Source organism: Mauremys reevesii, linkage group 13 (assembly GCF_016161935.1).
Source record: "Mauremys reevesii isolate NIE-2019 linkage group 13, ASM1616193v1, whole genome shotgun sequence".
NCBI lineage: Eukaryota > Metazoa > Chordata > Testudines > Geoemydidae > Mauremys > Mauremys reevesii.
In genome coordinates, this window is record NC_052635.1 from 1,970,569 (window position 1) to 2,041,047 (window position 70,479).

Genomic DNA, 70,479 nt, shown 5'->3' on the forward strand with positions numbered 1-70,479 from the left:
GTGTCTCCATTAGAGTGTTTACTGGCATAGCTGTGACCCTTCAAAAGGAAATCGCACCTCTAAGCGGCAGAGGGACGTAGGTGAAGCTCCCAAGTGTAGACAAGGCCTTAGGCACTCAGGGTTCGATTTTTCGCAGTATTTAGGCACCTGGTGGGATTTTCAAAAGTACTTCTATGCCCATCACCCATTGAAATCAATGTGCATTAAGCACCTGTCTGCATCTTTAGGAACCTAAATACCGCCAGGCTCCTAAATCAGCCAGGGGTTGCTCCACTCAGAGTGACAATACCTAAAAATAAATCCTTCAAAAATCTGGTTGTTGGTGCAAAATTTTTGCTACCCTGCTTGCAGGGCCAGCTCCAGGCACCAGCTTAGCAAGCGGGTGCTTGGGGCGGCCACTCCGGAGAGGGGTGGCACGTCCAGGTATTCGGCGGCAATTCGGCAGAGGGTCCCTCACTCCCGCTCAGAGCGAAGGATGTCCCGCTGAATTGCCGCAGATCGCAATCGCGGGTTTTTTGTGGTTTTTTGGCTGCTTGGGGCAGCAAAACCCCTGGAGCCGGCCCTGCCTGCTTGCAACAAATAACACCTTATTCCACTCACTTATGGTTTTTGTTTGTTTGTTTGTTTTCTGGAATACACAACTTCTTAACATGGAGCTTCTTAAACAGGAGAGCACCAATGGGACAGAGCTGAACCCAGTCATACAAAAAGTGCAAGCTAGGTCAAATGACAAAGGATGAACATTTTCTTAAAAAATACATCAGAATGTAGGACAAAACTAGAAAAGCCAAGGCACAAAGTGAGATTATACCAAGTAGGCATCTAAAGGGTAATAAGAAAACATTTTACAAATACCTGCGAAGCTAGAGCAGGGGTCGGCAACCTTTCAGAAGTGCTGTGCCAAATCTTCATTTATTCACTCTGATTTAAGGTTTCGTGTGCCAGTCATATATTTTAACGTTTTTAGAAGGTCTCTTTCTATAAGTCTATAATATAGAACTAAACTATTGTTGTATGTAAAGTAAATAAGGTTTTTAAAATTTTTAAGAAGCTTCATTTAAAATTAAATTAAAATGCAGAGCCCCCCGGACTGGTGGCCAGGACCCGGGCAGTGTGAGTGCCACTGAAAATCAGCTCGCGTGCCGCAGGTTGCCTACCCCTGAGCTAGAGGAAGCCAAAGGACAAGGTAGGCCCAGTACTCAGAGGAGTGAAAGACAATAACAGAAAACGTAGCAGTGGCCCAAGTGTTAAATGCCTTTTTTGGTTGCAGCTTTCACCAAACAGTTACCAGTGATCGGATCTAACACTGAACACCTGTGTAAATGGGGAGGCTCTGAGGGTAGCATAGGCAAAGAACAGCACTGCCACTCCAGCACTTCAATGTGGCTGTGTAGTCACAGCTCCAGTGTCAGGACAGAGCTCTCCCAGCGCTATAATAAAACCACCCCCACGAGGGGAGTAGCTCCCAGCGCTGGGGCACTGTCTACACTGCCACGTTACAGCGCTGAAACTTGTTTCTCTCGGGGGGGGGGGGTTCACACTCCTGAGCAAAGAAAGGTTCAGCACTGGAAGTGGCAGTGTAGACAAGGCCTTAGACAAATGCCATGTCTTCAAGTCAGCAGGGCCAGATGAAAGACACCCTAGAATACTTAAGGAACTAGCCAAAAACCATCTTATTTTCTTCTATGTTGACTGTCAAACCAATCCAGTATCCTTCTTTGACAGGGTAACAAATCATGTGGATGAGGGGGAGCAGTAGATGAGATATAGCTCAACATTAGCAAGTCTTTTCATACTACCTCACATGACATTGTCATGAACAAACTAGAGAAAAATAGCCTAGAGGCACCTGCCATAAGGTGAGTGCACACCTGCCTAGAAAAGCGTACTCAGCGTAGTTTATCAGTGGTTCACAATCAAACTGGAAGAGTACATTGAGTAGGGTCCCACAGGGATCTGTCTTGGCCTTGGTTCTAGTCAATATCTTCATCAATGATTTGGATAAGGGCATAGAGAGTAGACTTCTAAAGTTTGTGGATAATTCCAGGCTGGGAGGGGTTGCAAATGCTGTAGAGAACAGAATTAGAATTCTGAATGATCTGGAGAAATGGGCTGAAATAGGACAAAATTCAATAAGAACAAATTCAGAGGACTACACTTAAGGCTAAACATTCAATTGCACAAATACAAAATGGGAAACGAATGCCTAGGAAGGAGTCCTGTGGAAAGGGAAGTGCGGGTCATAGTGGATCACAAGCTAAATATGAGTCAACAACTTAATACTGTTGCAAAAACAGCGAACATCATTCTGGGATGTATTAGCAGCAGCATTGTAATCAAGACACAAGAAGCAATTCTTCCACTCTACTCAGCACTGATTAGGCCTCAGCTGGAGTACTGTGTCCAGTTCTGGGCACCACACTTCAGGAAGGATGTAGACAAATTGGAGAAAGTCCAGAGAAGAGCAACAAAATGATTAAAGGGCTAGAAAATATGACCTGTGAGGGAAGATTGGGAAAGAAATGGGTGTGTTTTAGTCTGGAGAAGAGAAGACTGGAGGGACAATGACAATCTTCAAGTATGTAGCAGGTTGTTATAAAGAGGAGGGTGATAAATTGTCCTCCTTATCCACTGAGGACAGGACAAGAAGTAATGAGCTTCAATTGCAGCAAGAGAGACTTAGGTTAGACGTTAGGAAAAACTTCCTGAGTGTAACGGTATCTAAGAATTAGAGCAAGCTACCTAGGAGGGTTATGGAATCTCCATCACTGGAGGTTTTTAAGAGCAGGTTGGACAAACATCTGGGTTCGTTTTAGGTGACCCAAGTGATGGCTGTCCTTCCATTTTCTTCAGGTCACCATTCAAGTCCAACAGATCTCATTGCCACCTAACATGAAGAGTAAAAAATGTGGACTTCCCCTTTGCTCTACAAAATCATGTTTCACCTTTTAGATCAATTGGAATTAAGGCCAGAAGGGACCAATATAACCATCTAGTCTGACCTTCTGCATAACATGGGCTAGAGAACATCAGCCACTGACTCTTGCCTCAAGCTCCTATTTTGCTGAACCTGTCTTTTTAGAGAGGCTTGATTTAAAGACTTCAAGTGCTGGATTATGAACAACTAGACAGGTTGCAGATGGAGGGTAACTCAACCTTATTTCTAGTCGGAATTGGTCTAGCTTGTCTAGATAATTGTAGCACCTTATGTATCATATTCTGCCAGTTCCACCTTGAGTAACATCTTACACCACAAGCCATTCCAATGAATTCAGTGCACCTACTCCTGGAGTAAAATGCTACTCAAGATGAGTTAGGATGAGCAAATCATGCCCTTGGACTGTCTCAACGCCTTCTTTTTGGCTCATAATTTGACAAGAGTTCCCAGGCATTCCTGACACATGTTGTGGGGGTGGGGGGTGGAGGGGAGGGAAAGAATCCTTTTCTTAATATAGGGGAAAATTTGCTCTTCAGAGGAACAACACAAGCCCCATGCACCAGTTATGGCTCACAGAATCCCTCAATATAGAACTGATGTGGGACTTCAGTGTTACTTAGGCTTTATGCTGCCATTCTGCAGAGATGAATTTTACCCATAGGCCATAAGCTCAGCTGGGATAAACTGCCCTTGCTCCATTGACTCCAATGGAGCTACACTGATTTATACCCATTGGGGATCTGGTCTATTCACTCCAGGGTTGATTTACACTAACTGGAGATCTGGCTCATTGACTTTAGTGAAGCTACACTGACTTACGCTAGCTGAGTCTGAACCATAGACTCCTGTGGAGCTCTGTCAATGCACGTCAGTTGGAGATCTGACCCACTGACTTCGCTGGAACTAGGGCTGATTTTTCAACAGCTGGAGATCTGGGCCATTATGAATATTTTTTCATGTTATGTGGGCTTCTTCTTTTGAATAATAATCATTTCTTGTTTAGGGACTGATGCACATTCCATTCACCATACTCTTTCTTCTCCTTTTTCTTAAAAAAAGAGACCAGATCCTCAGATATTATGTTGATCATAAATCTACTGAATGTAGCAGAGCTTTGATAACTCACATCAATCCAGGATATCATCTTAACACCATAAGCAAAATAAATCATCTCTCTATATTTGTAGATGCTTAAAATAAGTTAGAATAATCTCTAAAAAGCTGTTCTGGTCAAAATGGCAGTGTTTGACAGTTAGTTTCAGAGAATGAGTTTGAGATATTTTAGTCTGTCTTTCTCAGAATGAAGACACCTGCAAGTTTCAATAATGGAAGATGTGCGCCGTTTGAAAGACCCAGGACAACATTGTTGCTATATTGGAGTTCTGAGAAAGCAGAGGTTTGAATTAAGGTGGCTTGGGGGAAAGACATCAGTTTTCTTTGAAATCAACTGACAAGGGACAGGAATGAGTCTTCAACAGCTGTCTTCTGAGAGGAGGCCCTTACTGAGTCTTGCCTTGAAGAACTGTACCTTAATCACAAGAAGACTTTGATCAAACAAGATTATTGTTTTAAAGTATTCAGAACTAGAGCTGGGTGAATAATTGTTGGTTTTTTTGGTTTGGTGGTCAATATGTAATATCCGAAGGGGGTGGTGGGGAATATCAAGTCAATCTGAAATCACTTTCTTTTTTTTTGTCACTCTAACAAAATACTAAAACACTTCATTTCAGGTAACATTAAGCATTTTGTTTGACCCAAAACAAAACATTTTATTTAACTTTGGGGTGTTTTTAGTTAAATGTAATTGAAACATTTTTAAATTTAAAGTTTTGGAATCCTCCTTCCCCCTCCCCCCCCCCCAAACTATTGGCTAATTTCAGGCTGAATTCACTAAATTTTGGTCAACCCAAAACTGAATTTCAGTGAATAATATATTATATGAAAACAGTCACTCTGCTGTAGTCACAACCCATTTCTATTTTTAATAAAAGCCCCAATGTTCAGTTAACAACACTTCCATTTACACTAGGTCAGGATAGTGCCCAATAACTTTAGATGTCACAGAATTTATCTTCCTGTCAGTTAAATGAATAAGACTTCAGATTGGGTTTAATGTTTTACATTTGCCTCCAGGATCTAGGTATTGACATTTTATTTTTATCTAGATTATTAAATGGCCCGATCACCACAATCTCTGAATAACAGTGATGGCAAAATATCTTGAACGTTTGAAATTGCAATTTAATTTTTCATTTAAATGTCAAAATTTGACAATGAAATTTCCTCCATCTTTTAAACAAACTCTTCCATATTCCTTGCAACCCAGATTATCCTCATTATACAAAGGGGGGATATGAAAAGATTACAGGGTAAGTGTTCACAGGTACACATGGCACTTAGAAATTTAACTTCCAGTGACTTCCATTAGGAACTGATGCATTTAAGTGCAATTGAGGCTTTTGAAAATCTAAGCTGGGATATCTGAAGGCGCTTTAGAGAGTTAGGCATCCAGTGTGCCACTGTTATTCAGTGGGACTTGGACACCAAATCTCTTAGGTCTTTTTGAAGATCCCAGTCTAAGCAACTGGCCCAAGGTCACACGAGTAGGTGGAAGAGCTTAGACTTAAAGCCACATTTTCCAAGTTCCAGGACGGCACCTTCACCAGAAGACCAACCTTCATAGCTGGTGCTGACTCCTTGCCTCCCCTTGAGGCCTGTTGGATGGGGTTTCAAAGTGGTCTAAGAATTGAAGACCCAGGTCCCTTTGTCATTCAGTAGGAGCTGGTCTCTCTCTCTCTCTCTCTCTCTCTCGCTCTCGCTCTCTCATATTTTATATGCCCCTCATTATGGTAGTACCCGAACATCTCAATGGTCATTGTATTTATCCTGAACAAACCCCTTGGAGGTAGGGAAGTGCTGTTCTTCCCATTTTACACACGGGACCTGAGGCACAGAGAGGCTCACAGTGAGATTTTGAAAGATATTTAGGTACCTTGTGGGAATTAGCAAAGCACCTAAGTAGATTTTTATGGGTTCATAGAGTTTAAGGCCAAAAGAGACCATGTACCTCACAGGTTATTAACTGTCACACAGCTAACCCTGTACTGAACCCAATAACTTGCATTTAACTAAAGTATCTTCCAGAAAGCTCCAGTCTTGATCTGAAGATGGCAAGAGATGGAGAATCCACCACTTCCCTTGGCAGTTTATTCCAATGGTCAATCACCCCTCATTTGTACAGTTTGAGCCTAAATTTCTCGTTTGAAGTTGTCTGGTTTCCGCTCCCAGCTGGGTTAGCTCAATGGGCCTTTGTTAACCTAAATCAAACGGGTTGTTTTTGCAAATCCCACTAGGCACTGTGACGGACTCAGGCCAGAGGGATACAAGAGGGTAGTGGAAGGCAGGTAGAGCAGCCTCAGAATGAGCAGGTCCTTCTTCCCTGCTTAGCCAAACAAGGGCTACTCCAGGCCAGTCAAGACACCTGAGGCCAATTTAACCAGTTAAGGTCGTTAGGCTAATGCTGGCACCTGACCTCAATTAACTGAGAAAGGGTCAGTTAAGGCTGATAGGCTAATGGAGACAGCTGGGACCAATTATACTGCTTTACAAGCTCTCCTTGCCAGTTCTCTCGAGAGGAGCCCAGGGGAAAGGAGCTGGAGGAGAGGAAGCAGCACTGAGCCCTGAGGTAAGGGTGAAGCTTGGGAAAGGGAAGCACGGGGAATCAGCCCAGAGAATCAAAGCAGCGTCAGTGGAGGAGGGAAGCCGCTAATAGCTGCTATCATTAGGGTCCCTGGGCTGGAACCCAGAGTAGAGGGCGGGCCCGGGTTCCCCCCTTCCTCCCCCAATGATCTACAGAGATCCCTTTGGGAGGGGAAACAGACGTTGGTCCAGACAGGAGACCAAATGGTGCCTATGGAGCTCTAAGGAGCAACAGAGACTGTGGATATTCCACCTTCCCACCTCCCATACCGGCCTGTGATGAAAATAGCTCAATAAGCTGTAACCTTTGCCGCCATGCCGGGAAAGGGAGGTCATCTTGAGGGCCTTAGTGAGCTTCTGAGGACACTGAATCTGCCAGGAAGCGCGGGACCCACCAATACAGACTTGGAGCTTTGTCACACCACCTAAACCCCTTAAATCTGGCCCATACACACCTGCCTCACAATTGTTAATGTCCATGCACAACAGATTAGGAACATAGGAGGTAGGGCCAGAAGGGCACATCTACCCGGCCCACGTAGCTCGCAAGCATGCCTCTTTCACCCGCCGAAGTTGCTCCAGTGAAAGATATTACCTCCCCCACCATGTCGTTCTCAGCATATCCAGAGTTATCAGAATTAAACTATAAAAACAACAACAAATGGAAGAGACATTAAATCTCCCACTTTGGGATTTGGAGCCAATTAGAGACAAGGCTGATACCTACGTGGTGGCACAGTATCCCACATCTGCCTCCTCTGGGTTCTTGCACCTCTAAAGCATATTCCTGCCTCTGTTGGACGCAGGATTCTGGACTAGAGCCTGGTCCAGTTGGTTTCAGTTGGGCAATTACTATATTTTTATGGCCTTTTAAAACCTATTTCAGTGTCTGTCTGCCTCAATATGTGGATCCTGGGGTGTCTTTCAATGGTGCTTAAGGGAGTTTGGGGCTCAACTCAATTCAAAGGGAATTTAGCACCTCACTCTCTTTTAGAATCCTTTGAACATCTCAGCCTTTATCTTCACAATTTCACAAGCCGTCCAGGCTCAGACCACTCTACTCTCCCGTCTCTGACCATGGCGGCTACCAGCTGCCTCTGAGGAAGCTGCAATAAATTCCTTAATGGATAATTATGGGATAATCTTTCCATGGCAAAGTTTCTGCCTAACCTCTCTGACTTTGACTTTTATGTATGCCACAAAGCAACAGAATGTATGCCCCTTCCAAATCATTTGGGTTTTTTACATCTTGTAGCTTTCATTATTCATTCAGAAGTCCAGTCCTGTCTTTGAAACTTTCTAAGATTTTTTTGCTATTTTTTTTTTCAAGCTACATAGCAGGGATGGAACAACCAGCTCTAATTAAAATTATTGGGAAATGGGTGCCAAATCCCTCAAATATCTTTGAAAATCTCAGGCTTAGGCCCTATGATATCTTGTGGCACATGTTTTATTAGTTTTACAGTTACTGCTTTTCAGTTTTAGCAATGTCCCCTGGTTCTTCTATAATGGGACAAGGTGAACAGAGGTTACTGTCCCACCTTCTCTGAAGAAGCTGAATCTATTGAGTTTACCAGATAGATGTTTGGAAGGTGATTTGATCACTGTGTATTGTTTCTTACCCATGCCAAAGATACCTGATTGTGCTAGCTTTTCAATCTCGCTGGCAAAGGCATTAAAATATCCAAGGGCTGGAACTTGAAGTTAGACAAATTCAACATTGAAGTAAGATGTCGTTTCCTAGCAGTAAGTATAATTAAATATTGAAACAGCTTCCCAGGAAAGGTGGTGGATTCTCCGTAGCTTGGACCCCCTACATTTTTGGGGAGGGAATCTATGGCCCGTGTATAAAGAAGGTCAATAGTCTAAGGCCAGAAGGGAGTACTATCAATGATTATTTATGAATATAGTACCCATTTTTTTATCCATCATGTCCCCTCTTATTCAATATTTTCTATGGGTAAAGTTAAATTGGGAGTCCAGTTTGCACAACTAAAAATGGGTGAGAAATTCCCCCATGCCAAAAAGCACAGCTGTTCCTTTCAGATCTGATGGATTCTAGATTTCAGGTTTCAGTTTGACTTAGAAGAGCTAAACTGGGAATGTGAAAGGAAGCAAGAAACTAAAAAAAAATGAGTCAGCCACAGACACCTGTGCTAGGAGAAAAAGTTGAGCAGGGGAGTTCAGGACTGTTGGCACAAGAGTGTTCTTTAATTTAGTAGAAAAAAAGGCATCAGAAGAAACAATGTCTGGGAGTTGAAGCTAGAAAAAAAATCAGATGGGAAGTAAGAGATGGATAGATAGAGCTGACAATATGCACATAAGAGACCGTGGTGACCACCAAGGAGCTGAGAATGAGCAGAGCTGTCATGATGAAGTTCACCAGCTCCAGGTTGCTGGTATTCATGCAAGCCAGCTTCACCAGTGGTGTGCTGTCACAGAAAACAAATAGTTCACCACATTTGTCCACAGAATGGCAATTGGTAGATGATGTTTGGGGAGAGGATGGACAAAAATGAGCAAATCCAAGCAACCAAGAGCAGTAGGCAGAAGTGGTTGCTCATGATGACCATGTATCTCAGCGGGTTTCAGATAACAATGTAGTGGTCAAACGCCATGACAGCAAAGAGGAATTTGGTCACACCCAAGAAGAAATAGAAGAAGCCTTGTGCCATGCAGCCAGTGAAGGACACTTGCTCTGGGACAGCAAGTCAGCCAGGAGTTTGGGCACTGTAACAGGTGAACCAGATCTCCACGAAGGAGAAGTTGCACAGATAGAAGCACGTGGGGGTGTGGAGCTGGTGGTCTGCCACAGTGATAGTGGTGGTGATCATGTTGTCCAAGAGGGTGCCCAGGTAAAGAGGACGACCTGTCTGCCAGCTGCAGGGCCGCCCAGAGGAGGAGGCAAGTGGGGCAATTTGCCCCAGGCCCTGGGTCCTGCAGGGGCCCCCACGAGAATATAGTATTCTATAGTACTGTAACTTTTTCTTATGGAAGGGGCCCCGAAATTGCTTTGCCCCAGGCCCCCTGAATCCTCTGGGCAGCCCTGGCCAGCTGTGGGGGAAGCCTTTCAAGATGAACTCTGCAATCCTCTGGGTGCTCCAGTTGTCCATGTGAACCACCTGCTGCTGCAATTTAATCTGAAGAAATTGCAAATACAGTGCAACTATATATATATATATATATATAATGAACAGTAGGAATTTGTGAAATAATTACATTCATTCACATACTTAAAGGATGTGAATAAACCACAAAGATCTGGAGAAACACCAAATTTGGAATCATATTAAACAGCCTGTTTTTAACATCCTGCCACCCAGAAGTAAATCAACTGTCCACCTCACCCATTATTAATCAGGAAACACTCTATAAACCATTTATAAATGGAACCTTAATATAATGTTTAAGCATGTTACAGACACGAACGTGTATGAGTGCGATAAAGAGACTCGTCAGCAGAAGGTGGTAGTTAGCAGCAACCTACCGATGCTGTGTTCCCTGCAGTTGCGCTCAGGGGCGGCTCCAGGCCCCAGCACGCCAAGCACATGCTTGGGGCGGCATGCTGCAGGGGGCGCTCTGCCGGTCGCCAGGAGGGCGGCAGGTGGCTCCGGTGTTGCACCAAAGCCGCGGGACCAGCGGACCCTCTGCAGGCACACCTGCGAGAGGTCCGCTGGAGCCACCTGCTGCCCTCCTGGAGATCGGCAGAGCTCCCCCAGCGGCATGCCGCCCTGCTTGGGGTGGCAAAATGTCTAGAGCAACCCCTGGTTGCGCTACCCTACATGTCCATACATTTGGGGCATGTGATGAGCCCTGCAAGCCCAAGTCAGTTCACCCTGGCTCTGAGACTCACTGCCTTGATTTATTTTTGTTTGGGTACGTCTACACCAAAGAGTGTCCTAGCTAAATACCGGGTGGAACAGATTGTTTAGCATAAGGAGCTGACACGAGTTGCAAGAGACCAGTCAAGGTGAAGCAGACAGTGAACACCTCTGCAGTTGTAGGACAAAAGGGGGTTACTGGGCTACAGATTGGATTTATGGCTCATTACAGCAGCATCTTTACTGAGTCCATGATTTTTAGTGTCTAGCAAAGTTATGGATTTAAGCTCTTAGGCTCATGTTGTGCAGGGTTCCTTTGAGGATGAGGAATGAGAGGAGTGATTTGTGGAAAAACTGTTTTTCCCAGGGGCGATGTGACGTTTTTAATCTATCACTTTTCTGTGCAAATTCATTAGAGCATGTAGTGACTGTCTCCTTTCACCCTCATAGCTCTTGCTGGGGCATTTAGTGCACTGGATGAAGTACACCACATGTTGTGATAGGCATGTAAAGGCTCTTGAAAGGTGTTTTGTGGGAGAATATTGACCATTGTTGCAGCAGAGATGTCTGCAGGTTTTGCCTCTGTTATGGCAGGGTCATAAGAGCAGGTTATTGGAGGTTGTATTTTATACAACTATTTTGGAATATAATCAGGATGTCAGTGAAAAGATGCCGAACAAAAAAATTAACAAAAACTATGTTCAGAGAGGCATCAGACATTCTGGGCATGTATATTATACTGTATAGCCACTAGGGGGCAGAGGGTGAGAAATATACACCTGTAATAACCACTAGGGGGCTATACAGATAATAGGTTCTAGGGAGGAGCCGGGGCTCAGGAATGGATATCTGCTCTCACAAGCTCTGGGGCTTCTTGTCCAGACACATTCTTTTTTAATGGAAGAAGAAGGAACAGTTTATCAAAATGCCAAGGAAATATATTGCGTGTTTGGTATACGATTGTACGCTCTGAGAACGGAAGGATTTTTACATATAACAAACCATATTAAGTAGGAAGGGCTTTATTCCCCACTGTTATTGCAGTACATGTTGGTTTAACTCCATTGAAATCAAAAGGCTTAGATGAGCATGGAACTGGGGAACCAGAGCTATGAATCAAGGCCAAGAGCTGGAATGAAATGTCATCATTAAAGTAAAAACTTTGCATTGGAACGTAAGATCATGTGACCCATCGGAAGATGGGTAGAGGAACCCACATTTCATTTATTTGGGAAAGATGCAACCAACTTTGCACCTCCAGTTTTATTTAAAATGAATTTAGGACCTTGATTCTGTTTCACTTTTATCTGCATGGGATCATATACAGAGGCACAAGGCTTGATCAGCAGCCATGTGCGGATAAAATATGTTTGTATGTTTTTCCTTTGACTTACTGTGTAAATGTGGGCTTTACATGGCAGTGGCTGCGATCCAGTATTATGCCTCAATTGCTTTCAACCACACCAGCAACCGTCAACGTGATTTTAACTGGGTGGTTTAAAAATCGCAAGGACTTGGAAAAAATCTCCAAAAATTTGGAATGGATTTAATCCCTCATCAACCATTCTCTAACTGATGCAAACTAGCGAGGAATTCTATTTTCTTAAGACATATCTGCTGATGGTTATAGACAGGGCACTGGGCCACATGGACCAGTTGTTTTATCCAGTTTGGTGCTTCCTATGTTCACAGCTGCTTTGCATTCCCCAGTATTTTTGTCCAGAAATCAGTGTCTTTAGTAGGTTGCAGCATGGCAGCCGTTACTTCCACTCAGACACCATCAGAAGAAGCTGTCATAGTAGGGTCTATCCTGCTGGCACGTGGAGTCTGGTCTGGATAGCAGTGATTGTGACGGTGCACCCTAGAAGGCTTTATGGAAATATACTTATGAATGTATATATGATATAACTGGAATATGGTTTATGCTACATATGCCATGTAACATATCTCTGTAAAGGTTATGATCTACTGAATCTATCCATCCTATTTGTATGCATGTGTCCTTGTTGTATTCAAAGTTATGAATATTGGCTGCGTACTTGCTTGATTTTTAAGTAGCCTTTGTAAAGCATTTGGTCAGCTTCTTGAGAAAGGACTGCAAATTAAGTGCCCAGTCAAGAAACACTTAACAAACAATGGATCTTGGAAGGCTCCAATCCACATAAGAAGTCTACCTGAGGACATTCAAAGTAGCATGTGAACTATGGCTGCTACCTGTATGTTCTGACTCATGCATGGACATGTGACTTGCCCATGTGACTCCAAAACTCCATCTTGGAGCTGGAATTCTACACAGGGGGAGGGAGGGGTATCTACCCACAAGAGAAAGTCTATTTAAACCACAGGGAGACCCCTCCATTTGGTCTTCAGCTGGCTCAAGAGATGGCCTCTCCAACCCCAAAGATACCTGAAAGAAACTGGAACAAAGGACAGTAGCCACAGGGGGTGTGAGTGATTGCTGGACCAGACTAGAAGGAGACTAGTCTGTAAAAGGAAGCTTATTGGAACACCTCTGAGGGTGAGGTTTTATCTGTATTCAGTTTTCTTACTGTATTAGGCATAGACGTGTGTGTTTTATTTTATTTTGTTTGGTAATTTACTTTGTTCTGTCTGTTACAACTTGGAACCACTTAACTCCTCCTTTCTGTATTTAATAAAATCACTTTGTAATTATGAATTAACCCAGTGTATGTATTAATACCTGGGGTGGGGCAAACAGCTGTGCATCTCTCTCTATCAGTGTTATAGAGGGAGAACAATTGATGAGTTTACCCTGCATGAGCTTTAGACAGGGTAAAACGGATTTATTTGGGGTTTGGACCCATTGGGAGTTTGGCATCTGAGAGTTGGAGACAGCAACACTTAAGCTACTTTCAATTAAGCTTGCAGTTTGTGGGACGTGGTTCAGACCTGGGTCCGTGTTTGTGGCCGGCAAGCGTGTCTGGCACAGCCAGGCAGGGCTCTGGAGTCCTGAGCTGGCAGGGAAGGCAGGCACAGAAGTAGTCTTGGCACATCAGTTGGCAGCTCCAAGGGAGTTTCTGTGATCCAACCTGTCACAGTGATCTTGACTTGTGCTGGTTCTGGAAGACGTGTGGGAGTAGTCTGGTATCAATATGAGCATGCAGAACCAGCTACAATACTTCCATCTCCCATGATTTCCGAGAACAGGGTCTCACCTGCCACATAGTGCAGTGGTCCTCAAAGTGGGGCCGCCACTTGTGTAGGGAAAGCCCCTGGCTGGCCGGGCCAGTTTGTTTACCTGCCAGGTCCGCAGGTTTGGCCGATCGCGGCTCCCACCAGCCACGGTTTGCTGCTCCCGGCCAATGGGGGCGGCGGGAAGCAGCAGCCAGCACATCCCTTGTCCCACATCCCCCATTGGCCTGGAGCAGTGAACTATGGCCAATGGGAGCCATGATCATGCGGCAGGTAAACAGACCGGCCCGGCCAGCCAGGGGCTTACCCTGGGGAGCTGCATGCCAAAGGTTGCCGATCCCTGATCTCGACTCTAGCGTGCCCTTGGGGGTCACCCATATCCCTGTCCTGAGAAGTAGCCACTGACCTCCAGACAGGGCCAGGGGAACTGTGTGGAGTGTGACAAAAAAACCTGCAATGCCATGACTCAGAGCCCCTTTTGCCCCTTATCTGTGTCACTTCCTTCCTCCCAGAGCTGATCTAAATGGTCTTATTGAAATATTTATTGACCAGGTGCTTACCCTGAACTAGCGGCGGCCCCAGTTTGAGAACCACTGACATAGTGGTTCCCCAGGCAGGTTAAAGTTAGATTAACTGACACTATTTACTACTGCTCCCAACGCAGGCTCTGATCCCTGGGCCGTTTCCTCTATTACGATACGCTCAGGGCCGGGGTTCTCAGACTTCGCTCCAGTGTGGAACAAATGTGAACAGAGCGATTGTGTTCAGAACAGCTCCCTTCTCATTTCCTCTGCCACATATGCACCTCAGTGCCCGTTCCCTGCCTCCTCACCCTCACGTTTTTAACTGCAGTGACTGCTCGCCCTGGCTTCCCGGGAAATGCCAAGAGCTGTGTGTCACCTGATAACTTCTGCAAACTGCCTCGCACCAATTCCACGATTTGGGGGAATGTCCTAGGCCCCAATGCACAGCACCCCTCTGAGCTGGGTGAAACCCAGAAAAACCTAAAACCAGCCTGAGAGAGAGTGCCCGTTTGGCGCTGCGGGCAGAGAAAGCTCTCTGACGCCCTCTGCTGCCCTCAGATCTCGCTGGCAGCAGCTTCCTTGAGGGCTGCACGTTTTTATGACTCATGCAAAGTTAGCTGTATGCTCTTCCCCCAGGCCCTCACCCCGACTCCAGCCAACTTTCCCCAGCCAAGCCTGCTTTTTAACTGGGCAAAAGTGGGGTGGCACACGGCGTGGCAATGGCACGAGTGACAAAGTGTGCGGCCCCCTGGTTACAGACATGGCATTTTTGCTGACTCCCTTTTCAGGGCAGAATCATAGCTTTATGGCTGAGATTTCCAGAGCTGGGCAGCCTCCTTCGATTCAGAGATGTTCTGTACAGAGCTTAGCACCAGGGAGGGCTGCTCCAGGAGGAGGGCTCTGTGGTCTAATGGATATGACACTTGACAGGGATTTAAGAAAGGCAGGTTCCATTCCTGTCTCAGCCATTGTTGACTTGTATAGGTTCCCCTATGGGACTTAGGTACCCAAATACCCTTAAGGAATCTTTCCCAAGTCTCTCAGATGTGGTTGTGCCAGGAATGAAGTGTGTGTTTCTTACCCTCTGTCACTCATCCTGGCATAAATAAGGAATGAATCCATTTGGATCAATGGGGTTGTACCAGTGTACAAGATGTAATTGAGAAGAGAATCCAGCCCAATATCTAGCTGTGTCTTTCATTGGATTAAAGGGCCATTGCTTTCCATGGAGCTAAACTGATTTACACCAGCTGTGTACTTGGTCCCTGTATCTCCAAGTACTTTTTATCCACATAGAAGATGTGCAAGGTCCTGGTGAAACTTAGGTAGCTAGATATTTCCTTCATGACTACAGTAAAGTATTTAGTTGGTTGATGGATGCCTCCTCTGGGAAACCACTATGAAATTCATTAGAGGAAGAATCCCATGGCTTTAGAATCATAGAATAATAGAGGATTAGGATTAGAAGAGACTTTAGGAGGTCATTTAGTCCAACCCCCTGCTCAAAGCAGGACCAATTCCCAACTAAATCATCCCAGCCAGGGCTTTGTCAAGCCAGGCCTTAAAAACCTGGAGATTCCACCACCTCCCTAGGTAACCCATTCCAGTGCATCACCACCCTCTTAGTGAAATAGTGTTTTTTGACATCCAACCTAGAACTCCCCCACCACAACTTGAGACCATTGCTCCTTGTTCTGTCATATGCCACCACTAAGAACAGCCTAACTCCATCCTCTTTGGAACTCTTCAGGTAGTTGAAGGCTGCTATCAAATCCCCTCTCAATCTTCTCTTCTGCAGACTAAACAAGCCCAGCTCTTTCAGCCTGTCCTTGTAAGTAGGGTGACCAGATAACAATTATGAAAAATTGGGACAGAGTATGGGGTTAATAGGCACCTATATAAGAAAAATCTCCAAATATCGGGACTGTCCCTATAAAATCGAGACATCTGGTCACCCTACTTGTAAGTCATGTGCTCCAGTCCCCTAATCATTTTCATTGCCCTCCACTGGACTCTCTCCAATTTGTCCACATCTTTTCTTTAGTGGGGGGCCCAAAACTGGACGCAATGCTCCAGGTGTGGCCTCACCAGTGCCGAATAGATGGGAATAATCACTTCCCTCGATCTGCTGGCAATGCTCCTACTAATGCAGCCTAATATGACATTGGTCTTCTTGGCAACAAGGGCAATCTGCTGACTCATATCCAGCTTCTCATTCACTGTAATCCCCAGGTTCTTTTCTGCAGAACTGATGCTTAGCCAGTTGGTCCCCTAAAAAGCTTGAGGTGAAAGCTTAGGAGAAAGCTTGGGGAGAAATCCTCTCACAACCACTAACAAGCATAACAAGCATGGCAATGACAGGCCTATAAGCCTGACTTCAGTACCGGGCAAAGAGGTTGAAACTATAGTAAAGAACAATACTGTCATACGTCTAGATGAACATAATTTGTTGGGGGAAAGTCAACACAGTTTTTGTAAAGGGAAATAATTCCTCACCAATCTACTAGAATTCTTGGAGGGGGTCAACAAGCATGTGAACAAGGGGGATCCAGTGGGTATAATGTACTTAGATTTTCAGAAAGCCTTTGACAATGTCCCTCACCAAAGGCTCTTATGCAAAGTAAGCAGTCATGGGATAAGAGAGAAGGTCCTCTCGTGGTAACTGGTTAAAAGATAGGAAACAAAAGGTAGGAATAAAAGGTCATTTTTCAGAATGGAGAGATGTAAATAGTGGTGTCCCTCAGGGGTCTGTACTGGGCCCAGTCCTATTCAACATATTCATAAATGATCTGGAAAAAGGGGTAAACAGTGAGGTGGCAACATTTGCAGATAATACAAAACTACTTGAAATAGCTAAGTCTCAGGCAGACAGCAAAGAGCTACAAGAGGATCTCTCAAAACTGGGTGACTGGGCAACAAAATGTTGATAAATACAAAGTAAATACATTGGAAAACATAATCCAAACTATATATATAAAATGATGGGGTCTAAATTAGCTGTTACCACTCAAGAAAGATCTTGGAGTCATTGTGGATCGTTCTCTGAAAACATCCATTCAATGTGCAGCAGCACTCAAAAAAAACAACAGAATGTTGGGAATCATTAAGAAAGGGAGTACTTGTGGCACCTTAAAGACTAACACATTTATTTTAGCATGAGCTTTCGTGAGCTACAGCTCACTTCTTCGGATGCATAGAATGGAACACACAGACAGGAGATATTGATACATACAGAGAACATGAAAAGGTGGAAGTATGCATAACAACAGGAAAAGTCTAATCAATTGAGATGAGCTATCATCAACAGGAGGGAAAAAACCCCTTTGAAGTGATAATTAAGATGGCCCATAGAAGGTGTGAGGAGAACTTAACATAGGGAAATAGAATCAATTAGTGTAATGACCCAACCATTCCCAGTCTCTGTTTAGGCCAGAGTTAATTGTATCTAATTTGCATATTAATTCGAGTTCAGCAGTTTCTCTTTGGAGTCTGTTTTTGAAGTTTTTTTGTTGCAAAATTGCCACCTTCAAGTCTGTCACTGAGTGGTTAGAAAGGTTGAAGTGTTCTCCCACTGGTTTTTGAATGTTATGATTCCTGATGTCAGATTTGTGTCCATTTATTCTTTTGCGTAGAGACTGTCTGGTTTGGCCAATGCACATGGCAGAGGGGCATTGCTGGCACATGATGGCATATATCACGTTGGTAGATGTGCAGGAGTACGAGCCCCTGATGGTGTGTCTGATGTGATTAGGTCCTGTGATGGTGTCACTTGAATGGATATGTGGACAGAGCTGGCATCGGGCTTTGTTGCAGGGATAGGTTCCTGGATTAGTGTTTATGTTGTATGGTGTGCGGTTGCTGGTGAGTATTTGCTTCAGGTTGGGAGGCTGTCTATAAGTGAGGACTGGCCTGTCTCCCAAGATCTGTGAGAGTGAGGGATCATCTTTAAGGATAGGTTGTAGATCTTTGATGATGCGCTGGAGAGGTTTTAGTTGGGGGCTGTAGGTGATGGCTAGTGGCGTTCTGTTATTTTCTTTTTTAGGCCTGTCCTGTAGTAGGTGGCTTCTGGGTACTCTTCTGGCTCTGTCAATCTGTTTTTTCACTTCAGCAGGTGAGTATTGTAGTTTTAAGAATGCTTGATAGAGATCTTGTAGGTGTTTATCTCTGTCCGAGGGATTGGAGCAAATATGGTTGTATCTTAGAGCTTGGCTGTAGACAATGGATCATGTGGTGTGTCCGGGATGGAAGCTGGAGGCATGTAGGTAAGTATAGTGGTCAGTAAGTTTCCGGTATAGGGTGGTGTTTATGTGACCATCGCTTATTAGCACAGTAGTGTCTAGGAAATGGACCGCTTGTGTGGATTGGTCTAGGCTGAGGTTGATGGTGGGATGGAAATTGTTAAAACCAGTGGGAGAACACTTCAACCTCTCTAACCACTCAGTGACAGACTTGAAGGTGGCAATTTCAATTTTGCAACAAAAAACCTTCAAAAACAGACTCCAAAGAGAAACTGCTGAACTCGAATTAATATGCAAATTAGATACAATTAACTCTGGCCTAAACAGAGACTGGGAATGGTTGGGTCATTACACTAATTGAATCTATTTCCCTATGTTAAGTTCTCCTCACACCTTCTATGGGCCATCTTAATTATCACTTCAAAAAGTTTTTTTTCCTCCTGCTGATGATAGCTCATCTCAATTGATTAGACTTTTCCTGTTGTTATGCATACTTCCACCTTTTCATGTTCTCTGTATGTATAAATATCTCCTGTCTGTGTGCTTCATTCTATGCATCCAAAGAAGTGAGCTGTAGCTCACGAAAGCTCATGCTAAAATAAATTTGTTAGTCTTTAAGGTGCCACAAGTACTCCTGTTTTTTTTGCGGATACAGACTAACACGGCTGCTACTCTGAAACCTGTCATTAAGAAAGGGATAGATAATAAGAAAGAAAATATCATGTTGCCTCTATATAAATCCATGGTATGGTCACATCTTGAATACTGTGTGCAGATGTGGTTGCCCCTTCTTAAAAAAGATACATTGGAATTGGAAAAGGTTCAGAAAAGGGCAACAAAAATGATTAGGGGAATGGAGCATCTGCCATATGAGGAGAGATTAATAACACTGGGACTTTTCAGCTTGGAAAAAAAGACGACTATGGGGGATATGACAGAGGTCTATACAACCATGACTGGTGTGGAGAAAGCAAATAAGGACGTGTTATTTACTCCTTCTCATAACACAAGAACTAGGGGTCACCAAATGAAATTAGTAAGCATCAGGTTTAAAACAAAAAAAAAGTAAGTATTTTTTCTCACAACATGCAGACAACCTGGAAAAATCATGGAGCAGGTCCTCAAGGAATCAATTCTGAAGCACTTAGAGGAGAGGAAAGTGATCAGGAACAGTCAGCATGGATTCACCAAGGGCAAGTCATGCCTGACTAATCTAATTGCCTTCTATGAGGAGATTGGTGGATGAGGGGAAAGCAGTGGACGTGTTATTCCTTGACTTTAGCAAAGCTTTTGATACAGTCTCCCACAGTATTCTTGCCAGCAAGTTAAATAAGTATGGGCTGGATGAATGGACGGTAAGGTGGATAGAAAACTGGCTAGATCGTCAGGCTCAACGGGTAGTGATCAATGGCTCCATGTCTAGTTGGCAGCCGGTATCAAGTGGAGTGCCCCAAGGGTCGTTCCTGGGGCTGGTTTTGTTCCATATCTTCATTAACGATCTGGAGGATGGTGTGGACTGCACCCTCAGCAAGTTTGCAGATGACACTAAACTGGGAGGAGTGGTAGATATGCTGGAGGATTGGGCCAAAAGAAATCTGATGATGTTCAACAAGGACAAGTGCAGAGTCCAGGTTTTCTAGCATTTATTCAGACAGATTAGATGTTGCAGAAGGAGAACAGTAATTAGATGGCAGAGAGACTTTCAGACACTTAACATACATTACCAAGGCCCTTGGAATATAATAATAGATAGGAAGTCTTCCTTTTAAAGTGTGACACAAATTATTTGCTAGGCTGCGTTATCAAATTGTGGAGCGAGGGTGGTTCACGGGTGGTGTGAAGTATGCTTTTACTTACCCGCGGTCCAGTTCTGTTCATTTCGCCGCTAAAAAGGATAAGGTGGTAGGACATTTTTTTTCCTTGATCCTTTAAACTAATAGCAAATGTGATTCACTTTCTCCTGGAGTTTCTGTGTGTGTGAATTTGACTCCTAATTCCTGTAGACTCCTTTGAAAACCCCAGACAGAGTTGTCTTATGGGAAGGTTCTTTCATAATCAGAGGTCATCTTGTAACTTCAGTAACAGACGCCTCACCAAGAACACTTTCGGAGATAGGAGATAGGAATGGATGGACATCTTATCTACTCTGGCAATTGCCATGGTCTTCTGGAGACTAAATTAGCCTGTTGTAGTCTATTCTAGCTTAGACTAGCATACACTCCACTAACAAAGCCGAGAAGCCTTCTTTTATTATTGCAGTTCTGGGCTTGGGAGCGACTGGGCATGTCTGTGACCTAGTGCACCAGAGTGACTGAATTCATACTCTTCGGATTCCCAAGTATCTAAAAAAGCAGCATCCGACGAAGTGGGTATTCACCCGACGAAAGCTCATGCTCCAGTACGTCTGTTAGTCTATGAGGTGCCACAGGACTCTTTGCTGCTTTTACAGATCCAGACTAACACGGCTCCCCCTCTGATACTTGATATCAAGTATCTAAATCTCCCTTGCTGCAGATTAAGCCCAAGACCACCGTTTAGAGTGTGGTGCCCAGGACTGGACACTACTCCAAATGAGGCCTCCTCTTTATGAAGTAGAGCGGGACAATTACTTCCTGTCTTACATATAACACTCCTGTGAACACACCCCAGGATGGAATTTGCCTTGTTCGCAAGAGCATCCCATTTGGATTCATAGTTATGGGAAGTGACCATCTTTTTCTCCTGTGTTTGTACAGCACCTGGCACGATGGGATCCTGGTCCATGAATGGGACCAGAATAACTAGTAGGAATGGGGTTTCCAGAGGTGCTTGAAAAAGTTAAGACTGAAGGAAATGACCTGGAGAACTTTGATATGCAGCTATGTAAAGTGATGTATTTAGGAACATAGACGTTGCCACATGGGATCAGATTTGTCCATTTAGTTCAGTCTCTTTCCTACAACAGAGTCACTATCAGTGATTCAGGAGACGATGCAATACACTGTGCATCAGGCCATTAGAGGAGCCCTCCTTGATCTTCTTCCCTTGCTACATTTTAAAATATGTTTTGCACTAATTTCCTACATTGGGGTACAGGGCACATGTCAAACACTGTAGAAACGAACGTTAACATTTGCAGACAATGCTAAAATATCTGTCCTGTTTTAAAGTCGTCTGTAGCTGTCCGTTATCTCTCATCTCCTGAACAGCTGTCTCAAATTCGGAAGAAAATAACCGCAGAAGTTTAAAGAGGAATCCGGTTGTGGAGGCTGACTAATGGGAACACAGAATGACTTAAAGGATGCACAGTGCAAGGGCTGTGGTGGCAGAAAGGGAACAGCAGGGTTTAATGAGGCCCTTCTCTCTCTGACCGCTAGTTGTTACTATATTATGAGACAGAAGATGTTTATACCGGCCACATGATGGCAGCAACGGTACAGCGGAGAGAGAGAACTGCCAGCTTTCATTTACCTCTGCAGTTTCTGGCAACTGTGAAAACCACAAGGACTTTCGATCTCACTGTAAGTCACCACTAAAAGTGAATCCTTTCCAACTTGTTTCTTTGTACAGGCCTGTCGGTCGCTGTGCATCCATAGGTTGTCTCTTGTCTTGGATTGTGAGGAACCATCGGCTTGTTCGATATTTGTACAGCACCTGGTCCATGACTGGCTCCCCTCGCTGCTGTGGTAATATCAATAAATAATCCTGTATCAGGAGGAGAGAGAAATTTTATCTCAGCTACTACCTTACTTTTCTCATCATGTAAACGATTTTGAAGGAACGCACTCTACTAAAATAAAATTTTATTTTCTTCTTTTTCATGACTGAGAGTCGGCCTGAGTGATCTTCACATTCACCTTTGTTTAAACAGAAATTTCTCTGGGAGCTGTAGTAAAAAGCTACAGTTTTGAAAGAAAGAATGTATTTGTAAATGTGGTGGTGCTAATTTCTGTGTTCTTTTCCCCGTACATTGAGTTGTTTAATGGGACACATGCAATGCAAATGTGATATAGTGCAAGGAATACCCAATTCTGGCCACAACTTAAAACAAGGGAGGTACATGTTAAGGGATGTAGTGAATTCTTGCAGTTGAACAGTATTAGGCAAGACGCCATAGCTTCCTCCAATATATGCTGGGTCCGCCAGGTATAATGGAGCGTTTTCATAAAGAAATGAAAAGTGGGAGATCAGGGCTGTTATGATAGAGGTCAACCCAGATGATCACAATGCTCCCTTCTTGCCTTGAAATCTATTCATTGTTTCTGCTTGTGACATTTAAAAAAGGATATATCAATGTTCTCAACTTCCATAGCATAGCTTTCTTAATGAAAAATAGAAAGCAAACATTGATTTGTTTGTGTTTAGAAGAATGATTTGCAGTTCACTTTTGGGGTTACTGAAAAACAAATCGAATGCAATGTTTTTCAGTGACAAGATTCACTGGGGGGCGGGGGAGTGATTTTGACCATCTCTATTTAGATTGGTTACTGTACTTTTTATTAAGGGTCTGAACTCTCTAGTTCCCACTGATAGTTTTCCACCCAGCTCTGAAGTGTCCAGTAGTCACTAGTGTAGGTGACGGGAGACTGAACTAACATTCTGACCCACTCTGGCAAGTCCTATGTTCTTATATCATGTAATTCCACTGGAACGATTTACCAAGGGCAGTGGTGGATTCGCAATCAATGGCAATATGAAAATCAAGGTTGGGTTTTGTTTCAAGATATGCTCTAGTTCGAAAGGAATTGTTTGAGGGCAGTTCTCTGGCCTGTATAATACAGGAAATCAGGCCAGATGATCCGTGTTCCTTCTGGCTTTGGAATCCTATTCTAGTAAGTTTTTGATAGAGGCCTTACCATTAATATCACATGCACCGAATTGCATCGCCCACAAGAGGCTTATTTTTTCTCTCTCTCCTACACAGGGAAAAAAAGCACTGGGATTATATATAAATGCAAATTAATTTGCCTGCCATTGATTATTTAAAATGCGCTGGATCCCCTGGGGGAGAACTGACCAAGGATTCGTGACCTGTGCTAAGCTTAGCTCCATTGGCAGGCATGCTGCTGTTCGGCTGCGCTTGCGTCCTCGTGTGGTGCTTTGTGCCAGGTAGGGAGCATTAGCCAGCACTAGGTGCAGTGTGGGGATTTTTAGTACCTTGGCTGAATTGAGGAGCAGCCCTTGAAGAGCTGAGTGCTGAGACTTGTCAGACAGGAGGCTGGCCTGGGAGGCCCCCGCGGGGCTATCTGATGAGGCAGTTCTGTTACAATTTCCTGGTCTTCCTTTAACAGGATCGGTGGCCGCCGTGACTTTGACCCAGCCGAGTTCGGCACTTGCGAAGCCAGGCAGTTCCGTCACTCTGGAGTGTGTCGCCTCTGGGTACAACATCAATGACCACCACATGCACTGGACCCGCCAGACCCCGGGGAAAGGCCTGGTGTGGATAGCCGCCTTCAAAACAGGGGGCACCACCTACATTTCTAATGACTTCAAGGGCCGCGTCACCCCCTCCACCAGCGGCTCCACTGGCAAGCTAAAGATAGACGGGCTCACAGCTGCAGACACGGCCACTTACTACTGTTCCAGACACAGTGAGCACCGCCTCACTTCCTCTCCTACAATATCCCCCTGGAGCTGGCCTCAGAGTCGCTAAGCACAGCAGGAAATTCAGCCCCGGGCGGAAGGGTCAGCAAAAGGTCCGTGTGCCATTGGAATCCAAAGACACCTTTAGTGGGGCCCGGCCTTCACGTCAGGCTCAGGGCCGCACTGTTAACCTCCAATGTTTCCAACTGCTTCAGGCTGGAGGCAGTGTGACCTCCTGGCTCAGTCCTTGCCTGGCAAATCAGGACACTTGGTTTCTGTTCCAGACTCAGCCACTGAGCCAGAGTGTGGCCGTGACCTCAGCTGCCTCAGTTTCCTTTCTCTGTCCTGTGTGTTTTGACTCCTCACAGGCAGGACTGGCTGTTTGTACACACACATACACACACACACTCACACATGCAGACACACACATGCACACGCGCACATATGTGCACACACACGTATGCACACGCACACGCACACACACACACACACACATACACACACACACACAGGAACAGAGGTGTATTAAAGTTTCCTGAGGCCCTGGGCCAGAGACAGTGGGAGGCTTCTCACCATCTCTTCTGCCTACGGTCCTGCCCCAGTTCCACATCTTCTGACTGCTTCTTCCCATCCCCCACAGCACCCCCCCCCCATTCTGTCCCTTCCGCAGGGATGGGCCCGACCCCTGTTCCACCCAGCCCCCCCGCATTCTGCCCCCCTGAAGCCCAACAGCCCCTTTTCTCCTTTCTTCTCTCCTCCCCCCACTGCAGCACCAAGACCGGAGAAGCTCTGTCCCCACACTAAAGCCAAATGGTGCAATGGGGGGTGAAAGCTCCTCCAGTTACAGGGCCCCAGGTATCGCTGCTGGGGCTTCCCTGGCTTATGCAGGGACCAGGGTCAGGGCTCTGGTGCTTCTCTCCCCTCCCAGCTTCTGCAGGTACCAGGGTCCGGGCCCTGGTGCTTCTCTCCCTTCCCGGCTTCTGCAGGGACCAGGGTCAGGGCTCTGGTGCTTCTATCCCCTCCCGGCTTCTGCAGTGAACCAGGGTCGGGGCTCTGGTGCTTCTCTCCCTTCCCAGCTTCTGCAGGGAACCAGGGTCCGGGACCTGGTGCTTCTCTCCCCTCCCGGCTTCTGCAGGTACCAGGGTCGGGGCCCTGGTGCTTCTCTCCCCTCCCAGCTTCTGCAGGTACCAGGGTCCGGGCCCTGGTGCTTCTCTCCCCTCCCGGCTTCTGCAGGGCCCAGGGTCGGGGCTCTGGTGCTTCTCTCCCTTCCCAGCTTCTGCAGGGAACCAGGGTCGGGGACCTGGTGCTTCTCTCCCCTCTCGGCTTCTGCAGGGACCAGGGTCAGGGCTCTGGTGCTTCTCTCACCTCCCAGCTTCCGCAGGGGACCAGGGTCGGGGCCCTGGTGCTTCTCTCCCGGCCCGGCTTCTGCAGTGAACCAGGGTCAGGGCTCTGGTGTTTCTCTCACCTCCCAGCTTCTGCAGGGAACCAGGGTCGGGGACCTGGTGCTTCCCTCCCCTCCCGGCTTCTGCAGGGACCAGAGTCAGGGCCCTGGTGCTTCCCTCCCCTCCCGGCTTCTGCAGGGACCAGGGTCAGGGCTCTGGTCCTTCTCTCCCATCCCGGCTTCTGCAGGGTCCAGGGTCAGGGCCCTGGTGCTTCTCTCCCCTCCCGGCTTTTGCAGGGACCAGGGTAGGGGCCCTGGTGCTTCTCTCCCCTCTCAGTTTCTACAGGGAACCAGGGTCAGGGCCCTGGTGCTTCTCTCCCCTCCCGGCTTCTGCAGGGACCAGGGTCAGGGCTATGCTGCTTCTCTCCCATCCCGGCTTCTGCACGGATCAGGGTCAGGGCTCTGGTGCTTCTCTCCCCTCCCGGCTTCTGCAGGGACCAGGGTCAGGGCTCTGGTGCTTCCCTCCCCTCCCAGCTTCTGCAGGGACCAGGGTCAGGGCTCTGGTGATTCTCTCCCCTCCCGCCTGGTGCTTCTCTCCCCTCCCGGCTTCTGCAGGGAACCAGGGTCAGGGCCGTGGTGCTTCTCTCCCCTCCCGGCTTCTGCAGGGACCAGGGTCAGGGCCCTGGTGCTTCTCTCCCTTCCCAGCTTCTGCAGTGACCAGGGTCAGGGCTCTGGTGCTTCTCTCTCCTCCCGGCTTCTGCAGGGACCAGGGTCAGGGCCCTGGTGCTTCTCTCCCCGCCCGGCTTCTGCAGGGACCAGGGTAAGGGCCCTGGTGCTTTTCTCCACTCCCTGCTTCTGCACGGACCAGGGTCAGGGCTCTGGTGCTTCTCTCCCAACCCGGCTTCTGCACGGACCAGGGTCAGGGCTCTGGTGCTTCTCTCCCCTCCCAGCTTCTGCAGGGACCAGGGTCAGGGCCCTGGTGCTTCTCTCCCCTCCCGGCTTCTGCACGGACCAGGGTCAGGGCTCTGGTGCTTCTCTCCCCTCCCAGCTTCTGCAGGGACCAGGGTCAGGGCCCTGGTGCTTCTCTCCCAACCCGGCTTCTGCAGGGACCAGGGTCAGGGCCCTGGTGCTTCTCTCCCCTCCCGGCTTCTGCAGGGACCAGGGTCAGGGCTCTGGTGCTTCTCTCCCTTCCCAGCTTCTGCAGGGACCAGGGTCAGGGCCCTGGTGCTTCTCTCCCTTCCCAGCTTCTGCAGTGACCAGGGTCAGGGCCCTGGTGCTTCTCTCCTTTCCCAGCTTCTGCATGGACCAGGGTCAGGGCTCTGGTGCTTCTCTCCCCTCCCAGCTTCTGCAGGGACCAGGGTCAGGGCCCTGGTGCTTCTCTCCCCTCTCGGCTTCTACACGGAACCAGGGTCAGGGCTCTGGTGCTTCTCTCCCTTCCCAGCTTCTGCATGGACCAGGGTCAGTGCTCTGGTGCTTCTCTCCCCTCCCAGCTTCTGCAGGGACCAGGGTCGGGGCCCTGGTGCTTCTCTCCCCCCGCAGCTTCTGCAGGGACCAGGGTCAGGGCTCTGGTGCTTCTCTCCCCCCGCAGCTTCTGCAGGGACCAGGGTCAGGGCTCTGGTGCTTCTCTCCCCTCCCGTCTTCTGAACGTAACCAGGGTCAGGGCCCTGGTGCTTCTCTCCCGTCCCAGCTTCTGCAGGGACCAGGGTCAGGGCCCTGGTGCTTCTCTCCCTCTCGGCTTCTGCACGGAACCAGGGTCAGGGCCTGGTGCTTCTCTCCCCTCCCGGCTTCTGCAGGGACCAGGGTCAGGGCCCTGGTGCTTCTCTCCTCCCGGCTTCTGCAGACCAGGGTCAGGGCCCTGGTGCTTCTCTCCTCCCAGCTTCTGCATGGACCAGGGTCAGGGCCTGGTGCTTCTCTCCCCTCCCCGCTTCTGCACGGACCAGGGTCCGGGCTCTGGTGCTTCTCTCCTCCCGGCTTCTGCAGGACCAGGGTCAGGGCTCTGGTGCTTCTCTCCCTTACCAGCTTCTGCAGGGACCAGGGTCAGGGCCCTGGTGCTTCTCTCCCCTCTCGGCTTCTACACGGAACCAGGGTCAGGGCCCTGGTGCTTCTCTCCCTTCCCAGCTTCTGCATGGACCAGGGTCAGGGCTCTGGTGCTTCTCTCCCATCCCAGCTTCTGCAGGGACCAGGGTCAGGGCCCTGGTGCTTCTCTCCCCTCCTGGCTTCTGCGGCGACCAGGGTCAGGGCCCTGGTGCTTCTCTCCCTTCCCAGCTTCCGCAGGGACCAGGGTCAGGGCCCTGGTGCTTCTCTCCTTTCCCAGCTTCTGCATGGACCAGGGTCAGGGCTCTGGTGCTTCTCTCCCCTCTCGGCTTCTACACGGAACCAGGGTCAGGGCCCTGGTGCTTCTCTCCCTTCCCAGCTTCTGCATGGACCAGGGTCAGGGCTCTGGTGCTTCTCTCCCTTCCCAGCTTCTGCAGTGACCAGGGTCAGGGCCCTGGTGCTTCTCTCCCTTCCCAGCTTCTGCAGGGACCAGGGTCAGGGCTCTGGTGCTTCTCTCCCCTCCCAGCTTCTGCAGGGACCAGGGTCAGGGCTCTGGTGCTTCTCTCCCCTCCCAGCTTCTGCAGGGACCAGGGTCAGGGCCCTGGTGCTTCTCTCCCTTCCCAGCTTCTGCATAGACAAGGGTCAGGGCTCTGGTGCTTCTCTCCCCTCCCAGCTTCACGGAACCAGGGTCAGGGCCCTGGTGCTTCTCTCCCCTCCCGGCTTCTGCAGTGACCAGGGTCAGGGCTCTGGTGCTTCTCTCCCTTCCCAGCTTCTGCAGTGACCAGGGTCAGGGCTCTGGTGCTTCTCTCCCTTCCCAGCTTCTGCAGTGACCAGGGTCAGGGCTCTGGTGCTTCTCTCCCCTCCCGGCTTCTGCATGGACCAGTGTCGGGGCCCAGGTGCTTCTCTCCCCTCCCAACTTCTGCAGGGACCAGGGTGTTATATCCCTCGGGGCAGCCGGTTTAGGAGAAATCACTTGAGACCAGAGAGCAGACAGCTGACAAAACTACCATTTTATTTACATATACAGAGCTCACCCAACCGGCCGAAGCCAGCCAGGCTATCCCCTAATAAACTATCTCAGTTGTCATAGGAACAAAAACCATGACAACCACATACACAACAAAGGGTCAGGGCCCGAGTGCTTTTCTCTGCTCCCGGCTTCTGCAGGGAACCAGGGTCAGGGCTCTGGTGCTTTTCTCCCCTCCCAGCTTCTGCAGGGACCAGGGTCAGGGCCCTGGTGCTTCTCTCCCCTCCTGGCTTCTGCGGCGACCAGGGTCAGGGCCCTGGTGCTTCTCTCCCTTCCCAGCTTCTGCAGTGACCAGGGTCAGGGCCCTGGTGCTTGTCTCCTTTCCCAGCTTCTGCATGGACCAGGGTCAGGGCTCTGGTGCTTCTCTCCCTTCCCAGCTTCCGCAGGGACCAGGGTCAGGGCCCTGGTGCTTCTCTACCCTCTCGGCTTCTACACGGAACCAGGGTCAGGGCCCTGGTGCTTCTCTCCCTTCCCAGCTTCTGCAGTGACCAGGGTCAGGGCCCTGGTGCTTCTCTCCTTTCCCAGCTTCTGCATGGACCAGGGTCAGGGCTCTGGTGCTTCTCTCCCTTCCCAGCTTCTGCAGTGACCAGGGTCAGGGCTCTGGTGCTTCTCTCGCCTTCCCGCTTCTGCAGGGACCAGGGTCAGGGCTCTGGTGCTTCTCTCCCCTCTCGGCTTCTGCAGGGACCAGGGTCAGGGCTCTGGTCCTTCTCTCCCATCCCGGCTTCTGCACGGACCAGGGTCAGGGCCCAGGTGCTTCTCTCCCCTCCCCACTTCTGCAGGGACCAGTGTCGGGGCCCAGGTGCTTCTCTCCCCTCCCAACTTCTTCAGGGACCAGGGTGTTATATCCTTGGGGGCAGCCGGTTTAGGAGTAATCACTTGAGAACAGAGAGCAGACAGCTAACAAAACTACCATTTTATTTACATATACAGAGCTCACCCAACCGGCCGAAGCCAGCCAGGCTATCCCCTAATAAACTATCTCAGTTGTCATAGGAACAAAAACCATGACAACCACATACACAACAAAGAGTCAGGGCCCGAGTGCTTTTCTCTCCTCCCGGCTTTTGCAAGGACTAGGGTCAGGGCCCTGGTTCTTCTCTCCCATCCCGGCTTCTGCACGGACCAGGGTCAGGGCTCTGGTGCTTCTCTCCCCTCCCGGCTTCTGCACGGACCAGGGTCAGGGCTCTGGTGCTTCTCTCCCCTCCCGGCTTCTGCAGCGACCAGGGTCAGGGCCCTGGTGCTTCTCTCCCTTCCCAGCTTCCGCAGGGACCAGGGTCAGGGCCCTGGTGCTTCTCTCCCCTCCCGGCTTCTGCAGGGACCAGGGTCAGGGCTCTGGTGCTTCTCTCCCCTCCCGGCTTCTGCACGGACCAGGGTCAGGGCCCTGGTGCTTCTCTCCCCTCCCGGCTTCTACACGGAACCAGGGTCAGGGCTCTGGTGCTTCTCTCCCCTCCCAGCTTCTGCATGGACCAGGGTCAGGGCTCTGGTGCTTCTCTCCCCTCCCAGCTTCTGCAGGGACCAGGGTCAGGGCACTGGTGCTTCTCTCCCCTCCCGGCTTCTGCGGCGACCAGGGTCAGGGCCCTGGTGCTTCTCTCCTTTCCCAGCTTCTGCATGGACCAGGGTCAGGGCTCTGGTGCTTCCCTCACCTCCCAGCTTCTGCAGGGACCAGGGTCAGGGCTCTGGTGCTTCTCTCCCCTCCTGGCTTCTGCAGTGACCAGGGTCAGGGCTCTGGTCCTTCTCTCCCATCCCGGCTTCTGCAGGGACCAGGGTCAGGGCTCTGGTCCTTCTCTCCCATCCCGGCTTCTGCACGGACCAGGGTCAGGGCCCAGGTGCTTCTCTCCCCTCCCCACTTCTGCAGGGACCAGTGTCGGGGCCCAGGTGCTTCTCTCCCCTCCCAACTTCTGCAGGGACCAGGGTGTTATATCCCTCGGGGCAGCCGGTTTAGGAGAAATCACTTGAGACCAGAGAGCAGACAGCTAACAAAACTACCATTTTATTTACATATACAGAGCTCACCCAACCGGCCGAAGCCAGCCAGGCTATCCCCTAATAAACTATCTCAGTTGTCATAGGAACAAAAACCATGACAACCACATACACAACAAAGGGTCAGGGCCCCAGTGCTTTTCTCTCCTCCCGGCTTCTGCAGGGACCAGGGTCAGGGCCCTGGTGCTTCTCTCCCCGCCCGGCTTCTGCAGGGACCAGGGTCAGGGCCCTGGTGCTTCTCTCCCCTCCCTGCTTCTGCACGGACCAGGGTCAGGGCTCTGGTGCTTCTCTCCCCTCCCAGCTTCTGCAGGGACCAGGGTCAGGGCCCTGGTGCTTCTCTCCCCTCTCGGCTTCTACACGGAACCAGGGTCAGGGCTCTGGTGCTTCTCTCCCCTCTCGGCTTCTACGCGGAACCAGGGTCAGGGCTCTGGTGCTTCTCTCCCTTCCGAGCTTCTGCAGAAAACAGGGTCAGGGCCCTGGTGCTTCTCTCCCCTCTCGGCTTCTACACGGAACCAGGGTCAGGGCTCTGGTGCTTCTCTCCCCTCCCGGCTTCTGCAGGGACCAGGGTCAGGGCTCTGGTGCTTCTCTCCCCTCCCAGCTTCTGCAGGGACCAGGGTCAGGGCTCTGGTGCTTCTCTCCCCTCCCGTCTTCTGCATGGACCAGGGTCAGGGCTCTGGTGCTTTTCTCCCCTCCCGGCTTCTGCAGGGACCAGGGTCGGGGCCCTGGTGCTTCTCTCCCCTCTCGGCTTCTACATGGAACCAGGGTCAGGGCCCTGGTGCTTCTCTCCCCTCCCGGCTTCTGCAGGGACCAGGGTCAGGGCTCTGGTGCTTCTCTCCCTTCCCAGCTTCTGCAGGGACCAGGGTCAGGGCCCTGGTGCTTCTCTCCCCTCTCGGCTTCTACACGGAACCAGGGTCAGGGCCCTGGTGCTTCTCTCCCTTCCCAGCTTCTGCAGTGACCAGGGTCAGGGCCCTGGTGCTTCTCTCCCTTCCCAGCTTCTGCATGGACCAGGGTCAGGGCTCTGGTGCTTCTCTCCCCTCTCGGCTTCTACACGGAACCAGGGTCAGGGCTCTGGTGCTTCTCTCCTTTCCCAGCTTCTGCAGTGACCAGGGTGTTATGTCCCTCGGGGCAGCCGGTTTAGGAGAAATCACTTGAGACCAGAGAGCAGACAGCTAACAAAACTACCATTTTATTTACATATACAGAGCTCACCCAGGGCCCCAGTGCTTTTCTCTCCTACCGGCTTCTGCAGGGACCAGGGTCAGGGCCCTGGTGCTTCTCTCCCCGCCCGGCTTCTGCAGGGACCAGGGTCAGGGCCCTGATGCTTCTCTCCACTCCCTGCTTCTGCACGGACCAGGGTCAGGGCCCTGGTGCTTCTCTCCCTTCCCAGCTTCTGCAGGGACCAGGGTCAGGGCTCTGGTGCTTCTCTCCCCTCCCGGCTTCTGCAGGGACCAGGGTCAGGGCTCTGGTGCTTCTCTCCCCTCCCAGCTTCTGCAGGGACCAGGGTCAGGGCCCTGGTGCTTCTCTCCCCTCCCGGCTTCTGCATGGACCAGGGTCAGGGCTCTGGTGCTTCTCTCCCCTCCCGGCTTCTGCATGGACCAGGGTCAGGGCCCTGGTGCTTCTCTCCCCTCTCGGCTTCTACACGGAACCAGGGTCAGGGCTCTGGTGCTTCTCTCCCCTCCCTGCTTCTGCACGGACCAGGGTCAGGGCACTCGTGCTTCTCTCGCCTTCCGGCTTCTCTGCGGACCAGGGTCAGGGCTCTGGTGCTTCTCTCCCCTCCCAGCTTCTGCAGGGACCAGGGTCAGGGCCCTGGTGCTTCTCTCCCTTCCCAGCTTCTGCAGGGACCAGTGTCAGGACTCTGGTGCTTCTCTCCCCTCCCGGCTTCTGCAGGGACCAGGGTCAGGGCTCTGGTGCTTCTCTCCCCTCCCAGCTTCTGCAGGGACCAGGGTCAGGGCCCTGGTGCTTCTCTCCCCTCCCGGCTTCTGCAGGGAACCAGGGTCAGGGCTCTGGTGCTTCTCTCCCCTCCCGGCTTCTGCAGGGACCAGGGTCAGGGCCCTGGTGCTTCTCTCCCCTCTCGGCTTCTGCACGGAACCAGGGTCAGGGCCCTGGTGCTTCTCTCCCTTCCCAGCTTCTGCAGGGACCAGGGTCAGGGCCCTGGTGCTTCTCTCCCCTCTCGGCTTCTGAACGGAACCAGGGTCAGGGCCCTGGTGCTTCTCTCCCCTCCCGGCTTCTGCATGGACCAGGGTCAGGGCTCTGGTGCTTCTTTACCCTCCCGGCTTCTACGGCGACCAGGGTCAGGGCCCTGGTGCTTCTCTCCCTTCCCAGCTTCCGCAGGGACCAGGGTCAGGGCCCTGGTGCTTCTCTACCCTCTCGGCTTCTACACGGAACCAGGGTCAGGGCCCTGGTGCTTCTCTCCCTTCCCAGCTTCTGCAGTGACCAGGGTCAGGGCCCTGGTGCTTCTCTCCCCTCCCGGCTTCTGCAGGGACCAGGGTCAGGGCTCTGGTGCTTCTCTCCCCTCCCGGCTTCTGCAGGGACCAGGGTCAGGGCTCTGGTGCTTCTCTCCCCTCCCGGCTTCTGCAGGGACCAGGGTCAGGGCTCTGGTCCTTCTCTCCCATCCCGGCTTCTGCAGGTACCAGGGTCAGGGCTCTGGTCCTTCTCTCCCATCCCGGCTTCTGCACGGACCAGGGTCAGGGCCCAGGTGCTTCTCTCCCCTCCCCACTTCTGCAGGGACCAGTGTCGGGGCTCAAGTGCTTCTCTCCCCTCCCAACTTCTGCAGGGACCGGAATGTTATATCCCTCGGGGCAGCCGGTTTAGGAGAAATCACTTGAGACCAGAGAGCAGACAGCTAACAAAACTACCATTTTATTTACATATACAGAGCTCACCCAACCGGCCGAAGCCAGCCAGGCTATCCCCTAATAAACTATCTCAGTTGTCATAGGAACAAAAACCATGACAACCACATACACAACAAAGGGTCAGGGCCCCAGTGCTTCTCTCCCCGCCCGGCTTCTGCAGGGACCAGGGTCAGGGCCCTGGTGCTTCTCTCCCCTCTCGGCTTCTACACGGAACCAGGGTCAGGGCCCTGGTGCTTCTCTCCCCTACCTTCTTCTGCACGGACCAGGGTCAGGGCCCTGGTGCTTCTCTCCCCTCCCGGCTTCTGCAGGGACCAGGGTCAGGGCCCTGGTGCTTCTCTCCCCTCCCGGCTTCTGCACGGACCAGGGTCAGGGCCCTGGTGCTTCTCTCCCCTCCCGGCTTCTCCGCGGACCAGAGTCAGGGCCCTGGTGCTTCTCTCCCTTCCAAGCTTCTGCATGGACCAGGGTCAGGGCCCTGGTGCTTCTCTCCCTTCCCAGCTTCTGCATGGACAAGGGTCAGGGCCCTGGTGCTTCCCTCCCCTCCCGACTTCTGCAGGGACCAGGGTCACGGCCCTGGTGCTTCTCTCCCCTCCCGGCTTCTGCGGCGACCAGGGTCAGGGCCCTGGTGCTTCTCTCCCTTCCCAGCTTCCGCAGGGACCAGGGTCAGGGCCCTGGTGCTTCTCTACCCTCTCGGCTTCTACACGGAACCAGGGTCAGGGCCCTGGTGCTTCTCTCCTTTCCCAGCTTCTGCAGTGACCAGGGTCAGGGCCCTGGTGCTTCTCTCCGTTCCCAGCTTCTGCAGTGACCAGGGTCAGGGCTCTGGTGCTTCTCTCGCCTTCCCTCTTCTGCACTGACCAGGGTCAGGGCTCTGGTGCTTCTCTCCCCTCCCGGCTTCTGCAGGGACCAGGGTCAGGGCTCTGGTCCTTCTCTCCCATCCCGGCTTCTGCAGGGACCAGGGTCAGGGCTCTGGTGCTTTTCTCCCCTCCCGCCTTCTGCATGGACCAGGGTCAGGGCCCTGGTGCTTCTCTACCCTCTCGGCTTCTACACGGAACCAGGGTCAGGGCTCTGGTGCTTCTCTCCCCTCCCGGCTTCTGCACGGAACCAGGGTCAGGGCCCTGGTGCTTCTCTCCCTTCCCAGCTTCTGCAGTGACCAGGGTCAGGGCCCTGGTGCTTCTCTCCTTTCCCAGCTTCTGCATGGACCAGGGTCAGGGCTCTGGTGCTTCCCTCACCTCCCAGCTTCTGCAGGGACCAGGGTCAGGGCTCTGGTGCTTCTCTCGCCTTCCCGCTTCTGCACGGACCAGGGTCAGGGCTCTGGTGCTTCTCTCCCATCCCGGCTTCTGCACGGACCAGGGTCAGGGCTCTGGTGCTTCTCTCCCCTCCCGGCTTCTGCAGTGACCAGGGTCAGGGCTCTGGTCCTTCTCTCCCATCCCGGCTTCTGCAGGGACCAGGGTCAGGGCTCTGGTGCTTCTCTCCCCTCCCAGCTTCTGCAGGGACCAGGGTCAGGGCCCTGGTGCTTCTCTCCTTTCCCAGCTTCTGCATGGACCAGGGTCAGGGCTCTGGTGCTTCTCTCCCCTCCCAGCTTCTGCAGGGACCAGGGTCAGGGCCCTGGTGCTTCTCTCCCCGCCCGGCTTCTGCAGGGACCAGGGTCAGGGCTCTGGTGCTTCTCTCCCCTCCCAGCTTCTGCAGGGACCAGGGTCAGGGCTCTGGTGCTTCTCTCCGAACCCGGCTACTGCACGGACCAGGGTCAGGGCTCTGGTGCTTCTCTCCCCTCCCAGCTTCTGCAGGGACCAGGGTCAGGGCCCTGGTGCTTCTCTCCCCTCTCGGCTTCTACACGGAACCAGGGTCAGGGCCCTGGTGCTTCTCTCCCTTCCCAGCTTCTGCATGGACCAGGGTCAGGGCTCTGGTGCTTCTCTCCCCTCCCGGCTTCTGCAGGGACCAGGGTCAGGGCTCTGGTGCTTCTCTCCTTTCCCATTTTCTGCAGTGACCAGGGTCAGGGCTCTGGTGCTTCTCTCCCCTCCCAGCTTCTGCAGGGACCAGGGTCAGGGCTCTGGTGCTTCTCTCCCATCCCGGCTTCTGCACGGACCAGGGTCAGGGCTCTGGTGCTTCTCTCCCTTCCCAGCTTCTGCAGGGACCAGGGTCAGGGCTCTGGTGCTTTTCTCCCCTCCCAGCTTCTGCAGTTACCAGGGTCAGGGCCCTGGTGCTTCTCTCCCCTCTCGGCTTCTGCACGTAACCAGGGTCAGGGCCCTGGTGCTTCTCTCCCTTCCCAGCTTCTGCAGTGACCAGGGTCAGGGCTCTGGTGCTTCTCTCCCTTCCCAGCTTCTGCAGTGACCAGCGTCAGGGCTCTGGTGCTTCTCTCCCCTCCCGGCTTCTGCATGTAGCAGGATCAGGGCTCTGGTGCTTTTCTCCCCTCCGGGCTTCTGCATGGACCAGGGTCAGGGCTCTGGCGCTTCTTTACCCTCCCGGCTTCTACGGCGACCAGGGTCAGGGCCATGGTGCTTCTCTCCCTTCCCATTTTCCGCAGGGACCAGGGTCAGGGCCCTGGTGCTTCTCTCACCTCCCAGCTTCTGCAGGGACCAGGGTTAGGAGAAATCACTTGAGACCAGAGAGCAGACAGCTGACAAAACTACCATTTTATTTACATATACAGAGCTCACCCAACCGGCCGAAGCCAGCCAGGCTATCCCCTAATAAACTATCTCAGTTGTCATAGGAACAAAAACCACGACAACCACATACACAACAAAGGGTCAGGGCCCCAGTGCTTTTCTCTCCTACCGGCTTCTGCAGGGACCAGGGTCAGGGCCCTGGTGCTTCTCTCCCCTCTCGGCTTCTACACGGAACCAGGGTCAGGGCCCTGGTGCTTCTCTCCCTTCGCAGTTTGTGCAGTGACCAGGGTCAGGGCCCTGGTGCTTCTCTCCCCTCTCGGCTTCTGCACGGACCAGGGTCAGGGCCCTGGTGCTTCTCTCCACTCCCTGCTTCTGCACGGACCAGGGTCAGGGCCCTGGTGCTTCTCTCCCCTCTCGGCTTCTACACGGAACCAGGGTCAGGGCCCTGGTGCTTCTCTCCCTTCCCAGTTTGTGCAGTGACCAGGGTCAGGGCTCTGGTGCTTCTCTCCCCTCCTGGCTTCTGCATGGACCAGGGTCAGGGCACTGGTGCTTTTCTCCCCTCCCAGCTTCTGCAGGGACCAGGGTCAGGGCCCTGGTGCTTCTCTCCCCTCCCCACTTCTGCAGGGACCAATGTCGGGGCCCAGGTGCTTCTCTCCCCTCCCAACTTCTTCAGGGACCAGGGTGTTATATCCTTGGGGGCAGCCGGTTTAGGAGTAATCACTTGAGACCAGAGAGCAGACAGCTAACAAAACTACCATTTTATTTACATATACAGAGCTCACCCAACCGGCCGAAGCCAGCCAGGCTATCCCCTAATAAACTATCTCAGTTGTCATAGGAACAAAAACCATGACAACCACATACACAACAAAGGGTCAGGGCCCGAGTGCTTTTCTCTCCTCCCGGCTTCTGCAGGGACCAGGGTCAGGGCCCTGGTTCTTCTCTCCCCGCCCGGCTTCTGCAGGGAACCAGGGTCAGGGCCCTGGTGCTTCTCTCCCATCCCGGCTTCTGCACGGACCAGGGTCAGGGCTCTGGTGCTTCTCTCCCCTCCCGGCTTCTGCAGGGACCAGGGTCAGGGCCCTGGTGCTTCTCTCCCCTCTCGGCTTCTACACGGAACCAGGGTCAGGGCCCTGGTGCTTCTCTCCCTTCGCAGTTTGTGCAGTGACCAGGGTCAGGGCTCGGGTGCTTCTCTCCCCTCCTGGCTTCTGCACGGACCAGGGTCAGGGCTTTGGTGCTTCTCTCCCCTCCCGGCTTCTGCACGGACCAGGGTCTGGGCCCTGGTGCTTCTCTCCCCGCTCGGCTTCTGCATGGACCAGGGTCAGGGCTCTGGTGCTTCTCTCCCCTCCCAGCTTCTGCAGGGACCAGGGTCAGGGCTCTGGTGCTTCTCTCCCCTCCCAGCTTCTGCATGGACCAGGGTCAGGGCTCTGGTGCTTCTCTCCCCTCCCAGCTTCTGCAGGGACCAGGGTCAGGGCCCTGGTGCTTCTCTCCCTTCCCAGCTTCTGCAGTGACCAGGGTCAGGGCTCTGGTGCTTCTCTCCCCTCCCGGCTTCTGCATGGACCAGGGTCAGGGCTCTGGTGCTTCTCTCCCCTTCCCAGCTTCCGCAGTGACCAGGGTCAGGGCCTGGTGCTTCTCTCCTCCCAGCTTCTGCAGGACCAGGGTCAGGGCCTGGTGCTTCTCCCGCTTCTGCACGGACCAGGGTCAGGGCTCTGGTGCTTCTCTCCCCTCCCGGCTTCTGCAGGGACCAGGGTCAGGGCCCTGGTGCTTCTCTCCCCTCCCTGCTTCTGCACGGACCAGGGTCAGGGCCCTGGTGCTTCTCTCCCCTCCCAGCTTCTGCAGGGACCAGGGTCAGGGCTCTGGTGCTTCTCTCGCCTTCCCGCTTCTGCACGGACCAGGGTCAGGGCCCTGGTGCTTCTCTCCCCTCCCAGCTTCTGCAGGGACCAGGGTCAGAGCCCTGGTGCTTCTCTCCTTTCCCAGCTTCTGCAGGGACCAGGGTCAGAGCCCTGGTGCTTCTCTCCTTTCCCAGCTTCTGCAGGGACCAGGGTCAGGGCTCTGGTGCTTCTCTCCCCTCCCGGCTTCTGCAGGGACCAGGGTCAGGGCCCTGGTGCTTCTCTCCCCTCTCGGCTTCTACACGGAACCACGGTCAGGGCCCTGGTGCTTCTCTCCCCTCCCAGCTTCTGCAGGGACCAGGGTCAGGGCTCTGGTGCTTCTCTCGCCTTCCCGCTTCTGCACGGACCAGGGTCAGGGCTCTGGTGCTTCTCTCCCCTCCCGGCTTCTGCAGGGACCAGGGTCAGGGCCCTGGTGCTTCTCTCCCGTCCCGGCTTCTACACGGAACCAGGGTCAGGGCCCTGCTGCTTCTCTCCCCTACCAGCTTCTGCAGGGACCAGGGTCAGGGCCCTGGTGCTTCTCTCCTTTCCCAGCTTCCGCAGGGACCAGGGTCAGGGCCCTGGTGCTTCTCTACCCTCTCGGCTTCTACACGGAACCAGGGTCAGGGCCCTGGTGCTTCTCTCCCCTCCCGGCTTCTGAGGCGACCAGGGTCAGTGTCCTGGTGCTTCTCTCCCCTCCCGGCTTCTGCGGCGACCAGGGTCAGGGCCCTGGTGCTTCTCTCCCTTCCCAGCTTCTGCAGTGACCAGGGTCAGGTCCCTGGTTCTTCTCTCCTTTCCCAGCTTCTGCATGGACCAGGGTCAGGGCTCTGGTGCTTCTCTCCCTTCCCAGCTTCCGCAGGGACCAGGGTCAGGGCACTGGTGCTTCTCTACAATCTCGGCTTCTCCCCGGCACCAGGGTCAGGGCCCTGGTGCTTCTCTCCCTTCCCAGCTTCTGCAGTGACCAGGGTCAGGGCCCTGGTGCTTCTCTCCTTTCCCAGCTTCTGCATGGACCAGGGTCAGGGCCCTGGTGCTTCTCTCCCTTCCCAGCTTCTGCAGTGACCAGCGTCAGGGCTCTGGTGCTTCTCTCCCCTCCCGGCTTCTGCATGTAGCAGGATCAGGGCTCTGGTCCTTCTCTCCTCCCGGCTTCTGCAGGGACCAGGGTCAGGGCCCTGGTGCTTCTCTCCCTTCCCAGCTTCTGCAGTGACCAGGGTCAGGGCTCTGGTGCTTCTCTCCCCTCCCAGCTTCTGCAGTGACCAGGGTCAGGGCTCTGGTGCTTCTCTCCCCGCCCGGCTTCTGCACGGAGCAGGGTCAGGGCGCTGGTGCTTCTCTCCCCTCCCAGCTTCTGCACGGACCAGGGTCAGGGCTCTGGTCCTTCTCTCCTATCCCGGCTTCTGCACGGACCAGGGTCAGGGCCCTGGTGCTTCTCTCCCTTCCCAGCTTCTGCAGTGACCAGGGTCAGGGCCCTGGTGCTTCTCTCCTTTCCCAGCTTCTGCATGGACCAGCGTCGGGGCCCTGGTGCTTCTCTCCCCTCTCGGCTTCTACACGGAACCAGGGTCAGGGCTCTGGTGCTTCTCTCCCCTCCCTGCTTCTGCACGGACCAGGGTCAGGGCTCTGGTGCTTCTCTCCCCTCCCGGCTTCTGCAGGGACCAGGGTCAGGGCCCTGGTGCTTCTCTCCCTTCCCAGCTTCTGCAGTGACCAGGGTCAGGGCCCTGGTGCTTCTCTCCTTTCCCAGCTTCTGCATGGACCAGGGTCAGGGCTCTGGTGCTTCTCTCCCGTCCCAGCTTCCGCAGGGACCAGGGTCAGGGCCCTGGTGCTTCTCTCCCCTCCCGGCTTCTGCAGTGACCAGGGTCAGGGCTCTGGTGCTTCTCTCCCTTCCCAGCTTCTGCAGTGACCAGGGTCAGGGCTCTGGTGCTTCTCTCCCTTCCCAGCTTCTGCAGTGACCAGGGTCAGGGCTCTGGTGCTTCTCTCCCTTCCCAGCTTCTGCAGTGACCAGGGTCAGGGCTCTGGTGCTTCTCTCCCCTCCCGGCTTCTGCAGGGACCAGGGTCAGGGCTCTGGTGCTTCTCTCCCCTCCCGGCTTCTGCAGGGACCAGGGTCGGGGCCCTGGTGCTTCTCTCCCATCTCGGCTTCTGAACGTAACCAGGGTCAGGGCCCTGGTGCTTCTCTCCTCCAGCTTCTGCAGTGACCAGGGTCAGGGCTCTGGTGCTTCTCTCCTCCCGGCTTCTGCATGGACCAGGGTCAGGGCCCTGGTGCTTCTCTCCCTTCCCAGCTTCTCCATGGACCAGGGTCAGGGCCCTGGTGCTTCTCTCCCTTCCCAGCTTCTGCAGTGACCAGGGTCAGGGCTCTGGTGCTTCTCTCCCCTCCCGGCTTCTGCATGGACCAGGGTCAGGGCTCTGGTGCTTCTCTCCCCTCCCAGCTTCTGCATGGACCAGGGTCAGGGCTCTGGTGCTTCTCTCCCCTCCCTGCTTCTGCAGGGACCAGGGTCCGGGCCCTGGGGCTTCTCTCCTCCCGGCTTCTGCAGAACCAGGGTCAGGGCTCTGGTGCTTCTCTCCCTTCCCAGCTTATGCAGTGACCAGGGTCAGGGCCCTGGTGCTTCTCTCCTTCCCAGCTTCTGCAGGACCAGGGTCAGGGCTCTGGTGCTTCTCTCCCATCCCAGCTTCTGCACGGACCAGGGTCAGGGCTCTGGTGCTTCTCTCCCGTCCCGGCTTCTGCAGGACCAGGGTCAGGGCCCTGGTGCATCTCTCCCGTCCCGGCTTCTGCACGGACCAGGGTCAGGGCTCTGGTGCTTCTCTCCCCTCCCAGCTTCTGCAGGGACCAGGGTCAGGGCTCTGGTGCTTCTCTCCCCTACCCGCTTCTGCACGGACCAGGGTCAGGGCTCTGGTGCTTCTCTCCCCTCCCAGCTTCTGCAGGGACCAGGGTCAGGGCCCTGGTGCTTCTCTCCCTTCCCAGCTTCTGCATGGACCAGGGTCAGGGCTCTGGTGCTTCTCTCCTTTCCCAGCTTCTGCAGGGACCAGGGTCGGGGCCCTGGTGCTTCTCTCCCATCCCGGCTTCTGCAGGGACCAGGGTCCGGGCCCTGGTGCTTCTCTCCTCTCGGCTTCTGCAGGGACCAGGGTCAGGGCTCTGGTGCTTCTCTCCCCTCCCAGCTTCTGCAGGGACCAGGGTCAGGGCTCTGGTGCTTCTCTCCCTTCCAAGCTTCTGCAGGAACCAGGGTCAGGGCTCTGGTGCTTCTCTCCCCCCCTAGCTTCTGCAGGGACCAGGGTCAGGGCTCTGGTTCTTCTCTCTCCTCCCGGCTTCTGCATGGACCAGGGTCAGGGCTCTGGTGCTTCTCTACCCTCTCGGCTTCTACACGGAACCAGGGTTAGGGCCCTGGTGCTTCTCTCCCCTCCCGGCTTCTGAGGCGACCAGGGTCAGTGTCCTGGTGCTTCTCTCCCCTCCCGGCTTCTGCGGTGACCAGGGTCAGGGCCTTGGTGCTTCTCTCCCTTCCCAGCTTCTGCAGTGACCAGGGTCAGGGCCCTGGTTCTTCTCTCCTCTCCCAGCTTCTGCATGGACCAGGGTCAGGGCTCTGGTGCTTCTCTCCCTTCCCAGCTTCCGCAGGGACCAGGGTCAGGGACCTGGTGCTTCTCTACCATCTCGGCTTCTACACGGAACCAGGGTCAGGGCCCTGGTGCTTCTCTCCCTTCCCAGCTTCTGCAGTGACCAGGGTCAGGGCCCTGGTGCTTCTCTCCTTTCCCAGCTTCTGCATGGACCAGGGTCAGGGCTCTGGTGCTTCTCTCCCTTCCCAGCTTCTGCAGTGACCAGGGTCAGGGCTCTGGTGCTTCTCTCGCCTTCCCGCTTCTGCACGGACCAGGGTCAGGGCTCTGGTGCTTCTCTCCCCTCCCGGCTTCTGCAGGGACCAGGGTCAGGGCTCTGGTGCTTCTCTCCCCTCCCGGCTTCTGCAGGGACCAGGGTCAGGGCCCTGGTGCTTCTCTCCCTTCCCAGCTTCTGCAGTGACCAGGGTCAGGGCTCTGGTGCTTCTCTCCCCTCCCGGCTTCTGCATGGACCAGGGTCAGGGCTCTGGTGCTTCTCTCCCCTCCCAGCTTCTGCAGGGACCAGGGTCAGGGCCCTGGTGCTTCTCTCCCTTCCCAGCTTCTGCAGTGACCAGGGTCAGGGCTCTGGTGCTTCTCTCCCCTCCCGGCTTCTGCATGGACCAGGGTCAGGGCTCTGGTGGTTTTCTCCCCTCCCAGCTTCTGCATGGACCAGGGTCAGGGCTCTGGTGCTTTTCTCCCCTCCCAGCTTCTGCAGGGACCAGGGTCAGGGCCCTGGTGCTTCTCTCCCGTCCGGGCGTCCTCCCCGCACCAGGGTCAGGGCTCTGGTGCTTCTCTCCCTTCCCAGCTTATGCAGTGACCAGGGTCAGGGCCCTGGTGCTTCTCTCCCTTCCCAGCTTCTGCAGGGACCAGGGTCAGGGCTCTGGTGCTTCTCTCGCCTTCCCGCTTCTGCACGGACCAGGGTCAGGGCTCTGGTGCTTCTCTCCCCTCCCAGCTTCTGCAGGGACCAGGGTCAGGGCCCTGGTGCTTCTCTACCCTCTCGGCTTCTACACGGAACCAGGGTCAGGGCCCTGGTGCTTCTCTCCTTTCCCAGCTTCTGCATGGACCAGGGTCAGGGCTCTGGTGCTTCCCTCACCTCCCAGCTTCTGCAGGGACCAGGGTCAGGGCACTGGTGCTTCTCTCCCCTCCTGGCTTCTGCAGTGACCATGGTCAGGGCTCTGGTCCTTCTCTCCCATCCCGGCTTCTGCACGGAACAGGGGTCAGGGCTCTGGTGCTTCTCTCCTCCCAGCTTCTGCAGGGACCAGGGTCAGGGCCCTGGTGCTTCTCTCCTTCCCAGCTTCTGCAGAACCAGGGTCAGGGCCCTGGTGCTTCTCTCCCCTCCCAGCTTCCGCAGGGACCAGGGTCAGGGCCCTGGTGCTTCTCTACCCTCTCGGCTTCTACACGGAACCAGGGTCAGGGCTCTGGTGCTTCTCTCACCTCCCAGCTTCTACGGGGACCAGGGTCAAGGCTCTTGTGCTTCTCTTGCCTTCTCGCTTCTGCACGGACCAGGGTCAGGGCTCTGGTCCTTCTCTCCCATCCCAGCTTCTGCAGGGACCAGGGTCAGGGCCCTGGTGCTTCTCTCCTTTCCCAGCTTCCGCAGGGACCAGGGTCAGGGCACTGGTGCTTCTCTACCCTCTCGGCTTCTACACGGAACCAGGGTCAGGGCCCTGGTGCTTCTCTCCCCTCCCGGCTTCTGAGGCGACCAGGGTCAGTGTCCTGGTGCTTCTCTCCCCTCCCGGGTTCTGCGGCGACCAGGGTCAGGGCCTTGGTGCTTCTCTCCCTTCCCAGCTTCTGCAGTGACCAGGGTCAGGGCCCTGGTTCTTCTCTCCTCTCGCAGCTTCTGCATGGACCAGGGTCAGGGCTCTGGTGCTTCTCTCCCTTCCCAGCTTCCGCAGGGACCAGGGTCAGGGACCTGGTGCTTCTCTCCCCTGCCGGCTTCTGCACGGAACCAGGGTCAGGGCCCTGGTGCTTCTCTCCCTTCCCAGCTTCTGCAGTGACCAGGGTCAGGGCCCTGGTGCTTCTCTCCTTTCCCAGCTTCTGCATGGACCAGGGTCAGGGCTCTGGTGCTTCTCTCCCTTCCCAGCTTCTGCAGTGACCAGGGTCAGGGCTCTGGTGCTTCTCTCCCTTCCCAGCTTCTGCACGGACCAGGGTCAGGGCTCTGGTGCTTCTCTCCCCTCCCGGCTTCTGCAGGGACCAGGGTCAGGGCTCTGGTGCTTCTCTCCCATCCCGGCTTCTGCACGGACCAGGGTCAGGGCCCTGGTGCTTCTCTCCCATCCCGGCTTCTGCAGGGACCAGGGTCAGGGCTCTGGTGCTTCTCTCCCCTCCCAGCTTCTGCAGGGACCAGGGTCAGGGCTCTGGTGCTTCTCTCCCTTCTCGGCTTCTACACGGAACCAGGGTCAGGGCCCTGGTGCTTCTCTCCCGGCCCGGCTTCTGCAGGGACCAGGGTCAGGGCTCTGGTGCTTCTCTCCCCTCCCGGCTTCTGCGGTGACCAGGGTCAGGGCGTTGGTGCTTCTCTCCCTTCCCAGCTTCTGCAGTGACCAGGGTCAGGGCCCTGGTTCTTCTCTCCGATCCCAGCTTCTGCATGGACCAGGGTCAGGGCTCTGGTGCTTCTCTCCCATCCCCGCTTCGGCAGGGACCAGGGTCAGGGACCTGGTGCTTCTCTCCCTTCCCAGCTTCCGCAGGGACCAGGGTCAGGGCCCTGGTGCTTCTCTCCTTTCCCAGCTTCTGCATGGACCAGGGTCAGGGCCCTGGTGCTTCTCTCCCTTCCCAGCTTCTGCAGTGACCAGGGTCAGGGCCCTGGTGCTTCTCTCCTTTCCCAGCTTCTGCATGGACCAGGGTCAGGGCTCTGGTGCTTCTCTCCCTTCCCAGCTTCTGCAGTGACCAGGGTCAGGGCTCTGGTGCTTCTCTCGCCTTCCCGCTTCTGCACGGACCAGGGTCAGGGCTCTGGTGCTTCTCTCCCCTCCCGGCTTCTGCAGGGACCAGGGTCAGGGCTCTGGTGCTTCTCTCCCCTCCCGGCTTCTGCAGGGACCAGGGTCAGGGCCCTGGTGCTTCTCTCCCATCCCGGCTTCTGCATGGACCAGGGTCAGGGCTCTGGTGCTTTTCTCCCCTCCCAGCTTCTGCAGGGACCAGGGTCAGGGCCCTGGTGCTTCTCTCCCCTCCCGGCTTCTGCATGGACCAGGGTCAGGGCCCTGGTGCTTCTCTCCCTTCCCAGCTTCTGCAGTGACCAGGGTCAGGGCCCTGGTGCTTCTCTCCCCTCCTGGCTTCTGCGGCGACCAGGGTCAGGGCCCTGGTGCTTCTCTCCCTTCCCAGCTTCCGCAGGGACCAGGGTCAGGGCCCTGGTGCTTCCCTCCCTTCCCAGCTTCTGCAGTGACCAGGGTCAGGGCCCTGGTGCTTCTCTCCTTTCCCAGCTTCTGCATGGACCAGGGTCAGGGCTCTGGTGCTTCTCTCCCTTCCCAGCTTCCGCAGGGACCAGGGTCAGGGCCCTGGTGCTTCTCTACCCTCTCGGCTTCTACACGGAACCAGGGTCAGGGCCCTGGTGCTTCTCTCCTTTCCCAGCTTCTGCATGGACCAGGGTCAGGGCCCTGGTGCTTCTCTCCCTTCCCAGCTTCTGCAGTGACCAGGGTCAGGGCCCTGGTGCTTCTCTCCTTTCCCAGCTTCTGCATGGACCAGGGTCAGGGCTCTGGTGCTTCTCTCCCCTCCCAGCTTCTGCAGGGACCAGGGTCAGGGCTCTGGTGCTTCTCTCCCATCCCAGCTTCTGCACGGACCAGGGTCAGGGCTCTGGTGCTTCTCTCCCTTCCCGGCTTCTGCAGTGACCAGGGTCAGGGCTCTGGTGCTTCTCTCCCCTCCCAGCTTCTGCAGGGACCAGGGTCAGGGCCCTGGTGCTTCTCTCCCCTCCCGGCTTCTGCACGGACCAGGGTCAGGGCTCTGGTGCTTCTCTCCCCTCCCGGCTTCTGCAGGGACCAGGGTCAGGGCCCTGGTGCTTCTCTCCCCTCTCGGCTTCTAAACGGAACCAGGGTCAGGGCCCTGGTGCTTCTCTCCCTTCCCAGCTTCCGCAGGGACCAGGGTCAGGGCCCTGGTGCTTCTCTCCCATCCCGGCTTCTGCACGGACCAGGGTCAGGGCTCTGGTGCTTCTCTCCCCTCCCGGCTTCTGCAGGGACCAGGGTCAGGGCCCTGGTGCTTCTCTCCCCTCTCGGCTTCTGAACGGAACCAGGGTCAGGGCCCTGGTGCTTCTCTCCCCTCCCCTCGTCTGCAGTGACCAGGCTCAGAGCCGTGGTGCTTATCTCCGTTCCCAGCTTCTGCATGGACCAGGGTCAGGGCTCTGGTGCTTCTCTCCCCTCCCAGCTTCTGCAGGGACCAGGGTCAGGGCTCTGGTGCTTCTCTCCCCTCCCGGCTTCTGCAGGGACCAGGGTCGGGGCCCTGGTGCTTCTCTCCCATCTCGGCTTCTGAACGTAACCAGGGTCAGGGCCCTGGTGCTTCTCTCCCTTCCCAGCTTCTGCAGTGACCAGGGTCAGGGCTCTGGTGCTTCTCTCCCCTCCCGGCTTCTGCATGGACCAGGGTCAGGGCTCTGGTGCTTTTCTCCCCTCCCAGCTTCTGCAGGGACCAGGGTCAGGGCCCTGGTGCTTCTCTCCCCTCCTGGCTTCTGCGGCGACCAGGGTCAGGGCCCTGGTGCTTCTCTCCCCTCCTGGCTTCTGCAGTGACCAGGGTCAGGGCCCTGGTGCTTCTCTCCTTTCCCAGCTTCTGCATGGACCAGGGTCAGGGCTCTGGTGCTTCTCTCCCTTCCCAGCTTCTGCAGTGACCAGGGTCAGGGCCCTGGTGCTTCTCTCCTTTCCCAGCTTCTGCATGGACCAGGGTCAGGGCTCTGGTGCTTCTCTCCCTTCCCAGCTTCTGCAGTGACCAGGGTCAGGGCTCTGGTGCTTCTCTCGCCTTCCCGCTTCTGCACGGACCAGGGTCAGGGCTCTGGTGCTTCTCTCCCCTCCCGGCTTCTGCAGGGACCAGGGTCAGGGCTCTGGTGCTTCTCTCCCCTCTCGGCTTCTGCAGGGACCAGGGTCAGGGCTCTGGTCCTTCTCTCCCATCCCGGCTTCTTAATGGACCAGGGTCAGGGCCCAGGTGCTTCTCCCCTCCCCACTTCTGCAGGGACCAGTGTCGGGGCCCAGGTGCTTCTCTCCCCTCCCACCTTCTTCAGGGACCAGGGTGTTACTACCATTTTATTTACATATAGAGCTCACCCAACCGGCCGAAGCCAGCCAGGCTATCCCTAATAAACTATCTCAGTTGTCGGTCAGGGCTCTGGTGCTTTTCTCTCCTCCCGGCTTCTGCAGGGACCAGGGTCAGGGCCCTGGTTCTTCTCTCCCCGCCCGGCTTCTGCAGGGAACCAGGGTCAGGGCCCTGGTGCTTCTCTCCCATCCCGGCTTCTGCACGGACCAGGGTCAGGGCTCTGGTGCTTCTCTCCCCTCCCAGCTTCTGCAGGGACCAGGGTCAGGGCCCTGGTGCTTCTCTCCCCTCTCGGCTTCTACACGGAACCAGGGTCAGGGCCCTGGTGCTTCTCTCCCTTCGCAGTTTGTGCAGTGACCAGGGTCAGGGCTATGGTGCTTCTCTCCCCTCTCGGCTTCTACACGGAACCAGGATCAGGGCTCTGGTGCTTCTCTCCCAACCCGGCTTCTGCACGGACCAGGGTCAGGGCTCTGGTGCTTCTCTCCCCTCCCAGCTTCTGCAGGGACCAGGGTCAGGGCTCTGGTGCTTCTCTCCCCTCCCAGCTTCTGCATGGACCAGGGTCAGGGCTCTGGTGCTTTTCTCCCCTCCCAGCTTCTGCGGCGACCAGGGTCAGGGCCCTGGTGCTTCTCTCCCTTCCCAGCTTCTGCAGTGACCAGGGTCAGGGCTCTGGTGCTTCTCTCCCCTCCCGGCTTCTGCATGGACCAGGGTCAGGGCTCTGGTGGTTTTCTCCCCTCCCAGCTTCTGCATGGACCAGGGTCAGGGCTCTGGTGCTTTTCTCCCCTCCCAGCTTCTGCAGGGACCAGGGTCAGGGCCCTGGTGCTTCTCTCCCCTCTCGGCTTCTACACAGAACCAGGGTCAGGGCTCTGGTGCTTCTCTCCCTTCCCAGCTTATGCAGTGACCAGGGTCAGGGCCCTGGTGCTTCTCTCCCTTCCCAGCTTCTGCAGGGACCAGGGTCAGGGCTCTGGTGCTTCTCTCGCCTTCCCGCTTCTGCACGGACCAGGGTCAGGGCTCTGGTGCTTCTCTCCCCTCCCGGCTTCTGCAGGGACCAGGGTCAGGGCCCTGGTGCTTCTCTCCCCTCTCGGCTTCTACACGGAACCACGGTCAGGGCCCTGGTGCTTCTCTCCCCTCCCAGCTTCTGCAGGGACCAGGGTCAGGGCTCTGGTGCTTCTCTCGCCTTCCCGCTTCTGCACGGACCAGGGTCAGGGCCCTGGTGCTTCTCTCCCCTCCCAGCTTCTGCAGGGACCAGGGTCAGAGCCCTGGTGCTTCTCTCCTTTCCCAGCTTCTGCAGGGACCAGGGTCAGAGCCCTGGTGCTTCTCTCCTTTCCCAGCTTCTGCAGGGACCAGGGTCAGGGCCCTGGTGCTTCTCTCCCCTCCCAGCTTCTGCAGGGACCAGGGTCAGGGCTCTGGTGCTTCTCTCCCCTCCCGGCTTCTACACGGAACCAGGGTCAGGGCTCTGGTGCTTCTCTCCTCCCAGCTTCTGCAGGACCAGGGTCAGGGCTCTGGTGCTTCTCTCTCCTCCCAGCTTCTGCATGGACCAGGGTCAGGGCTCTGGTGCTTCTCTCCCTCCCGGCTTCTGCAGGACCAGGGTCAGGGCCCTGGTGCTTCTCTCCTCCCGGCTTCTGCAGGACCAGGGTCAGGGCCCGGGTGCTTCTCTCCCGTCCCCGCTTCCGCAGGGACCAGGGTCAGGGCCGTGGTGCTTCTCTCCTTTCCCAGCTTCTGCATGGACCAGGGTCAGGGCTCTGGTGCTTCTCTACCCTCTCGGCTTCTACACGGAACCAGGGTCAGGGCCCTGGTGCTTCTCTCCCCTCCCGGCTTCTGAGGCGACCAGGGTCAGTGTCCTGGTGCTTCTCTCCCCTCTCGGCTTCTACACGGAACCACGGTCAGGGCCCTGGTGCTTCTCTCCCTTCCCAGCTTCCGCAGGGACCAGTGTCAGGGACCTGGTGCTTCTCTACCCTCTCAGCTTCTACACGGAACCAGGGTCAGGGCCCTGGTGCTTCTCTCCCTTCCCAGCTTCTGCAGTGACCAGGGTCAGGGCCCTGGTGCTTCTCTCCTTTCCCAGCTTCTGCATGGACCAGGGTCAGGGCTCTGGTGCTTCTCTCCCTTCCCAGCTTCTGCAGTGACCAGGGTCAGGGCTCTGGTGCTTCTCTCGCCTTCCCGCTTCTGCACGGACCAGGGTCAGGGCTCTGGTGCTTCTCGCCCGGCTTCTGCAGGGACCAGGGTCAGGGCCCTGGTGCTTCTCTCCCCTCTCGGCTTCTACACGGAACCAGGGTCGGGGCCCTGGTGCTTCTCTCCCATCTCGGCTTCTGAACGTAACCAGGGTCATGGCCCTGGTGCTTCTCTCCCATCCCGGCTTCTGCACGGACCAGGGTCAGGGCTCTGGTGCTTCTCTCCCTTCCCAGCTTCTGCAGGGACCAGGGTCAGGGCCCTGGTGCTTCTCTCCCCTCTCGGCTTCTACACGGAACCAGGGTCAGGGCCCTGGTGCTTCTCTCCCTTCCCAGCTTCTGCACTGACCAGGGTCAGGGCCCTGGTGCTTCTCTCCCTTCCCAGCTTCTGCAGTGACCAGGGTCAGGGCCCTGGTGCTTCTCTCCTTTCCCAGCTTCTGCATGGACCAGGGTCAGGGCTCTGGTGCTTCTCTCCCTTCCCAGCTTCCGCAGGGACCAGGGTCAGGGCCCTGGTGCTTCTCTCCCGTCCCAGCTTCTGCAGGGACCAGGGTCAGGGCTCTGGTGCTTCTCTCCCATCCCAGCTTCTGCACGGACCAGGGTCAGGGCTCTGGTGCTTCTCTCCCCTCCCGGCTTCTGCAGTGACCAGGGTCAGGGCTCTGGTGCTTCTCTCCCTCTCGGCTTCTGCACGGAACCACGGTCAGGGCCCTGGTGCTTCTCTCCCCTCCCAGCTTCTGCAGGGACCAGGGTCAGGGCCCTGGTGCTTCTCTCCCCTTCCGGCTTCTGCATGGACCAGGGTCAGGGCTCTGGTGCTTCTCTCCCCTCCCGGCTTCTGCATGGACCAGGGTCAGTGCTCTGGTGCTTTTCTCCCCTCCCGGATTCTGCACGGACCACGGTCAGGGCTCTGGTGCTCTTCTCCCCTCCCGGCTTCTGCAGTGACCAGGGTCAGGGCTCTGGTCCTTCTCTCCCATCCCGGCTTCTGCACGGACCAGGGTCAGGGCTCTGGTGCTTGTCTCCCCTCCCGGCTTCTGCACGGACCAGGCTCAGGGCTCTGGTGCTTTTCTCCCCTCCGGGCTTCTGCATGGACCAGGGTCAGGGCACTGGTGCTTATCTCCTTCTAGCTTCTGCAGGGACCAGGGTCAGGGCCCTGGTGCTTCTCTCCGTTCCCCGCTTCTGCATGGACCAGGGTCAGGGCCCTGGTGCTTCTCCCTTCCCAGATTCTGCAGTGACCAGGGTCAGGGCCCTGGTGCTTCTCTCCTTTCCCAGCTTCTGCATGGACCAGGGTCAGGGCTCTGGTGCTTCTCTCCCTTCCCAGCTTCTGCAGTGACCAGGGTCAGGGCTCTGGTGCTTCTCTCGCCTTCCCGCTTCTGCACGGACCAGGGTCAGGGCTCTGGTGCTTCTCTCCCCTCCCGGCTTCTGCAGTGACCAGGGTCAGGGCTCTGGTCCTTCTCTCCCATCCCGGCTTCTGCACGGACCAGGGTCAGGGCCCAGGTGCTTCTCTCCCCTCCCCACTTCTGCAGGGACCAGTGTCGGGGCCCAGGTGCTTCTCTCCCCTCCCAACTTCTTCAGGGACCAGGGTGTTATATCCCTCGGGGCAGCCGGTTTATGAGAAATCACTTGAGACCAGAGAGCAGACATCTAACAAAACTTCCATTTTATTTACATATACAGAGCTCACCCAACCGTCGAAGCCAGCCAGGCTATCCCCTAATAAACTATCTCAGTTGTCATAGGAACAAACACCATGACAACCACATACACAACAGGGTCAGGGCCCCAGTGCTTCTCTCCCTCCCGGCTTCTGCAGGGACCAGGGTCAGGGCCCTGGTGCTTCTCTCCTCCTGCCGGCTTCTGCAGGGACCAGGGTCGGGGCCCTGGTGCTTCTCTCCCATCCCGGCTTCTGCACGGACCCGGGTCAGGGCTCGGGTGCTTCTCTCCCCCACCAGCTTCTGCACGGACCAGGGTCAGGGCCCTGGTGCTTCTCTCCTCCCAGCTTCTGCAGGACCAGAGTCAGGGCCATGGTGCTTCTCTCCCCTCCCGGCTTCTGCATGGACCAGGGTCAGGGCCCTGGTGCTTCTCTCCTTTCCCAGCTTCTGCATGGAACCAGGGTCATTGCTCTGGTGCTTCTCTCCCCTCCCGGCTTCTGCACGGAACCAGGGTCAGGGCCCTGGTGCTTCTCTCCCTTCCCAGCTTCTGCATGGACCAGGGTCAGGGCTCTGGTGCTTTTCTCCCCTCCCAGCTTCTGCAGGGACCAGGGTCAGGGCTCTGGTGCTTCTCTCCCCTCCCGGCTTCTGCAGGGACCAGGGTCAGGGCCCAGGTGCTTCTCTCCCAACTCGTCTTCTGAACGGAACCAGGGTCAGGGCTCTGGTGCTTCTCTCCCCTCCCAGCTTCTGCATGGACCAGGGTCAGGGCTCTGGTGCTTCTCTCCCCTCCCGGCTTCTGCGGCGACCAGGGTCAGGGCTCTGGTGCTTTTCTCCCCTCCCAGCTTCTGCAGGGACCAGGGTCAGGGCCCTGGTGCTTCTCTCCCCTCTCGGCTTCTACACGGAACCAGGGTCAGGGCTCTCGTGCTTCTCTCAACTCCCGTCTTCTGCAGGGAACCAGGGTCAGGGCTCTGGTGCTTCTCTCAACTCCCGTCTTCTGCAGGGAACCAGGGTCAGGGCTCTGGTGCTTCTCTACCCTCTCGGCTTCTGCACGGACCAGGGTCAGGGCTCTGGTGCTTCTCTCCCCTCCCGGCTTCTGCACGGACCAGGGTCAGGGCCCTGGTGCTTCTCTCCCCTCTCGGCTTCTGCAGGGAACCAGGGTCAGGGCCCAGGTGCTTCTCTCCCATCTCGGCTTCTGAACGGACCAGGGTCAGGGCCCTGGTGCTTCTCTCCCCTCCCGGCTTCTGCATGGACCAGGGTCAGGGCTCTGGTGCTTTTCTCCCTTCCCAGCTTCCGCAGGGACCAGGGTCAGGGCCCTGGTGCTTCTCTCCCCTCCCAGCTTCTGCAGGGACCAGGGTCAGGGCCCTGGTGCTTCTCTCCCATCCCGGCTTCTGCACGGACCAGGGTCAGGGCTCTGGTGCTTCTCTCCCTTCCCAGCTTCTGCAGTGACCAGGGTCAGGGCCCTGGTGCTTCTCTCCCCTCCCGGCTTCTCCAGGGACCAGGGTCAGGGCCCTGGTGCTTCTCTCCCCTCCCGGCTTCTGCAGGGACCAGGGTCAGGGCTCTGGTCCTTCTCTCCCATCCCGGCTTCTGCAGGTACCAGGGTCAGGGCTCTGGTCCTTCTCTCCCATCCCGGCTTCTGCACGGACCAGGGTCAGGGCCCTGGTGCTTCGCTCCTCCCCACTTCTGCAGGGACCAGGGTCAGGGCTCTGGTGCTTCTCTCCTCCCAGCTTCTGCAGGGACCTGGCAGCGGTTTTACGAGAAATCACTTGAGACCAGAGGCAGACAGCTAACAAAACTACCAGCCAGCCAGGCTATCCCCTAATAAACTATCTCAGTTGTCATAAAACCATGACAAAACACATACACAACAAAGGGTCAGGGCTCTGGTGCTTCTCTCCTCCTGCTTCTGCGGGGACCAGGGTCAGGGCTCTGGTGCTTCTCTCGCCTTCTCGCTTCTGCACGGACCAGGGTCAGGGCTCTGGTGCTTCTCTCCCCTCCCAGCTTCTGCAGGGACCAGGGTCAGGGCTCTGGTGCTTCTCTCCCCTCCCGTCTTCTGCATGGACCAGGGTCAGGGCTCTGGTGCTTCTCTCCCTTTCCAGCTTCTGCAGGACCAGGGTCAGGGCCCTGGTGCTTCTCTCCTTCCCAGCTTCTGCATGGACCAGGGTCAGGGCTCTGGTGCTTCTCTCCTTCCCAGCTTCTGCAGGGACCAGGGTCAGGGCCCTGGTGCTTCTCTCCTCCCGGCTTCTACTGAACCAGGGTCAGGGCCCTGGTGCTTCTCTCCCTTCCCAGCTCCTGCAGTGACCAGGGTCAGGGCTCTGGTCCTTCTCTCCCCGCCCGCCTTCTGCAGGGACCAGGGTCAGGGCTCTGGTCCTTCTCTCCCATCCCGGCTTCTGCACGGACCAGGGTCAGGGCCCAGGTTCTTCTCTCCCCTCTCGGCTTCCTTAGGGAACCAGGGTCGGGGCCCTGGTGCTTCTCTCCCCTCCCGGCTTCTGCAGGGACCGGGGTCAGGGCCCTGGTGCTTCTCTCCCCTCCCGGCTTCGACAGGGAACCAGGGTCAGGGCCCTGGTGCTTCTCTCCCTTCCCGGCTTCTTCAGGGACCAGGGTTGGACAGCATGGATATTTCAAAACAGCAGGTCATCTTTGAGGTTTGTTAAACTGGGGAAAAGTTGGGTAATTAATGGAAGAAAAAGCTTAGCTACAAAAAAAGTATAGTAGAAGCTTTCATAATTTAGAACTGAGTAGTATCTTACAAGTCCTCATTTTACTCAGCCCACTTTGAACTAGGAGTAACTCCATGAGTGTCAGAGGATAGGAGTCTCATTTCAGCCTAGTGTAAATCTACCCATGGAGTAAAGTCCTATTTGATATGAGTAATGGCAAACAGAATCTCACCCCATGTTAGCATTCTCACAATTTCAAATGTAAAATCAACACGAACATTTAAGTCCAGTATTTTTACCTGCCTGGAGGAGAAATGTAGTTGTACTGAAGTCAATGGCACTACACCCATTTACTCCAAGTGAGGATCTGCTCCCTTAACTTTCCCCTTCAATTCCCATGTCTATAAAATCATGACTGGTGTAGACAAAGTAGATAAGGAAGTGTTGTTTACTTCTTCTCATAACACAAGAACTAGGGGTCACCAAATGAAATTAATAGGCAGCAGGTTTAACACAAACAAAAGGAAGTATTTTTTCTCACAATAAACTGTCAGCCTGTGGAACGTTTTGCCTGCTGATGTTGTGGAGGGCAAGAGTATAACAGGGTTCAACAAAGAACTAGATAGTTCACGGAGGATAGGTCCTCAGTGGCTGTTAGCCATTAGGATGGGCAGGGATGGTGTCCCTGGCCTCTGTTTGCCAGAAGCTGGGAATGGGCGACAGGGGATGGATCACTTGATGATTCCCTGTTCTGTTCATTCCCTCTGGGGTACCTGGCATTGGCCACTGTCGGGAGACAGGATACTGGGCTAGATGGACTGTACCCTCTTATGTTCTCTTGTAAGGGCTGGAGGTTTCAAAGTAGTATAAGGGCATTTTAGATACCCAGCTGTGATTGAATTTTAATGTAGTTTGGGCATCTGTCCATTAGGCACTTTTAAAAGTTCCTGTATGAAGTCAAGTCTCCAAAGGCCATGCCTTGTGCTTTAACCACAAGCAACAGGGTGGGGAGAGAAAGAGGTGCGGAAAGACAGATGGGAGAAGGGAAATTTCTGAAATGCAAAATGATTTGCCTGCCTGGTGGGATATAAGAACATGGGGTGATACCTGCCTTGTTAGTCAGGGGGACTCTTTGACACCAACCCTTGTGCTAAAGCAAAGGTCAGCAGCAGTCATGCTGTGGCTACGTTGTCTTTGCGTTATGGCCTGGTGCATCTTGTCAGGTGAGCAGCGAGGTGCAGCCTCTTGTAAGGTTGGGGTTTTTCGTGTCTCCAAGGGGTTGATGACATCAGTGGGTCAATCCTTTTGTGCTTACACCAATCTCTGGCAGTTTTATTTTGTAACTGCCACTTCCAAGGTGTCTTGCACCTTCCTCTGAAGGGTCTGTCGGAGATTAGCTGGCTCACTGGTGTGATGGGATAGGATAATTCCTCTGTGTTTCTTTTACAGGCTCCGTGGCAGCTGTCACTTTAACTCAGCCAGGTTCTGCCCGTGCAGAGCCAGGGAGTTCCATTACCCTGGACTGTGTCGTCTCTGGGTATAACATCGATGACCATCATCTCCACTGGGTCCGTCAGACCCCTGGGAAAGGTCTGGTCTGGGTCACAGCCTTCAGAACAGGTTTCACCACCATCACCGCTAACGAATTCAAAGGCCGGGTCACCCCCTCCACCAGCGGCTCCACTGCCAGGCTAAAGATAGACGGACTGACAGCTGCAGACACGGCTACCTACTACTGTGCACGAGAAACACAGTGCTCACTTCCCAGCTTCCTCTCCTACAGTAACCTCTGGGGCAAGGGGTTCGTCTCCCTGAGCACATCTCTCTGCATGAAATTCAGCCCTCTGCCACTGCCTGCACATTGCAAGAGTCCCAAGGCAGCCCTCAAAATGAGACCCTGGGGTTAAACAGGCCATGGGATGAGCCCCCTGCATAGGGTCAACTTCACCCTCAACAATTAATCTTGTGGCCTTACCATAACAGACTGCCCGAGGCGGCACCGTGATCTATTGGCTAGAGCCCTGTGCTAGAAGTCCGGCTCGCCGAGTTCTGACCCATTGCTCTGGGGTGTGGCCTGAGGTAATTCACGACTACCTACCTGCCCCTTTCCTTTCCCACCCTCGGGGTCTCTTGTCGGTTTTATATGATAAGCTCTTCAGAGCCAGGCCTGTTGCTTGCTGCGCTTATGGGCCATGCCAGTTTTGCCACAAGGAACAATAGTAATTAGTAGATTCGTGTATTTTAAGGCCAGAGGGGACCATTAGAATCATCTACTCTAATCGCCTGCGTAACGCAGGCCAGCGAACGCAGCACAGCTATTCCTGCGCCAGCACCAGAGCTTGCTGCTGAGCGACTGCGCCGATGTTAGAGAGCGTGGAAGAGGGATTAATGGATTTTAAGGCCAGCAGGGACCATGTAGTCTGACCTTCCATAGAGCACAGGCCAAAGAACTTCACCCGTCTGGCTGTCCTGTTGAATTATTTGTTGGCACAGATAGCTATTTCTACATCATTCCTCTATCGTTATTAATGTGCACGCGGTGGCAGAGAAGTTCTCCAGGATGGATCTCTGGGATTTCAGGGGCTGTCATCGCTGCAAGCCACACGGCCTTTCCATTTCATTCCACGTCACAGCTGAAATTCTGAACTTCCCCCATTGACTGCCATCTTCGTAACCAGCACTGTCCAGAGGAGAAAAGATATTCACAAATATTATTCTGTTTTTGTACTCTAACATTTTGGAAGGATGAATAAAAGGCCTTACGAAATAACACTTTAGTGCATTGTGTAGTTTTGGCTAAGCATGAGGCCTTCATGCTATATCGAGTTTGGTTAAAGAGCAATTATTCTGATAAGAGGATTTGAAGTTAAAGGATCAGATGGTAAACTGGTGCAAAGATATAGGCTTCCCTGGAACTACTCTAATATTTCAAATTAAGACAACGCAAGCGTAGAGTGAGATTTTGTTCCTGTTACTCGTGTCAGAATCGTGCTTTACTCCATGAGTAGGTCCATTGGAGCTAATGTTTCTCACACCTACATTGCTTTTCTCCAGCACTTCTCCTGATTTACACCTGGATGAGGGAGAGGAGAATCAGCCTAAGTGATCCCAGTAGAACTACTCCAGATTTACACCAGAATGTGTGACTGGAGAATTAGCCCTGACGAGTCAATGGAGTTTCCATGGAGACTCAGTCCCATTGACCCCCAGTGGAGTTACTCCTGCTTTACACTGAGGTGAATGAGAAAAGAATAACTCACCTTGATTCCAAAGTATTTGGGGCTCTATTTCTAAAGGGATTCAGGCAATTCTGAATGCACTTGGAAATGCCAGGGTGCCTAACGCTCAATGAAGTGATCGAGTTTTAGTTCCTCAGATGCTTCTGAAAATCCCACTAGGCATCTACATACCTTCTGAAAATCCCACTAGGCATCTATATACCTTCTGAAAATCCCACTAGGCATCTACATACCTCCTGAAAATCTGGATCTTACTCCTGATTTGCAACAGGATGAGAGGAGAAGCCCAAATTACACCAGGGGACTTACTCCTAACTCACACCTAGCCTCTGTTTGCCAGAAGCTGGGAATGGGAGTCAGGGGATGGATCACTTGATGATTCCCTGTTCTGTTCGTTGCCTCTGGGGCACCTGTCATTGGCCGCTGTTGGGAGACAGGACACTGGGCTAGATGGACATTTGATCTGACCCAGTCTGGCCGTTCTTATGAATGAATGAGGAGAATTGGGCCTGTTACACTTTGAGTAGTCTCAACGGAGTTAAATCACTACTCAGTGCATACGAAATCCTCATCATTTACAACACTTTTATGGTGAAACGTTTTTGTTAATTAATTTGTTAATTTGTAAACTAAGTGAAAAGTGAACCTTCTGTTTAGAATCTCCCATGGCTTCCATCACAGTATTGTCTGAGCACTTTACGAGCATTTAATGAATTTATAGGCACTGCACCATGAGTGGTAGGAAGCCAATGCTGGCTGTGGTTTGTGGCTGGAATAAGGAGTTAAACTGAGAATGAGTGAATTGTGCATGGTCTCTGCTGTTCCATGTGAACAAGCCACCCGCTTATTCACCAGGGTTTAGAAGAAAATTACCCTGTGGATAAGTTATTCTATAATTGACTAGTAGGGTCTGTCATGCACTTTCCTTCAAGAATTTTGCATTGGCCAGTGTTGGTTGGATGAACAGGTCTGATTCATTAGAGCACTCCCTCTGTTCCAGTCACACCCTGAATATGTGGGGGCGCTAGTAATTGAGGTTTTCAAAGGAGCCTATGGGAGTGTGATGGAGCAGGGCGGATTTGACCTGGGAATGTTGCAGGGAGTTTTAGTTTCAGTTTGGGCTGGGTGGTGCAGTGCAGGGAACCCCAAGCTGGGATCTAAGCTCCCTGAACCCCCAGAAGGACTTGATTGAGGGGTCCTGGTTGTGCTTACACACTCTGCTGTATCCTGCGTTCCTATTGTCCAATAAACCTTCTGTTTTACTGGCTGGCTGAGAGTCACTGTGAGTTCCAGGAAGAGGGGTGCAGGGCCCTGACTCCCCACACTCTGTGACAGGAGTTAGACACCCAATTCCCACTGAATTTCAAAGGGCATTGGGGACCCCAGTTCTTTAGGCAGCTTTGAAAAATCCCAGCCTGAAGACAGGTCACCAGTGTCCCACTCCACTGTACTAACCACAAAGAAAAGGGCGAGTGGAGGGGAGAGAGGAAAGACACATGGGAGAAGGAAAATTTCTGAAATGCAAAATCATTTGCCTGCCTTGGAGCATATAAGACCTTGGGGTGATAACTGGCTTGTAGCTTTGGAGGCAATCATTGGCACCAACCCATTGTGCTAAAGCAAAGGTCATCAGCAGGCATGCTGCTGTTACATTGTCTTTCCGTTATCTTGTGACACCTCTTCTTGGGTGACCAGCAAGATACAGCCTCATGTAAGGTGTTGGGGTTCTGTCTTATATACCAGGAACTGATGACATCATTGAGATATTAGTTTAAGCACCAAACCAGCCTTCCAGCTCTGTCCTGCACGAACTTCATCCTGGGGCACGAGGACAGTAACAGGCCCTATGCGTCAGTGGAGTCCCACATCAGTGCTCAGAGTACGGGTTCCTTGGGGAACAGGCCTGGCTCTGCTGCCTCTCCAAAGGTAGAATTTTACCCTGAGAGATTTAGGGCTTTGGTCTCTGCAATTTTAACTTGTGTTCTTCAAATCAGATTGTGATCAGGAAGCAGCATGAACTGCTGGTCAGGCCACTGCAGGGGGAATCAGGAAATATTGGTTCTGCTCCAGGCTTTGCCACATTGTGCAGTGAATCAAGCAATTTCCCCTGTCTCTGATTCCTTTGTCGGGCTTGTGGGTTTAGACTGAAACCTCTTGAGTGCAAGGCCTGTCTCCTGTGGTGTGAATGGGCAGCACCTGACACACTGGAACCCTGATCTTGGTTGGGACCCTTCAGGTGTTACTAAAATGTTAATAATAATGACCCATGAATTTGAATGGCAGAAAGGACCATTATGTGAGACCGTCCCGCCCAGTGGGTCCTGCATCCAGCCGAAATGTTGAACTGAAGCACTCGAGTTTTAAGGACAATGAAGGACAGAGTCACAGATTTTTGAGGCCAGAAATACCATTCTGAGAACATTGTGCCCCTCTGCGTGACACACAGCAAAGAACCCAACCCCAGTCATTTCTGTAACAAGCCCATGATTTTTCTTTGAGCCACAGCGTATCATTTGAGCTACAGTATATCTATCTGATATCGGTGACAATGCTGGCCAGGGAGGGAGGTGATCTGGATTCTAATCTGCCATCAATTTGCAATGGTCGAGAGGAAACACAAATTCCTTTGGTGCAGTGGTCTCCAGAGGGCAGCAGAACTGAGGGAATGAGACAGAGAAGTCTATTGCATAGTGACAGGTGGAAGCAGTGAATGGTCAGGAAGTGAGAGTATGCGGTGCCCTGTGCAATGACTGGGAGTTCATAACGCAGGTAGGTCAGGAAGTGAGAGCATGTGGTGTCCTGTACAATGACCGGGAGTTCATAACGCAGGTAGGGGAATGAGATAACAGCTGCTATACACGCTATTGAGCAAGTGACAGAAGCAGAGTTTTGAAGGATGGAGATCTGTGGTCAGCTGTGAAAAACCACATGAATTTTCTCTTTCATTTTAAATTCCAGATGAAAGTCTGTGGTTTCCTCACTGCCTCCTGCCTTCTTAACTAACAGCACCAGACAGGAAAAGATTTGAAGAGCTATTATCCTATTGCCGTATGGTGTACAGTTTTAAGGGATGAGAGTTTGCATGAAAGACCCTACCAAAATAAAACTGTATTGCAATTAACAGCTTTGAAGTGTCTTGCTGTGCCTGAGGGGTTTTCACCCTACTCATGACTGACTTTCAAGAAAACTGGTCCTATTTTCAAAGATATTTAGATATCAAAAAAGTAGGTTAAGTGCCTAACTCCCATTATTGTCAATGGGAGTTGGTTGCTAAACCTGCTTATGCTATTTTGAAAATCCCAGGAGGCACCTACTTCACACCATCATGTTCCTAAAGACTCTTAAAAATCTAGCCCGGTTGCTTTGCTAGAAAGAGGAAACTGGAAAGAGGCAGATTCTTAGGTGATGTAATTCAGCGTAGCCATGGTGACTTCATTAGCACTGCACACAGACCCGCAACCTCGTGATCCAGCTCTAAATCTTTACATTTTTTTGTTTGTTTGTTCCAAAGCAGGGCAATGCTAGCTCGAGGTGAGATTCTGTTCCCGTTCCTCATGTCAAGTAGTCTTTTACTCTGTGAGTAGCTCCATTGTGCCGGATTCTCCCCTTGGTAACAGTAGCTGTAGACTGGAGTCTCTCTAATTTTCACAGGAGTATGTGAAAGGAGAATCAGCCCCATGACACTGGTGAAGTTAGTCCTGACTAACACCATGGTGAATGAGATGAGATCCCGTCTTATTGAGTACAATGAACTTACTTCTGCTTTACACCAGAGTGATTAAGAAAATCAGGCCCTTCGACTACTGTGAAATCACTTCTGCTTTACGCTGAAGTGTGGGAGGGGGGCTCTGCCTTGCTGACTCCATTGTTACTATTCAGTGAATAAGTTCCTACTCCGTACGTGTTCAGAAGTCCTCACCATGTGACAGTAAAACATTTGTATTTCTAGCCAACACTTTCAAACGTGGCTGGACCAACAAAAAAAATAACCTTCAGTTTAGGATCTTCCATGGCTCCCAACTCGGTAGTATCTGAGCCCCTCACGAACAATAATGTATTTATCCCCAGGACAGCCATGAATGGCAGGAAGCCATTGTTATTTGATGGGGAATGGAGTGAAAGCCAGAGCGGATGGCCCAAGGTCTCTGTTGTTTTGAGCAAGCACGTCAACCTTTCACTGAATGTGGTTGGGAAGAACATTCCCCTATGGCTAAGGCGTCCCATAGGTCGCTGCCAGAGTCAATCTTGCAGCTTCTGTTCAAGCACTTGGTATTGGCTCCTGTTGAAGAACTGAGCTAGATGGACAGGACTGACCCTCTGTGCCCATCACACAGTGAGCAGCGTGTGGCAGCACTGGTAATAGAAGTTGAGCTATTCGAGGTGGCCCTAGGGGAGTTAGGCACATGGCTCCCAATGAGGTTCAAAGGGAGTTCAGTAGCTAACTTCAGCCTGAACACAGATCTCCCGAGTCCCACTCCACTAGCCAATGGGTGGGTGGAGAGTAGGTGGGGGAAAGACGGAAGGAAGATGCAAAGCTTCTGACATGCAAACTGGCTTGCCTTCCTGGGAGGATCTAAGAACACAGGGAATATTTCACACAACGCCATTGTGCTAAAGCAAAGCTCCTCGGCAGTCGTGCTGCTGCTGTTACATTGTCTTTGCCTTATCTCATGGTGCAGCCTGTCAGGTGGGCTGGGAAGTGCAGACTCTTGAAAGGTGCTGGGTTCTTTCATGCCTCTAAGGGACTAATGACAGCACTGGATCGAGGCTCTGATACTTAACCCAATCTGTGACTCTGGGGTGAAGGGGAAAAATCAGTTTTGTCTGGGCAGGTCATTTTGTAACTGCCCATGGGAGGGGGTCTTGCCCCTTCCTCTGTCATGTATTTTGGAGATTACAGGGAAGCCTGCTCTGGTGCGATGTAACAATATCTCTGCTCTGTTCCTTTTACAGGCTGCGGGGCCGCGATCACTCTAACCCAGCCGAGTTCTGCCCAGGCAGAGCCGGGCAGGTCCCTTACTCTGGACTGTGTCGTCTCTGGGTATAACATCAATGACCGTCATATGCAGTGGTTCCACCTGCCCCAGGGGAAAAGTCTGGTCTGGCTGGCAGCCTCCAGAACAGGTCATTCAACCCACATCGTGGATAAGTTCAAAGGATGCGTCACCCCCCTCCACCAGCGGCTCCACTGGCAAGCTAAAGATAGACAGTCTCACAGCTGCAGACACGGCTACTTACTACAGACGCACAGGGGTCACTGCCTGGCTTCCTCTCCTACAGTATCTCCCTGGAACTGGCCTCCTCTCACTTCCCCATCTGTGTCTTCCATGAACTGTACTCCAGGCCAGAAGGACAGTGACAGGCCCTGTACGTCAGTGGAGTCCCACATCAGTGCTCAGAGTACGGGTTCCCTGGGGAACAAGCCGTGTTCTCCTGCCTCTCCAAAGGGTTGAATTTTAGCCTGAGAGGTTTAGGGCTTTAGTCTCTACAATTTTAATGTCTGTTCTTCAAATTGAATCGGGATCGGAAAGCAGCATGGTCTGCTGGCTAGGCCACTGCAGGGGGAATCAGGAAATTTTGGTTCTGTCCTTGGTTGTGACATTGATCTACAATGTGAAGTCAAGCCAGTGACTTCCCCTGTCTCTGATTCCTTTGTCGGGCTTGTGAGTTTAGACTGAAACCTCTTGAGTGCAAGGCCTGTCTCCTGTGGTGTGTATGGGCAGCACCTGACACACTGGAACCCTGCCGGTTCGCACCCTTAAGGTGTTATGGAAATGCCAATATTAATGGCCTGTGGATTTGAATGGCAGAAAGGACCATTTGTGTTTGAGCCACGGTGTATCTTTTGAGCTACTGTATATCTATCTGATATCGGTGACAATGCTGGCCAGGATGGAGGTGATCTGGATTCTAATCCTAATCTGCCACCAATTTGCAATGGCCGAGAGGGAACACGAATTCCTTGGTGCAGTGGTCTCCAGAGGGCAGCAGAACTTGGAGAACGAGACAGAGAAGTCTATTGCATAGTGACCACGCGGAAGCAGGAAAGGGACAGGAAGTGAGAGCATGCGGTGCCCTGTCCAACGACCGGGGCATTGATAACGCAGGTAGGGGAATGAGATAGATGCTGCTATACCTGCTACTGAGCAAGTGAGGGTAGCAGAACAGTGAAGAACAGAGATCTGGCAGCTCTTCCTTCCACCTGCAGCTGTGGTCAGCTGTGAAAACCACTTAGTGTTTCTCTTTCATTTGAAATTCCAGCTGAGAGTCTGTGGTTTCCCCGCTGCCTGCTGCTTTCTCAACTAACCACACCATATGAGAGAGAGATTTTAAGAGTGACTGTCCGATTGTCCTACTGTGTGCAATTTTTAAGGGATAAAAGTTTGAATAAAAGACTATTGACATCAAACTGTCTTGCAAGTAATAGCTTTGAAGTTTTGCTGAACTCGATGTTCCGGAAGGGCACGACTATCACCGGGCAACCTTTAAACCACTCTCACTAAAGCCTCCATTATCTCTGCTTTTCTGATCATCAGGCAGCCTTACTTATATATACTAAGATTTTTGTCATGGTAACTTTTAATAAAGTCATGGACAGCTCACAGGCAATAAACAAAACTTCATGGAGCCCATGACCCATCCTTGACTTTACTAAAAGATAACGGAGGGGTAGGGATGGGGGGGGGGAATTGAGTCCCATGGGCGGAGGTGACTGACAGGCTGGGTTTCCCTGCCATGGCAGGGGATCACAGCCCCGGCTCCAGGGACCCCAGCGGGGGGAGGGGTGCAGCCAGGGGGAACAGCCCTGGCTCGAGGGACCCCAGCGGGGGGGCAGCCATGGGTGGCGCAAGCCCGTGGCCCAGGGACCCCAGCGGGGGGGCAGCCAGGGGGGTCACAGCCCCAGCTCCAGAGAACCCAGCGGGGGGGCAGCCATGGGGGCACAGCCCCAGCTCCAGAGAACCCAGCGGGGGGCAGCCAGGGGGGGCACAGCCCCAGCTCCAGAGAACCCAGCTGGGGAGCAGCCAGGGGGGCACAGCCCGGCTCCAGGGACCCCAGTGGGGAGGCAGCCGGGGGGGCACAGCCCTGGCTCCAGGGACCCTAGCGGGGGGGTGCAGCCAGTGGGAACAGCCCTGGCTCGAGGGAACCCAGCGGGGGGGCAGCCATGGGTGGCGCAAGCCCGTGATCCAGGGACCCCAGCGGGGGGGCAGCCAGGGGGGTCACAGCCCCAGCTCCAGAGAACCCAGTGGGGGGCAGTCAGGGGGGGCACAGCCCCAGCTCCAGAGAACCCAGCTGGGGGGCAGCCAGGGGGGGCACAGCCCGGCTCCAGGGACCCCAGTGGGGGGGCAGCCAGGGGGGGCACAGCCCCGGCTCCAGGGACCCTAGCGGGGGGGTGCAGCCAGTGGGAACAGCCTGGCTTGAGGGAACCCAGCGGGGGGGCAGCCATGGGTGGCGCAAGCCCGTGGTCCAGGGACCCCAGCGGGGGGGCAGCCAGGGGGGTCACAGCCCCAGCTCCAGAGAACCCAGCGGGGGGGGCAGCCAGGGGGGGCACAGCCCCAGCTCCAGAGAACCCAGCGGTGGGCAGCCAGGGGGGGCACAGCCCGGCTCCAGGGACCCAGTGGGGAGGCAGCCAGGGGGGGCACAGCCCCATCTCCAGAGAACCCAGCTGGGGGGTGCAGCCAGTGGGAACAGCCCTGGCTCGAGGGAACCCAGCGGGGGGGCAGCCATGGGGGACACAGCCCGTGGTCCAGGGACCCCAGCGGGGAGGCAGCCATGGAGGGCACAGCCCCTGGTCCAGGGACCCCAGCGGGGGGGCAGCCAGGGGGGGCACAGCCCGTGGTCCAGGGACCCCAGCGGGGGGGCAGCCAGGGGGGGCACAGCCCCATCTCCAGGGACCCCAGCGGGGGGGGCAGCCAGGGGGGGCACAGCCCCGGCTCCAGGGACCCCAGCGGGGGGGCAGCCATGGGGGACACAGCCCCAGCTCCAGAGCTGGCCGTGGCTGCCGGACTGGAGTGCATGGCCCCAGCTACAGCCCCTGCCACGCGCCCGCTGCAGCCATGGGAGAGGGGGAGCATGGCCCTGGGAAGCCAGGATGGGGCTCATCGCCCCTGATGCAGCAGCAGGGCTGGGGCTGCAGGGTCCTGGTTCCAGCCAGCCCCAGGTGCAGGGCGCACAGTCCCGCCTCTGCCTCCTGGAACCCTAGAAGTCACGGAGTCCTGGTAAAGCCACGGAATCCACGACTGCCGCGACGAACTCCTAGCGTTATTCATGACGTGCCCGGGTGAGAATGTTCCTGTTCTTACAGCAGAGAGCATTGAAACCCCGCTCCCAGGCTCACACTGAGCCAAGGAGACTACGGCGCCCTCCGTTGCTTCTGAACATGGGGCCCATGTAAAAGTTTAAAAGCACCTAAGTCACTTGAGATCCTTAGGTGGCTAAATACCTTTAAAATCTGCTGTTAACTCCCATTGATTTCAACTCCTAATGAGACTTAGGGCCAGATTTGTAAAGGCAATTGGGTGCTTAAGTCCCATTTTCAAACATGACTTGGGGATTTGAAACCTTACATTCTTTTTTTTTCCCAGTTAAAATCAGGCTCCTAATTGTCTAAAGGGACAGATTTCCTTTCCAGTATTTGTGTGCATAAAGGTGCAGATAGGCACTTAATGGGATTTGCACACTGAAATCCTTTTGAAAGTCCCATTAGGCATGTATATGCCTCTTTAGATGCCACATTTCTTTAAAAATCTGGCCCTAAATCAATTGTAAAAATTTAGGATCCTAAATCATTTTGATGCCTCTGAATATTTTACCCATGACTCCGTCTTTGACCTCCACTTCATTCCTTGATCTTTGCAAACTACGAATCACAATGTAAAGTTTCTCAGACTCTTTTGAAGTGAAGCAGCCTTCCCATCCGAGCATGTCATTGAAAACCTCTCTTACGTTCTCATCCCGCAGGTGGCATGTGAACGGGGTTAGCCAAAGGGTGAGCACTGCTGCTGCTTTGCACACCCCGACGAGTGGCTGTTTTGGGATAATATGCACATGAAAATGGAGCAGCTGTAGAAGATGGACCTCACTGTTGTTAGGAGCAAAGAGCTAAGCCCCACAGTGGAAGTGTATAGAGTCAACGGACTCAGACTCGCATGCTGAAATAGCCGGGGAGATGTTCAGGCTTGTCCTGGAGCCAGGACACAGAAAGGCCCCACGAGGGGAGGTTCTCAGAGCCTGGGCTCCAACCCCTACAATGGCTATTTTTAGCCCCAGGAGCCTGAGTCATTGACCGGGCTTTTTCTTGCAGTGTTGACCAGCCTTAGGTGCCTAGCCGATTGTATGCACAGAAAGTTATGCATGTAGGGGATTTAGGTACCTACAGGGCTAGGCAGCAGCTGGGCAGGTGTTTCGTGAATGTCAGTGATGCCTAAAAGTTGGACATCAGAGCCAATTTTTGTGAATCTGGCACCTAACATCATTTAAGTCTAGGAGGGTTCAGCATCTAAGCACTTTTAAAAAACCCACTAGGTGCCGAGCTGTATTTTAGGCCCTTAGCTTTAGAAATCTGACCCTATTTATCGCCTTTAAGGTAATTGAAAAATCCCATTGTTAGTTCTTTGGGAATAACATTTTGTATTAGTCAAAACTCCCCAAAATGCATTTACATAATTACTTACACAAAACAAGACAATCAAGTACAGAAATCATAGAATGCAGTTCCCAGTCATGCAAACACTTGTGCGTAGGAGGGCTTTGTGTACATAAATCATTCCCGTGAATGGACTAGGAGAACCACAAGCACCCAGTCACTCACATATACACGTGTTTACAGGCGTTTTCGGCTTTAGGCTTTACCTGACTGACACTCAGCCTGAGAATTTAAAGTCTGGTGATTGCTTGTTCAAATCTACTTTGGGGGTGGGAGTGGGAGCACTAATTATGCTATATAAGACAATTGGTAAATTCTAACCTTGTATAATATAGCCACCGCACTTATGTTACTATTAACATGCAACTAAATTATAATTATGCTTTGTAAAATCTGTAATTAATTATTAAGTTCACACAAATCAATGAGGAACTACCAGAGATAGCTGGAAAAAAAAACTAATGTTTTGTCAAAATTTGAAACACGACTTAGCAATTTGAAAATGTACTGATTTTTTCATGTTTTCAAATTTCCTGAAGCCTTTTTTTTAAGTTTCTTGGGTTTTGAAAAATTGAAAATTCAAAACTTTAAAACTAAAATAGTACAATGGAGTATGAAGGGTAATTTAACACAGTTTAACCTGAATTGTGAGCTGATAAAAATCATACCTTTTCATTGCAATGAGAAAACTATAGTTTTTAAATCAACCTAATTCAAATGTGCCTAGAGTAAGGATCGGCAACCTTTGGCATGCCAGGGAAATCCGCTGTAGGGCTGGGATGGTTTGTTTACCTGCAGCGTCCGCAGGTTTGGCCGATCACGGCTCCCACTGGCCATGGTTCGTCGTTCCAGGCCAATGGGGGCTGCAGGAAGCAGTGACCAGCACATCCCTCGGCCCACGCCGCTTTGAGAACCACTGCCCTAGAGTATCAGAGGGAGCCGTGTTAGTCTGGATCTGTAAAAGCAGCAGAGTCCTGTGGCACCTTAGAGACTAACAGACGTATTGGAGCATGAGCCTTCGTGGGTGAATCCCCACTTCGTCGGATGCACTGCCCTAGAGTTCCCAAAGCATTACCGTTGGGAAATACTTCAATAACATCAGCATTTTAATTATTAGTCATTCATAAGCAATTAAGTCCACCATTCTCTCATTGTTTAGAAGTATGTTATGTTCTTATGTTCAGAAGTACATTGATCTTGTTCTGGCCCTCTACATCTGGCAGAATGATGTGAAAGGCTGCCACAAACTTCCTTCCTAAGAAGAAAATCTTTAATAAGAATCCCTAACTCATAAAGAGCACTTTTCAGCTGTAGATCCCAAATCACTGACTAAACAATGATTAATGTATTTAACCTCTTGGTCTTCCTGTGAAGTAGACAAGTGTTGCCATCCCCTTTTACAGGCAGAAAAGCTAAGTGATGTGCCCAAAGTCACACATGAAGTCTGTGAGGGAACAGAGAATTGTACCTCTGCCTCCCAAGACCTAGGCTAGCACCTGGCTCTAACCACTGGATGATCCTTCCTTTAGGTTGTGTTTTATTCCAACCTGTGTGTCCTTCAACAAATAGCTGTCAGTGCAGTTCAAGAATTGATCTTCATTTCAATATTTAAAATGTTCACAATGCCTCAGATTTCACACTTTTAATCGACAGAACATTCATGGGAGGCGTCAAGGCCACCTAATGTGCAGAACTGTTAGGAGCAGGTTCTGATACTCTGATTGGTTAATACCTCCTTCCATGGGTGGGGCTGTGAAAGAGACTAGAACTGGTAATTCAGTACAGTGATACTAATCCTGGGACTTTCAAGGAATACCCACTTCAAGTCAATGGACATTGGATGCTGAAGTGAAACAAAGAAAGATCATAATCTATCCCATTGGTTTTTCAAGTGTCATTCTTAAAATACTCTCTCCTCTTCCAAGTGCAACAAAGATAAGAATTTCACAGCAGCCTAGGGGATGTGGCTGACCAATTCCCACTCATTTTAATTGGAGTTGGGTGTTCAAATATATTAGGTAGTTTGGAAATCTCAGCTAAAAAACACAAATGTAGTAAAATATGAGAAAAACAACAATGAATCATAAACCTAATAGCCCTAAAACTGCATTAGCTGAGAAACCAAATATTTCAATACCACTTAATCAAAACTCACATTCATTCTTAAAAGGTCAGAATCTTCCACTCTTTTACTTACTAAGTGGTACTTTGTACTGCAAATATTCCCATTGAGGTAAAGAGTTATATTGTATCCACCAATGAATGGTACAGTAACTGAATTTTAGTGTTAAGCTGTTGCCTTGTACGTTGTTATGTTGTCATATTTGAGGTTGCGGTGGGGGTTGTGTGTTAGCAGGAAGTTCAGTCCTGCCTATGTGTGCTTGAGTTGGTAATTACATTGTTCCAATAAATCCCTGTGATTCTCTAAGTGAACGTTACAATATACCACCCAATGTGAGGAATGGTTGGCCCATCAGGGCGGCACATATGCCTCTGCCCATTATTTTCTAAATGGCTGATTCTGCCACAATTACTATGAAAGTTCTTGAGACCCCCAGCTACAATACTGTGCCCACTTCTGGTGTCTGCACCTCAACGAGTACATTGAAAAAATGGAAAGGGTTCAGAAAAGAGCCACAAGAATGATCTGGTGTCTGGAAAACGTGCCTTATATTAAGAGACTCAAGCAGCTCCATTGATTTAGTTTATCCAAGAGAAGGTTAAGTGGTGCATTCATCATGGGCTACAACTGCCAACATGGAGAAGCTATTTCTGGTGTTGATAGCGTTTTTAATCTAATAGAAAAAGGCCTAACTAGAGCCAGTGAGTGGCAGGTGAAGCTAGACAAATTCCGATTAGAATTATGGTGCAAAGTTGTAACAGTGAGCGTACTTAACCATTGGAACAACCTACAAAGGCCTGGGATAAATTCTCCATCACTTGAAGTCAGCAGTGGATGTTTTCTAAATGACACGGCTCTGAACCAAAAAGAAATTATGGGCTTCCTGCCAAGATTACTGGGTCAGGTTCTTCTGCCTGTGTTATATAGGCGGTCACAAGATGATCACTTCTAGCCTTATAATCCATGACTCTAAGAAGTGTATCTTATGCCATAACTTGTCCTATTGTGCTAGATTGTAACTTAACCCCTCCCCCAGGCACGTCACTCAGTAAGAGGCAGTGAGAACTCACTTACGACTCCATTTCTGCTTCCAAGACCTTGCATCCAAGAATCTTAATTCCATATCCCTTGAACACAGTTTGAGCCAGCTCAGGCCAAGGGGAGGGAACGATTTACTGCTCTAATATTTCAGCAGAAAAAAGCCCACTCCACCCCCCAGTAAAGTCAAAGGGAGTCCTTCCAGTGACCCCAATGGGAGTTTGATCAGTCTTTTTATGCTACAACCTTGGAAGGATAAATGTGAAAAATGTTGATCAAGAAGCCTATCTCTGAGATGCAATGACCTCTGGTGCTATTCCTCCGTGGTAGAAGCCTCGTTTCAAGCGCTGCCTAAATTAAGGATCCTACCCTTTGCCCTAAAAGGCGCTGCTGAGGGGATGAGTGAATCCACCCCATGAGCAAGCTGAACAGAATCTGGGCCAGTGTCATTGCTACTTTTTATCCACACCTGCTTCTGAAGGTCTGGAGTGTTTATGCAAAGTCAGCGGGTTGCTTCCTGTTTAAAAAGCCAAATTCTTGTCCACTCGGCGATAACCTCATTGAAAAACCAGGCCTGTCACCTCCTCATACAGTGGAGAATATTAGCACTTGGCTTCACGGCAGAGGATAATTATGAGGCATTTTTTAATTTACCTTTGCTTGATGGCGGCTTATGCCGGTAAATTGAAAACATGGGGGAATTTATAGGAAACGGGGTTAATGGGGATAAATCTGGAATGTCAATATTTATGATCTACTTTTCCTACAGGTGTCCAGTCAGAGGTTCAGCTGGTCCAATCTGGGGCAGAAATGAAGAAGCCCGGCGAGTCTGTGAAGCTATCCTGTAAAACCTCAGGGTTCACTTTCACTTCTGTGTACATGCAGTGGGTCAGGCAGGCCCCCGGGAAAGGCCTGCTTTGGTTAGGAAGAATTGACCCTGAAGATGGCTCTACCAGATATTCCCAGTCCTTTAAAGACAGAATCTCCATCACCACAGATAATTCCATCAGCACTGCGTATCTGCAACTCAGCAGCCTGAAAACAGAAGACACGGCTGTGTATTACTGTGCTAGACACACAGTGAGCAGAATCCAATTCATAGCCATGCAAAAACTCCCAGGGCGAGGGCAGGGCTGGATCACAGACTGTACATATGATGCAGCCCTTCCAGGCCATGTCTGCTCGATTTCCATTGTAGGGGCTGTAGGGATATCCGCTGTACACATTTCTATTCTGTTCTGTTCTAGTCACATTCTTATGTGTTCAAGCCTTTGTATCGCAAAATGTTACTTGTTCCTAATTATGTGGTGCGCGCCACTTCCCCTGAAATGTCCTTGCACTTTCTTTCTTTCTTTCTTTCTTTCTTTCTTTCTTTCTTTCTTTCTTTCATTTTGTCGTGTTCAGTAGAATTTTGTAATATTTTCTTCCTGGTGAGATGTTTCTCTTTGTGCAACAATATGGATTTTAAGTATTTTTTATGATTTTCACCTATTTATATTTTCACAATTGTGAAAAATTGTAAGTTG

At 53.0% G+C, this 70,479-nt stretch overlaps 1 gene segment (V, D, J or C); it reads left to right on the plus strand.

The window, feature by feature from the left end:
* Positions 1-23,372: 23,372 nt before the first annotated feature.
* Positions 23,373-24,005, plus strand: LOC120380758. The segment is given in 2 exon segments: positions 23,373-23,461; positions 23,644-24,005. Coding segments are annotated over 2 exon segments (411 nt in total).
* Positions 24,006-70,479: the final 46,474 nt, after the last annotated feature.